The sequence below is a fragment of the Nicotiana tabacum genome, chromosome 7, assembly GCF_000715075.1.
Source record: "Nicotiana tabacum cultivar K326 chromosome 7, ASM71507v2, whole genome shotgun sequence".
In the NCBI taxonomy this organism is placed as follows: domain Eukaryota; kingdom Viridiplantae; phylum Streptophyta; class Magnoliopsida; order Solanales; family Solanaceae; genus Nicotiana; species Nicotiana tabacum.
The window spans coordinates 153,839,137-153,911,225 of NC_134086.1; the positions used below are offsets into that span (position 1 = coordinate 153,839,137).

At 36.2% G+C, this 72,089-nt stretch overlaps 1 protein-coding gene across 1 annotated transcript; it reads right to left on the reverse strand.

Annotated features, from left to right (window-relative positions):
- Positions 1 to 28,720: 28,720 nt before the first annotated feature.
- Positions 28,721 to 38,530, reverse strand: LOC107769229 (uncharacterized). The gene is made up of 10 exons (XM_016588434.2): positions 38,365 to 38,530; positions 38,019 to 38,271; positions 37,850 to 37,921; positions 36,548 to 36,727; positions 35,287 to 35,664; positions 32,456 to 32,502; positions 32,050 to 32,311; positions 30,263 to 30,364; positions 29,933 to 30,121; positions 28,721 to 29,293 (listed from the first exon to the last, which is right to left on the reverse strand). The coding sequence occupies exons 1-10, from the start codon at positions 38,394 to 38,396 to the stop codon at positions 28,916 to 28,918; spliced, it is 1,893 nt and encodes a 630-aa protein (XP_016443920.2). The 5' UTR covers positions 38,397 to 38,530; the 3' UTR covers positions 28,721 to 28,915.
- Between the last annotated feature and the right edge of the window lie 33,559 nt (positions 38,531 to 72,089).

The window sequence follows — 72,089 nt, forward strand, 5'->3', positions numbered from 1 at the left end:
TCTTAGGCTTGAATCCGATGCAAATTTGGTGTTTTGATGTTGTTTTGAGCGTTCCGAAGGCCAGAACAAGTTTGAATGATGATATGAGATAGGTTGGCATGTTTGGTTAAGGTCCCGAGGGCCTCGGGTGAGTTTCGGATGGTTAAACAGACCATTTCATGTTGAAAAAGATTACAGAAAAATCTGTTGAAGTGTTCCAAATAGTTGTTATTCGCGTTCGCGAGTTGGCCCTCGCGTTCGCAAGGGACTAGCCGCGTTCGTATAGAGGAAAGGTGAGCAGCGGGATCCAGGTTGGTTTGTTCTTCGCGTATGGGGAGTCGCGTTCGCGGTGAGTAAGGAAGTTAGGCCTTCGCATTTGCCTACTGAGAGTTGCGATCGCGGTGAAGGAAAAGTTGGTCAACGAAAATTGTGCTTCGCTAACGCGAGGCATTGACCGCGTTCATGATGAAGGCTTTTTAAGTGCTGGGAAGAATGTTTAAAAGACCAATTTCCGCGATTTTGAGCTTAAGTTCCTCTATTTTTGGGCGATTTTGAAGCTTTTTGAAGGGGATTGAAGAAGGAATCATGGGGGAACACTTGGAGGTAAGATTTATGGACTTAATACTCAATCCTAATATGATTTCTTCCTAATTAATCATGGAAATTATCGAATTTAAGTCTTAATATTGAAGAACTAGGGCTTGTAATTGGAGACCTAGAATTTGGGATTTGAGAGGTCATTTCTGATTGGATTTTGGTGCTTTTGATATGAATGAACTAGGAGAGTGATAAGGAGTCGATTGATGTAATTTTTATCGGATTCTGAGACGTGGGCCCGGGGGTCCGTTTTGGCCAATTTCGGGATTTGTATTGTAATTTGAATTCTTTCGAGTGAGCTTTGTTCCCTTAGCATATTTTGATGGTTTTGCACTAATTTTGGTTAGATTTGGAGCATCCGGAGGCCAATTCGAGAGGCAAAGGCATCGCGGGCTAGAGTTTGGACCGGATAGAGGTGAGTAATGATTGTAAATGTTGTCTTGAGGGTATGAAACCCCGGATTTCACATCGTTGTGCTATATTGAGGTGACGCACATGCTAGATAATGAGTGTGGGGTCATGCACCGTTGGGGATTGTGACTTAGTCCACCTTGTATAGCTGTTTAACTACGTATTTGATTGAAAATTGTTTGCTATCATCATGTTTTGGGCTGAATGTCATACTTGGGCCTCGTGCCAACTGTTTTGGACTCTTAGGGGATTTTTAATACTCTTTTCTCACTGTTTTGATTTTTTATTTGTACTCAGTCATGTTGTATTCTACTGTTTTCAATACTCAGCCATGTTTACTCTGTTTAAACACTTTAAATAATATTTTGGGCTGAGCATCATATTTTACTATGCCCGGGTAGGTTTTAGAGATTTTTGAGTGAGTAGGGCCGAGGGCCTGTGTTATGAGGATTATTATGGGATCGAGTTGCACGCCGTAGTAGTGTTGTACTGATTATGATTATGAGGCTGAGGGCCTGAGTTGTACGCCATAAGGTGGCTTGATATGAGGCCGAGAGGCTATTGATTACGCCATGAGATGGCTTGATATTGTGCTTGGGCCATAAGGGGCCCCTCCCAAAGTCTGTACACCCCCAGTGAGCGCGGGTACCCAGTGAGATATGTGATATAGCCCGAGGAGCTGAGGTTGTTCCATTTTATTACCCAAGGGGCTGATTTCTGTTGGTGTTGTGCCCGAGGGACTGACTTTATGTGTTTATATTTTCTCGCTGCTTTTCATTTACATGTTTAACTGTTAAAAAGATGTTTTAAAGAAGCTTATACTGAACTAAGGTATTTTTATAAGATTTCACTGTTTTATTGCATTGTATTGGTTTTACACTGCCTCTTTATAGCATGTTGTTGTGCTTTACGTGATTTCTTATCTCTTAGTCTTCATTTATTTTTATTACTCACTGAGTTGGAGTACTCACTTTACTCCATGCACCCTGTGTGCAGATTCAGGAGCTTCGGGTCCCGTCAGTGAGGGTTGATTGCTCCTAGCATGATATTCAGAGTCCACTAGGTAGCTTCTCGGCATTCGCAGCCTAGTGTTTCTCCCTCTTATTTTACTTTCCTTGTTTTAGTTCTGTAATAGACTGTATAAACTCTTTCATACTCTTAGACTTTTGTTAGATGCTCATGACTGGTGACACCTCGATGTCGGGCTATGTTGGTTTCCACAAATTGTACTTGTTCACTTTTATTTTGGGATTATTAGCACGTTAATGACTTAAATTCTATTATTATAATTGTTTAAAATGAATTGGGTGTTGTGTCGGCTGGCCTTGTTTCACGATAGCCCCCATCACGACCAGGTACGGATTTAGGGTCGTGACAACAAATCTTGCATTCACCCTCGTAACAGTCAAGTCCACTCTCTTAGGCGACCCAAATTCAAATTGCAACACATATATTTCACTGGTAGCAGAGATCTTCTAATAAACAACATAAAGGATCACACAAACTTTAGAACACTCTACAGGAGATAACCCACCTACTTCGCCTCAAACTAATATCTCTTTATACTTTTCCAGCGTCATAAACATTACACAGTCACTTAATCTTCCTGAGTCTGAACTCATATCACAACGTGAAATCTACTTCACTTCCCAACTAGGCAACATGAAAAGACCCTTCAACACACGCACAACTCGGGCCATACATCTAATCACGATGGAAATCAAGCACAGGATAGTTCTTACCACTCCCACACAGACCCTTCTCGTCTCATTCAAATCATATAAACATATCTCACAGTCACATCATGCTCACTACATAGCTACCCAGCCATCACTTCCCTTAATAGGGACACTATCAAATATGTAAATCCAGAAACACGTGCTTGCTCATTCAACAGCCTCGCTCAATCAACAGCTCAGGGCTCAAGCTACAGGCAAGGCCTGGCCTCAAGTCCTCCAGACTGGCTCAACATCAATACACAGAGATCACACCTAGCCCATCAATCAGGGAATCACAAGTCGTTGACGCACAACCAATACCGAGCGCTCATGTACACATACGAACACGTGGAAGGAATTCAAAGAGTTACATTTCAAGCTGGATCAAGGACACACGATAAGAATTCACGAATGTGAAGTTTTTCCAAAAGGTTCTGTAGCCTCCCGAGGATAAGTACAGATGTCTCTGTACCGATCCGCGAGACTCTACTAAACCTGCTCATAACTCGTGAGACCTATGTAACCTAGGCTCTGATAACAACTTATCACGACCCTAAAACCGACCTGGTCATGATGGAACCTATCGTGAAACTAGGTCAGCTGAAACAACTCCCGGATTAACCATTAATCAATACAAAATTATTTTTAAGTCTTTAATTAATCAAATATTTCATAATGAAAATCTAAATGAACAGTGCGAAATAAATACACAAGCCCGACATCGGGGTGTCACAAGTAACGAGCATCTACTATGGTCTGAATACAATGAAGAGCCTAAAAATATCCTAAATACAATGTAAGGAAGACAAAAGGGAGAGAAGCAGTGCTGCGAACGTCGGGCAGCTACCTTGCAAACTCCGATGACTCTGCCACTGAAAAATCAACACCCGCTATTGGGTTTAGAATTTCCTGAATCTGCACACAAGGTGCAGGGAGTAATGTGAGTACGCTAACTCAGTAAGTAAAAAAAGTAAATGAAAACTGAGTAGTAAAAAAACACGTAAACCACGTCAAAATGCTACAACAAATGCAAGGCGTTTCCAACACAATACAAAAATCATTTACTTTGTAAAATCATGCTCAATTTCGGTAAACACCCTTTAAAACAACTTTCAATAGTTTTATACGAGTGATAAAATAGTGAGTAAAAGTGGTAGAAAAGTGAACAGCCCCACGGGAAAAACATGTACCATAAACCGCCCCTCGGGCTACCTCACAATCACTCGTAATCAGCCTCTCGGGCATAACATAAATCAAGAACTGTCCCTCGGGCAATAACATGGAACAACATCAGCCCCTCAGGCTATATCACATCTCACACTCGACACCCGCGCTCACTGGGGGTGTACAGACTCCAAAAGGGTCACCTTACAGCCCAAGCGCAATAACAAGACATATCGTGGCATAATCAACAGGCTCTCGGCCTTATATCAAGCCACCTTGTGGTGTAACAAATCAGGCCCTCAGTCTCACTCAGTCAGAAATCTCTCATGCCACTCGGGCAACAGTAAAACATGATGCTCAGCCCAAAACATCATTTAAAATATCAAAACGGAGTAAATATGGCTGAGTTATAAAAACAGTAGAATACAACATGATTGAGTACAAATATGAAGTCAAAAAAGTGAGGAATAGTAGTAAAATCCCCTAAGGGTCCAAAACAGTTGGCACGAATCCCAAATATGTCATTCAGCCCAAAACATGGTAATAATTTCAAAAGCACAATGATAGCAAATAGTTTTCAATCAAATACGTGACTTAATAGTCGTACAAGACGGACTAAGTCACAATTCCCAATGGTGCGCGATCCCACGCTCGTCATCTAGCGGGTGCGTCACCTCAAAGTAGCACAACGATGTGAAATCCGGGGTTTCATACCCTCAGGACAAACATTTACAATCATTACTTACCTCTATCCGGTCCAAACTCTAGCCCGCGATGCCCTTGCCTCTCGAATCGGCCTCCAGGGTCTCCAAATCTAACCAAAATCAAATTCGTACCATCAAAATATGCTAAGGGTGTTGATACCCATTTTTCTCTTATATATTTTTATATGCATAAATACCTTTGAAATAGCATATATATATATGCATATATAAGCATGCACAAGGTTTTTATAATTTTTCCTATAATTTTAAGGATTTAAATTGATTTATTTCCTTCCCTTTTATTCATAAAATCCCAATAATTATTTTTCAAATTATTGTTATGATGATTTATTCATTTAATCTCTATACTTATGCCAAAATATGGTTAATATATTTTTTATGCATTTTTATAATTGCACTTGGTATTTTTTAAGCTAAATTGCATATAATTGCAATGTTAGCCCATTTAATGGATTATTACATTTTTATATGCGTAAAATTGGTCCCTATATTTTTAAAATGATAAATATATATTTAAAATAATTTTGGTAAATAAAACTATTTTTCAAAAATTGTGTATTATTTATTATAAATTAAATAGGGGAAAATTGTCTATTTAAATTATAGCCAGATTTGGCTTTCAATTGTAGCCTAAATTAAACCCAACCCCAACCCAATTTCCTACTAAATTACCCGACCCATACCTATATACACTTACCCAAATCCGGAACCCATTTACTCGAACAAACCTAAATCAAATCCTGGCCGCTGATCTCCCAGATCAACGACCCATATGATTCCTTTCCTTTTTAATCCCTAAGACCCCCTAACACTACCTCATTTCCAAAAGACTGCCGCCCTCAGATTCTCTCATCTCCTGTTCTTTCAACGTAACCCTAAACCCCTTTCAATTGCCTCCCTTCTCCGGTCTTCTCCGGTGACCACCCTTTAACCCCAAGCCTCCAATGGCTCTTCCGTTACCTTGCTCATCTTCTCTGAGGCCTTCAAGGGCCCTGGGCCACGCCGACTTATATCTAGGGTTTTACATTTTGGCTATTCATGGCTACTCCGGTGTGATTTCGAGCAAAATCGCACTATATTTGTTATGATCTTTGAAGTTCTAAACATGTTCTTCATCTCTATTTGGGTTTCCTTTGAAACCCTAATTTTTGTTTGCATCTATTAGATCTGTGCTATTTTTAAACGATTCAAGTCTGTTCCTTCTATGTGTTTGCAGTGTTCTCGAACCTCTCTTTGCAAAATTCGTCGATTCAAAGTGGTTTTACTTTCTTTTAAAGTTAGGGTTTTTCGGAACTTCATCTACACTTTGTTTAAATCGATTCTTCATGTTTTAACTTCTATCCTTTGCATATCTTGACTGATTCTATGTTTTTACTCCCTTTTCAACTCGCCTATGTGGAAAACCCTAATTTCTTAGTTCCAATCTTGGGTTTCTGGGTTCTGTTTGATAACGTGTTCAGTAAATTTGTATGTTTCTATGATTCTATGATTTTTTGCCCTATGTTTGCTTGTTATGGTTCTTAATTGTGGTTATCCCTTCCTATTGTGTGATTTTGTCTTATTTGGTTCACCAATGTTTCTGATTCTTCACTTCTCCTACCTGTATCATGTTTAGCTTACTAATTCAGACTATTCTCTACATGAATCCCTAATTTTATATGTGATTCTTGTCTTACTCGACCTTTTAGGGTTCTGATCTTGCTTACAATGTGCTTGTTCTTATAGAATGGTGCTCAATCAATGCTACCTCCTATTCTTGCATCCTTGAATCTTTGTGATTGATTTTTCACTGATTCCGCATGTTATTTTTGCTGATTTTTACCTTGTAGAATGCTTTCTGACCTTATTCAATGGTCAATCATGATATTAATTGATTTCTTAAGACTTTCCTTGATTGAAATGTGCTGAACCTAGCCTCTATTACCTATTGTGTACTTGTAATATACATAAAATATTTCCTTATTTTTCATGTTCAACCTTATACGATTTCTTTCCTTACTTGTCATGTATCTATGACCGTTTGAGGTTAACTCCTCAATTAAAGGGAGTATTTGCCTTGATTTTTTGATTGACTGATTCTGAGTTCCATAATTACTAATGGACTTTGATTTTTATCTTATTTACTACCTGCTTTCAAACTATAAGTACCCCTAGTCTTTCATTAGCACATCACACGAACTCTTGGTTCAAAAACTATTTCTCACACTCAAACTTTTTGTTCCCTCTTTTGTACTACTTGCCACTGCTTTAAGTTAGTCGACTGCAAGCCAAGGCTAACCATTGTGTTCTCTTGTTCTTTCATTCTGCTCACTGTCCTCTTTACTGGCATGTTCTAGTTTCAATTCAAAGTCCCAACATCAATATAATTTTCTTATTGCTTCAGTTCATTTTGTTTCTAGTTTGCTTCTATTTATGATTTTGTTGCGAAACTTGTAGTTGATGGTTACATTATTAGCATGTTATTATGTCTTACCCTTCTTTGAGATCAATATATTCCCCCTTATGTGTGTTTCTGAGCATGTCTTACCAATCATCTCTTAATTGTTATGTGTTTACCACCATGAATCCCCAAATCCCTATCACCCCCTATAAGTGATCTTGTTCTTTGTGTATGGTTTTGTGAGTATGCATGTTCAGCTGTTTCTGAGCATGTCTATACCAATTCCTAGACCTTTGCTTGATTATGTGCTTGCAATCAAAGTGTTCTATGTATCCCAAACCCTCTTGACCCTTGTTTGTGACTACTGAATTTACTTTGGTTCTGTGACTACTGGATATGTACAAAGGTGTTTGGATTTCTGTTCATTTCTTCAATCTCTTTCCAAACAGTCTCTGTTGTTTTACTACATTACTTTCAAATAGACTTCTTCTTTTCATACAGCTTTTTACTAAAACCTCTCAACTTGTGTCAATCACTTTCACTCTACTCTTAATCAATAAGTTCTGCCCCCTCCAGTATGTGTACTGCCTTGGGATCCTCTTGAGAACCATCTGAACTCTGGCATACTGAGGCTGTCTTTTCCACACTGCAATTGTTCAATTTTTGGTTACCAAATCTAGGTGTAAGCACTGCCCGGGATCCTTGAGATCCTTAGGGAACTTTGATGTACCTAGACTATGTTATTATCTATGGAATTGAGGCCATTGGAGGCTTTGGAAATCTGAGCCTAAATGAAGGCTCCCAATATAATAGCTTCTTATTTTTCTTATTTAATTATGTAATTCATTCATTGGTCTGTAATAACTTGTAAACAAATATTGGGGTATTTAGTGAAAGGGATGGGTAGATGCATGTTTGTGGGGGTAATACGGGTAGAAATCATGCTCCTATGGCCTTATGTTTAAATTTGATTGTTTTCCAGTAGAAATCATGCTCCTAGGACTTTATGTTTAAGTTCGATTTCCTTACCAAGTAGAAATCATGTTTATAAGGCTTTACATTTTGGTCATGTTTAGAAACCATGCCTATAGGTTCTAAATAATCATGCCTTCAATGTCTTAAAATCGGATTAACTAATAGATTCCATGCATATAGGACTTAAATTCAGATTCTGTTACAATGAGTGTTATGTATGTTTCCATGCCTGCAAGTCTTTAAAATCAGTATCAAACGTAGATATCATGCCTATAGGAAATCATACTCAAATTCCTGCCTGTTAATCTAAGCTAATCTGAATAATTTAACTTAGTCCACGCTTAGCTCACTTTTGAATTGGTTTAACTAAGTATTCCATATTTCCTGAAACGAGTCTTTTAAAACTGCCTTAATCTAATTAGATATCATGCCTATAGGTGTTACAGAAAATCTTTTTCAAAACCTGCTTTATTTCACTATACATATGTGCTAATCAGTGGTCCGTATATAGGCAAGGAGTCCGGAACCTAATTGTGGTTCTTTTGGACTCAAAATACATAAATAGATGGAAAAAAAAGATGACATTTTTATATATAGTGCCAAAATACTTGGCTATATATATTAACGTTAACTGTGTCGTTAATGTATAGCGCCAAGTATTTTAGCACTATACTGGAAAAGCTGACACGCCCAGTTATAGCGCCAAAATACTCGGCGCTATACCCCTTTTTAAAAATCGAATCGGCTTCTTCATCGTCGTTCTGGTTCTTCTTCCTCAATATTTTACTCCTTCTTCTTCTTGGTCACCCACTCCCATACCCGCTGCCCCACTATTTAAATTTTTTTTTGGGTCCCCCGTCACATAAAAGGTGAAGAACGTAGGTCCCACATTCGAGTAGAGCTTCGTATTATTGTTGATTCACACTTTCGGAGTCAAAATTTTAATCTATTTGCTTTCCGAAAATTCTAAATCGAGGTATTTCGATTTATTTTAAGTTGAAACTTTTATAATAATGCATATTATTTGATTTGTATGTGTTCTATTTCGGTTTGTGTTTTTTTTGAAACTAGCATGTTAAATTTATCTGGATTTAATATTAGTATTTTATAAAAAAAATATAAATTTGTCAAATAAATTTGTCTGTTAATATCCTGATTTATATATATGTGTTTTCATGCCATTTTGTGTTTTATTTGCAATTAAATTTATTTGTTGTATATGTTTAGTTTAGATTATTTTTTAGCATAGTAAAATCTAGACCTTTTTAGCGTAGTAAAACGTAGACCCTTTTAGCGTAGTAAAATTTATAGCCTTGTAGCGTAGTAATGTGTAGTATTTTAGCTTAGAATTCCTTTTGTTTAAGTATCTTATACTGGTAGTTGAAAATACAAACTTTGTACAATTAAGTTAATAATTGTAGCAACACACATAATTAGTAATACGGATACCTTCCGGTTACTTTAAGTATCACTGAACATTTCCTCACACTCATTTTTTTGCATAACAATGATATCAATTTATCGTACTCCATTGTAAGTGGCAATTTAACATGACACCGAGCAGGTAAACTGTAGCCCACGAAGTTATTCTCCATCATAACCTCACCCCCCAATATAATGAAACTCTTATTTTACGCTCTTCAGACATAATGAAAAAATGCTGGAGAATTTAACAACAATAAACGTTTCAACAAGAGTTAAAAAAAATTTTGAATGAATTTCTATACAATCCTAACCTCTTTATATAGGAAATGGCTAGCCGAGATTTTTTTTATATATATAGCGCCCAAAAAGTGGGTACTATACGCTTTTGAATTATTGAAGTCAGGAATTATTGGTGGGGGAAAAAGGAGTATAGAGCCAAAATATTGGACGCTATACCTGGGCGTGTCAGCTATTCATATATAGCGCCGAGTATTTTGGCGCTATACCTGGGCGTGTCAGCTTTTTCAGTATAGTGCCAAAATACTTGGCGCTATACATTAATGGCACAGTTAACGTTAATGTACAACGCCAAGTATTTTGGCACTATATACAAAAATGTCATCTTTTTTTTCCCACCTATTTATGTATTTTGAGTCCAAAAGAACCACAATTGGGTTCCGAACTCATAGGCAAGCCCTTAGCGCGTTTTCAAAACTACATTTCTGAAAATTGTTTCTATTACTTAATGTTTTCTGATCCTAACAGACTTTAAAAATCCATAGGCAACTGCTAGGGTCACTACTCCTGAGTTTCTAAAAAATAAGTTGTTTGTTTCTGCATATTCACCTAGATATCCTGCCTTAGGACACTGTCTGATAAAAGACCTTAATTGTGTTTGAGTCGTGCTGTTATATGCTTATTTGACGAGGAAATTTTGAGCATTTAATTGCTTCTTTCTATGTGCTGAAAGTCCTAAGTGTTTTGCTTGTTGCCTTAGAATTTTTGCCTTTTAAAATCTTAGGGGTCCGTCTAGAATCACCTACAGGTAGAGGTCCTAACTCCCTCCAGGACCATTAAGACAGGACGGGTAGCAGCACGCAATAGAGATTGTTGACCAAATACTCGCTTTGCATGACCAATAAGGGGATGTGAATGGTAGATATGGGATATGATGACTACATGCTAATGTCACGTGTAGCCCCTCATTGAGGAGTGTTTACCAAACATTGTGTGGGGTGATCCTATAGGATAACCAACCTAGGACCCCTCTTTTACCAAAACTCCCTTTAAAACCTTTGTTTTACAACTTGTCCAAATCTTTATCTTATTACTTGTGTTATCCAACGTGCTTTACTTGCAACCTATTTGATTCAATTGTTTACTTGTAATGGACTAATTTGTGAATATAAGTTCGGTCGGGACCCACAGTTGTGGACTAAGAGGGGTGCCTAACACCTTCCCCTCAAGGTTATTATGAGCTCTTACCCTAATCTCTGGTGCTGCAAACCAACCCAAGAGTTAATCGCTCTAGGTGCCTTAACGCACCGTAATTCGTTAGGTGGCGACTCTTCAAATACCCAATTCCCAAAAGGAAATGAGTCATTACACCCCGTGAATGTCGAAACCCGAACTTCCCTATCAAAAAGGAAAAACGAGGGCGCAACAAAGGGAACAAATCCCACTCAAAAATATCCAATTTACATCAAAAATCCCGAAATTGGCCAAACCCGACACTCGGGCCTACGCCTCAGAATCCAATAAAAATTACATCAATACACTCCTTAATCGGCCACGAGCTCATGCATATCAAAAGTTCCAAGATCAGACCTCAAATGGTCCCTCAAATCACCACTCAAAGCTCTCCAATTAACCAAGCCCTAATCCCCAAATTTACCATTGATTTTCCCTTAAATTTCATGCTAACAACGATAAAAATCACCATAATAACGAGCTTAGGGACCAAGGACCTTACCTCAATGAATCCCTCCGAAAATCACCCTTGAAATGGCTCCCAAAAGCTTCACCCCGAGTGAAATATTGAAAAAAATGACCAAATATCGCGAAGGGATATATACCTTCTAACCTAGGGATTCCGCACCTGCGGTCATTTCCCGCTTCTGCGGTCTAACCCAACGCACCTGTGGTTTTCACTTAAAGGTCTGGGACCGCACTTGCGGTCACTCTCTCGAACCTGCTCCATCGTAGATGCATCCAGATGTCCGCTTCTGCGGCTCCGCCTGACTCACCTCTTGGCTGCTTCTGTGTCTTGCTTCCGCATCTGCGGAAGTCACACCTGCGGCTTCCCAACCGCAGATGCGGTTATGACAGCAACCATAAAATTTCAGCTGCTAAACTCAACTCCAAAACCTCCTGCCAACCATCCGAAACCACCTCGAGGCCCTCGGGACCTCAACCAAAAGTACGAACAAGTCATACACCAACATCCAAACTTATACCAATCTTCAAAACACCTCAAACAACATCGAATCAACCAAATAACATCGGATTCAAGCCTAAGGTTCCAAAAATCTTCCAAATTCCGCTTTTGATCAAAAAGTCTATCAAACCACGTCCGAATAATCTGAAATTTTGCGCACACATACCAAGTAACACAACGGATCTACTGCAACTCCAGGAATTTCATTTTGTCCCCTATATCAAAATCTCACCTATCAACCGGAAATCACCAAAATTCCAAATTCGCCAATTCATGCCTAACTCTACTCCGGACCTCCAAAACACATTCCGATCGTGCTACTAAGTCCCAAATCACCTAACAGAGCTAACCAAATCATAAAAATTCAAATCCGAGATCATATACCAACAAGTCAAAACTTGGTCAAATCTTTCAAATTTTAAGCTTCAAACTGAGAACTGTTCTTCCAAATTCATTCTGATTATCCTGAAAACCAAAGCCGATGATTTACATAAGTCATAATACGTCACATGGGGCTAGTCATGCCTGAGAACTGGTGAGCGAAGTGCAAAAGCTTAAAACGACCGGTCGAGTCGTTACATCTACTTTATTAGTTTTCGCTTGCCTCTTTTCTTTTTTATGAAATGAAGCTCTACTCAATCTTAAATTCCTAAATATTAGGAGTTCTACATAGATCAAATAAGGAAAACTTTAATAAGAAAAAATTAATTAATTATTAAATTAGAAAAATAATTAAATTACAATCTTATCCAATGTGAACTCTATTTTTAAAAGGTAAAAATGCGAACGACATTTCGCGAAATGCATTCGTGATTTTAATTTAGTATAGATATAGATTTCTGATGGTAATAGGTAACTCCCGTATGATTAATATGTGTCAATTTCTTTGATAAAGGTATGAATCCACTAAGCTTGTTTGGATGGTTGTTACCTATTGTATTGTATTGTTACGTTAAATACGATGTTTGTTTTGATTGCTACTTAAATATTATTGTATCGTTTCGTTAAATATGTCGTTACGTAACGACGAAATGCGCCACTTTATGTGACGACCGATTTGGTATGATTGCATCGTTACCTTATCTTTTTCTCTTATCTCACCCTTCATTATTATTAAATAATTTTATTTTATCATTTAGACAACCTTTTTATATAATAATTTTGCCCCGTATCATAATTTTTCTTTATAAATATTGAAACTTTATTCCTTTATATTGTTGGTGAGTGATATCATGAAACAATGACAAACGATAAAATTTATTCAAGCATTGTATTCATTAAACAATACAGTACAATACAATATGATACGATACGATACGATACATTATGAAACGGCACGTAACAACCATCCAAAAAAATTGCAATGCATATGTGTAATCAGTATTGCTTTATTTGTTATTTTTTTAGGCCTTTAGAAAATATGTGATATGTTACATAGAAGAAGAACTTATCACTATGTATAAGAGAAACATCTCTTCTTTCCTTTTTTTTTTAAAGGCATTCTTTATCAAAGAACTAAAAATTCATACATGGAGGGTTAGGAATTGGAAGGTGTTCAGAGGGACTACTGTATAGGCTAGTTACGTTTAAATACAAATACAATAGAAAATTAAAATGAGGGTAGATATGCTGAGATATTCAAAAAGGGCTCATAAATGTTCTTTGTTGATTAACAGATTGTGTAACTAGGTTTTGATTGTTTGAGGCCTCTATAGTCATAATACCCTTCTAGAAAAGATGGTTATGAGATAGAGATGTTCTTTATGAGTAATGGATTTGTGTGTTATGGTAATCATTTACAGTTTATTACCACACAAAAAAAAACTAAAAATGAAGAGCTAAAATATAAAATAAATAAATTAGGTGAAGAATAAGGATCCAAACAAAAATACTTTTTTTAACGTTAAGAAAGCATCAATTAATACTAATAAAGCAAGAAAGTCTTACATTATTACTTCATAGTCCCTACGGACATTACTGTTGTTTATATCTATTAGGCTATTACAAACATTGGTACTTAAAAGTTTTGTTCCAAAACAAAGACCATCCTTGTTCCTTTTCAAAACAACTTCAACAAAAAAAGGTGGACGAGCATGGTAAACACATCTTTTTTGTTTGAAGTGGTTCATAGCTTCCTTTGCTAGACGATGTGCTACCGCATTTCCTTCCCTGAATTTATGCTTGACTGTTGGTATCTTCAATTGGTGCATTAATAACCTGCAGTTGAGTAATGTATTGTTAGTAAGGGCATTGTGCTTGTTGAATATTTTTATCATATCTGAGGAGTCCGTTTCAATTTCCAGAGTTGGAAACAACATCTCCAATGCAACTTTGAGACCTTGCTGTTATGACCCAAAACAGGACCCGATCATGATGGCGTTTCTCGTGAAATAAGGCCAGCCAACACAAACCCCCAAACCAATTAACAGTTATAATAATACATAATTAAGTCACTAATGAGTGATAAATCCCAAAATAGAGTGAAATAGAACAAATGCGAAAACAAACACAGCCCGACATCGGGATGTCACCAGTCATGAGCATCTAAACATCTAACTAAGAGTATGAAAAAGGACTACACGGTCTATTACAGAGCTAGTACAAAGGAAAAAATAAAGATAGGAGGGTGAAGCACTTGGCTGCAAATGCCGAGTAGCTACCTAGTGAACTCCGAACAGCCTGTTGGAAGCAATCAGCCCTTGCTAGCGTGACCCGAGGCTCCTGAATCTGCACACAGGGTGCAGGGAGTAATATGAGTATGCCAACTCAGTAAGAAATAAAAGTAAAGGCAGCTGAGTGATAAGAAAACACGTAAAACACAGCAAAATGCTACAACAAGGCAGTATAAGATCAGAGTAATACAATAAGACAGTAAAAGCTCGTAAAAACACCTTAATTTAGTAAAAACCTTTTTTAAAACATCTTTTAGAAGTTCAACGAGTGAATGAAAACAGAGAGAAAATATAGAAACATCAATCAGCCTCTCGGGCAAAATACCAACAGAAGCCCTTCGGGCTATCTCATAATCACTCATATCAGCCACTCGGGCAATAACATAGAACAACATCAGCCCCTCAAGCTATATCACATATCATACTGGGTACCCGCGCTCACTGGGGGTGTACAGACTCCGGGAGGGGACCCTTACGGCCCAAGTGCAATATCAAGCCATCTCGTGGCATAATCAAATAGGCTCTCGGCTCATATTAAGCCACCTTGTGGCGTAATAACTCAGGCCCTTGGCCTCATAATCATGAATCAGTACAATACCGCTGCGGCGCGTAGCCCGATCCCATAACAACCTCATAACATAGGCCCTCGGCCTCACTCGGTCAGAAATCTCTCAAAGCCACTCGGGATGAGTAAAATATGATGCTCAACCTAAAATACTATTTAAGATGTCAAAACAGAGTAAATATGGCTGAGTTGTAAAAGCAGTAGAATATAGCATGAATGAGTACAAATACGAAGTCAAAATAGTGAGGAATAGTAGTAAAAATCCCCTAAGGGTCCAAAACAATTGCCATGAGGCCTAAATAAGGCATTCAACCCAAAACATGATGATAGCAAATAGTTTTCAATCAAATGTGCGGTTAAACAACCATACGGGACGGATTAAGTCACAATCCCCAACGGTGCACGACCACACACTCGTCATCTAGCGTGTGCGTCACCTCCAAGTAGCACAACGATGTGAAATCCACTCTGCAAGAATCTACATTCTGAAGTTTTGTGCCCGTGATCATTGTGGAATTCGTATCTGGATTGCGTCTATTTGGATTTGACCGCATCTCTTTTGGTCACCGTACCTTATCTCCCATGCTTCTTAAAACAGCTACGAGCTCTGAGGTAAAGACATTAAAATTATATCCGCCGAATCGTGCCTTTAAACTTCTGTCATCATCTCGTGATTCTTGTCTGTTCCGATCATTCCTGAACTTTGAAGAAGAACCAGAGTCCCTGTTCCTCGATTTTTGATCATATTGCTGGCTATCTTGTTTCGACCGTAGGTCTTTTCCTGCAGGTCCCATATATGGATCGTACCTGTTTTTACCTGATCTTTTTTCGGTTTCTGATCTTCGGGGACCACCCCTTTCTTCATGATGAAACTTAGGTACGGTATCTTCTTCAATTCGCAACTTCGTACTATACCTGTTGTAAACATCATTCCACGTGGTTGCAGGAAATTCTCGAAGGCTTTCTTTGAGTCATCTCGTGGCTTCAGAACTTTTGTCATTTAAATTACTTGCAAAGGCTATTGCAGCCCAGTTGTCAGGCACACGAGGTAGAGTCATTCTTTCACGCTGGAATCTATCAACAAAATTTCTAAGCAACTCTGAATCCCCTTATTTGATTTTGAAAATATCTTCCATTCTTTTCTCAACCTTTTGTGCTCCCGAATGTGCTTTAATAAAAGAATCTGCAAGCTCAGCAAAAGAATTAATAGAATTTTCAGATAAAAGAGAATACCAGGTTAATGTACCCTTGGTGAGTGTTTCTCCAAATTTCTTGACCAGTACTGATTCAATTTCTTGTTTGGTCAAGTCGTTGCCTTTCACGCCTGTTGTAAATGCAGTCACGTGGTCACGTGGGTCTATAGTACCATCATATTTCGGGATGCCAGGCATTTTGAACTTTTTCGGAATTGGAAGGGGAGCAGCACTTGGCTTCCATGGTTGTTGTGAGTATTTGTCCATGTCTACTCCTTTTATTACAGGCGGAACTCCAGGGATTTGCTCAATATGCTCATTTTGTTCCTTAATCTGTTTCTGCAAGGTTAGTACTAAATTTTGCAAATATGAATTATTTGAATTACCTGGTCCCCCTTCCTGTGGTTCACTGGGGGTTGCTCCGTTTCCAGAATTATCAAGACCAGAACGGGGATTCTCCAATGTATTATTATTAGGAGTTGGTGTGGGTGGTGCAGCAGGCAATCGACTAACAAGTGCCTGAAGAGCTTTGCCGACCTGTGCATCAATTAGCTTTTGTAAAGCTTCAGTTGTAACTCCTTCAAAGTGTTCAGATTGTTCTTGTTGATCAGCACGGGATTCAGTAACATGAGTGCCTTCACGAGATTGACGTGGTGAATCTGGAGGGGAGGGAACCACGTCACCTTGATTTTGATGGATTTGATTTTCATGGTTTCCCAATGTGTTATTACTGTTATTGTCGGTGTTGTTGTTTGACATGGTGACGACAATGGACAAGATATAGCTTAAAAGAAAAGATTATCAGATTCCCGGTAATGGAACCAATTTGTTTAACTAAAAATCTGAGTCTTTGGTCAAAGCTAAAAAGAAATTCGGGTTACTGATAATCAGGAGACGAAAACAAAATACTTTTGAGAATGATGGTAAAGCAGTAAATAGTTTTGTATTTCAGTAAGATCCCAATAATATTTCGTATCCTTACAGATGGTGAGTTCTTCTCCTTTTATAGCTAATCCTAGGAGAAGAGGTAATGCCTTTGTCTTAATGAGGCAATTATGAGCAATAAATGACATTAAAAGAAACGTTACACAATCATTTCTTTTTAAATATCAAATATTCTAACGTATTTGATATTTAATGCTATATTTAAACTCTTTTACGTCATCAGATTCGTATCTTCAACTTCTTCCGATCTTCGGTCTTTAGATGACTTGGATAGGTACGAGACTCGTACCTATTTTAGTAACGGTCCGCACCAATGTTGCTTTCTTTTTCCCTTATCTGTTGTCACCCGTGCCTCTTGGCTATTTATTGTGTTTTGACCGTTTGACCAGTCCACGTGTCATGCCACGTCACCTACAATGTAAATTCAATTTTTTCCCAATACAGTCCCTCCATTCAGATTATGATGGAAGTGATGAAGTAATGCTTGGTGATGGTAATTATCATAAAATCACACACACAGGATCTACCCTCTTCCACTCGTCCTTTTCAGTTAACTAATGTTCTTTGTGTTCCTAAAATGCAAAAGAATCTTGTTTCAGTTTATCAATTGTGCACTGATAATAATGTCACTGTTGAATTCTGACCTTCTGCCTTTGTTGTGAAGGATCTCTGCACGAGAGAAACCCTGGTAGCGGGCAAACCTAAGGATGGTGTATACCCCTGGCCAAATTCCACCTCTAGCAAAGACTTTCCACCACAAGCCTTGACCACCTCTACAGTTTCCGCTCCAAATTGGCATCGATGTCTCGGGCATCCGTCATCACCAATCCTTCGTCATGTTCTAAAACTTTTAAATCTTTCTACTTCCTTAGATAATAAGTTCTTTTGCAACTCTTGTAAGTGCAGTAAAATGCACAAGTCTCCTTTCTATCATTCTTCTATAACTAGTAATGCACCTTTGGAATATATTTATTCAGATATTTAGGGTCCCTCTCCAGAAATTTCAATTGATGGTTTTCAATATTATTTGATATTTGTTGATCATTATACGAAATATATCTGGTTCTTTCCATTAAAACGAAAATCTGAAGTATCTATTATTTTCTCCAAATTTAAAAAGGTTGTAGAAAAATTGTTTCAAAAACCTGTCATCTCATTTTACTCCAATAATGGTGGTGAGTTCATCCATCTTAAATCATTTTTTGAAAACAATGGTATTTCACACTTTCTTACTCCACCTCATACACCAGAACATAATTCCACTGCCGAGCGTCGTCATCGCCATTTTGTGGAGACAGGTCTCACCCTTTTACACAATGCTGCTTTACCTCTTAAATTTTGGTCCTATGCCTTTTCCACTGCTGCTTACTTGATAAACAGGTTGCCCACAAAAATCTTGTTTAGTGACTCTCCTTATCTTCGCCTTCAAGGGAAACTTCCGAATTATGAAAAACTAAAGGTCTTTGGCTGCTTATGCTACTCGTGGCTTCGCCCATTTAACCGACACAAGTTACAACCTCGCTCTAGCCCTTGTATATTTCTTGGATACTCCCAAAACCAAAGTGCCTTCAAATGTTGGGATCCGGTCAAATCTAGGCTCCACTTATCTCGTCATGTTGATTTTGTGGAACATCACTTTCCTTACATATCCCTTGAGCCACAAGCTAGTCGCATGGAAACTACGACTGTTGATCATTGGGCACCAAATCACTTTGTTATTCCTTACATCCATTCGTCATCCTCACCATCATCACCAGCTTTGCCATCCCACTCTAATACATTATCTGATGGTTCCTTGCAACCAGGGTGTTCTTCGGGCAGTGGCCCCTCCTCAAATGATGAAGAGAACAATTTGGACTTGTCATCATGTATGTCTCTCCCATCTCCCTCTTTTGCTTCAGCTGCTTCTCTTTCACATACACAAGAGGTTGTAACTGAAACTAGTTCTATTGTGGAAACCCAACCGATACCAATTGTTGCGGAAGCCAAATGTATATAGTGTGAATGAGTCACAACTACTATACCAAAAATTATGACACCCACCAAATAATAAATAAGACAATAAAGCAACAATAAAAGGAACACCAAAATTTACAAGTTTCGGCCAATTTTGCCTACTTCCTCGGACACAACCAATATTTTATTTCACTCCAAAAATACAAGTGAAATAATACTAAAGAGAGAAAATACAAATGCCTTAAGAATATAAGAAGGAAAATGAGAGGTGTGTTTAAATCCTCAACATTAGGCCTCCTTTTATAGGGAAAAATTCCCTACCAAATGGCTAAATCACCGATGTGGGATTTGCCAAATTCAACAAATCTCTACCTTGGCAAAATTCCACATCTTCAATTTTCTCTCAATAACAAATTTTGGTCGTGTCTTCATCTTCAATCTTCAGTGTTCAACAATGTTGATCAAATCCAAACAATGTTGAAACTTGACTGTAGTCACCACTTTTGTCAGCGTATCAGCAGGATTCTCTGTAGTATGAATTATTTTCACCATGACTCCACCTTCTTCTATGATTTCTCATATGAAATGATATCGAACATCAATGTGTTTTGTCCTTGCATGATAAATTTGGTTCTTTGTTAATTGAATAGGACTTTGACTATCACAAAAAATTGTGATACTTTTTTGTCCAATACCAAGCTCTTTTAGCAATCCCTGAAGTCGCATTGCCTCATTCACAACCTCTGTAATAGCCATGTACTCTACCTATGTTGTAGACAAAGCAACTGTTGACTGCAAAGTAGACTTCCAACTAACTGGTGCCTTTGCAAAAGTAAACACATAACCAGTAGTTGATCTTCGTTTGTCCAGATCACCCGCAAAATCTCAGTCACAATATCCAACTATAGATTGATTGCATTCCTGCTCAAAAACTAACCCAACATCTACAGTATTATGAATATACCGTAGAATCCACTTCACAGCTTGCCAATGCTCCTTTCTTGGATTATGCATATATCTGCTAATAACTCCAACAGCTTGTGAAATATCAGGTCTCGTACAGACCATTGCATACATCAAGCTACCAACAACATTTGCGTATGGTACCTTTGACATATACTCTCGTTCAGTTTCATCTTTTGGCGACATAGTAGTACTTAACTTAAAATGGGGAGAAAGTGGAGTACTAACTGGCTTAGTCTTCTCATCTATGCCAAAGCGCTGTAGTACTCTCTTCAAATATTTTTTCTGAGATAAACAGAGTTTCTTTGAACGTCTATCTCTTATTATATCCATGCCAAGAATTTTCTTTGCCTCGCCCAAATCCTTCATCTCGAACTCCTTCTTCAGTTGAATCTTCAACTTATCAATTTCTTCCGAATTCTTGGAAGCTATCAATATATCATCAACATATAGGAGAAGATATACCAAGGAACCATCTTCAAGCTTGCGCAAATACACACAATGATCGTATTTACTTCTCTTGTACCCTTGCCGTAACATAAACTTGTCAAATCGCTTGTACCATTGTCTAGAAGATTGTTTCAATCCGTACAATGATTTTTCAAGTTTTCATACCATATTTTCTTTTCGAGCAACTTTGAATCCTTCTCGCTGAGTCATGTAGATTTCCTCCTCCAAGTTTTCATCTAAAAACGCGATTTTTACATCCATTTGAACTAGTTCCAAATCCAACTGTGCTACCAAAGCCAATATAATTCTAATGGAGGAATGTTTTACAGCTGGAGAAAATACTTCGTTGTAATCAATTCCCTCCTTTTGAGCATATCCTTTGGCCACCAATCTTGCTTTGTAGCGAACATCTTCTTGATTAGGAAATTCTTCTTTCTTTGCAAATACTCATTTGCACCCAATTGCTTTCTTTCCCTTCGGGAGATTGGCCAATCTCCATGTATGATTCTGATGAAGGGACTGTATTTCATTATTCATGGAAATCCTCCACTTATCTTCTTCTGAACTTTGGACTGCATCTTTATAAGTGGTAGGAACATCATTAGCTACAATTGAGGCAGCACAAGCAACCGTCTCTATAAGACGAACATGTTTTGTTATTGTCCTTTTTGGCCTACTGGTTGTTATTGATTCAAGTTGTTCTTGAGGTTCCTGAGTTGGAATCTCCCTCTTTACTGGATCTTCTTCCAGAGAATAATCTTCATATGTTTCCTCCTCTGCTTCTTGTGTAGGAAAAATAAATTTTCCCTCAAACTCCACCTGCTTAGAAGCACCCTCATTTTGTTTGGTATCTTCTGTTACCTTATTTATCATAGCAGATTCATCAAAGGTAACATCTCTGCTGAATATTACTTTCTTTGTCATAGGACACCATAAGCGATATCCTTTGACTCCAGAAGTAATCCCCATAAAAATAGTCTTCTTTGCCCTTGGATCCAATTTTGACTTTGTCACATGATAATATGCAGTTGAACCAAATACGTGCAAAGAGTCATAATCTACAACAGGCTTTCCATACCATTTTTCAAATGGTGTCTTGCCATCAATAGCAGCAGATGGTAGACGATTAATGAGGTGGCATGCATATGTAACTGCCTCAGCCCAAAATTCTTTGCCCAAACCAGCATTGGACAACATACACCATACCTTTTCCAGCAAGGTCCGGTTCATACGTTCTGCCACTCCATTCTGTTGTGGTGTATGTATGACAGTGAAGTGTCGGACGATGCCATCATATTCACAAACCTTATTAAAATGATCATTTTTGTATTCACCTTCATTGTCTGTGCGAATACACTTGATCCTCCTGCTTGTTTGATTCTCCACCATCATTTTCCATTTGAGAAAAATTCTCAACACTTCATCTTTGCTCTTTATTGTATACATCCACACTCTTCGGGAAAAATCATCAACAAAGGTTACAAAATAGTGCTTCCCACCCAATGAAGGTGTTTTGGAAGGACCCCAAACATCAGAGTGTACATAATCCAAAATACCTTTAGTATTATGTATTGATGTACCAAATTTAACCCTTGTCTGTTTCCCTTTGACACAATGCTCGCAAAACTCCAAGTTACAAGCCTTTACTCCTTTTAACAATCCTTGATCTGATAAAGTTTTCAAGGATTTACCTCCAGTATGTCCCAAGCACATGTGTCATAGCCTGGTTGCTTCTGCCTCTTTTTCGTTACTGGATGTTACTGTCGCTATCCCAATAACTGTACTACCGCGATAACGGTACATGTTATTGTTCTTCCGATTGGCCTTCATTACCACTAGTGCACCAGAACATACTCTCATCACTCCATTTTCTGCAATGATTTTGAACCCTTTTGATTCTAGGGCTCCCACAGAGATGAGATTCTTCTTCAAATCCGGTACATATAGAACATCTATTAATGTTCTAATCATTCTATCATGGTTCCTTAATCGTATTGAACCAATGCCATATGATGTAAGAGGGCTGTTATCCGCTGTATGGATGACTCCATATTGTCCTTCTTGAAAATCCATGAACCAGTCCCTTTTGGGACACATATGATAGCTACAAGTCGAGTCCATCAACCATATGTCTGATGATGTTGATGGCTCTATTGTAACTAATGAGAAGTCTGAATCATCACAATCAGCTACATTTGAATCCATAATGGCCTTTCCATTGTTATGTTTGGCCTTATTCTTCAACTTCGGACAGTCTTTCTTCCAGTGTCCCTTTTCTCGACAAAAGGCACATTCATCTTTGCTGGGTCTAGATCTTGACTTGGATCTTCCTTTCTTTGTCCTCATTTGATTTTGAGGACGACCCCTCACAACCAGTGCTTCTCCTTTTCCTCCCTTTTGTTTTTCTCCCTTTCTTTGTTCATAGCTGTACAAAGCCGAACAAACTTCTCTGAGAGAAATTTCGTCATTCCCATGGAGTAGAGTAGTTTCAAGGTGCTCGTACTCATCAAGAAGTGACCCCAACAACATCAAGGCCAAGTCACCATCATCAAAAGTTGCATCCATATTTTGCAAATCTGTGACCAACTTATTGAAACTGGTGATATGTTCGTTCATTGTGGTAACAGGAACATAGGTGAAGCGAAACAGTCTCTTCTTCATGTACAATTTATTTTGACTGTTTTTCTTCAAAAATTTATCCTCCAGTGCTTTCCATAATTTACTTGCAGAAGTTTTCTTTGTGTATGGATATTTATGCTCTCTAGCAAGGTAGGATCGAATGGTACCGTAAGCAACACGGTTGACAATTCTCCAATTTTCTTCTCCAATAACATCTGGTCTTTTTTCTTCAATGGCAAGATCTAGCCCTTGTTGAAAAAGGACATCTAGAACTTCGCCTTGCCACATCCCAAAATGTCCTGACCCGTCAAAAATTTCTACCGCAAATTTCGCATTTAACACAATTCTTATCATAAGCGAAGATGTCAATGATGACGTATTGTTGACACTTGATGTAGATTCTTCTTGTTTATTGTCTCCGATCTTTGACACAAATATTATTTAATAGCGGACTACACAAATCAAGATTATTTTCTTTCTGGTGTGGAAGATCAGACTAAGCTGCAACCACAGAGCATACTCAGAACCTTGATTCAGTTACCAAGATAAATCTTTTGTGATGTGAAAGATCAGACTATGCTGCAACCACAGAGCATACTTAGACAGTACCTTGGTTCTGATACCAATTGTTGCGGAAGCCAAATGTATATAGTGTGTATGAGTCACAACTACTATACCAAAAATTATGACAGCCACCAAATAATAAATAAGACAATAAAGCAACAATAAAATGAACGCCAGAATTTACGAGGTTCGGCCAGTTTTGCCTACTTCCTCGGACACAACCAATATTTTATTTCACTCCAAAAATACAAGTGAAATAATACTAAAGAGAGAAGATACAAATGCCTTAAGAAGATAAGAAGGCAAATGAGAGGTGTGTTTAAATCCTAAATATTAGGCCTCCTTTTAAAGGGAAAAATTCCCTACCAAATGGCTAAACCACCGATGTGGGATTTGCCAAATTCAACACTCCTAACCATCCTACCCTATGATCATGCGCTCCAAAAATAACATACATAAGCCTATCCAGAAATTGTGTCTGAGTTCTAAGGTTGAATCTATATCATCTTCTAAGACTGACCCCTCCATCAAACCCGAAAAACTAATCCCATACCCAGTCAAGTCACTCAAATCAAAGAAGAACCCTCCTGGCCCATATCTCAACCCTAAACCTATTGAACTTCGCACAGTTCATCAAGCTCTCAAAGATCCTAGGTGGAGAGAGGTTATGAATGAAGAGCTCTGTGATCTTCAATCGCAAGGTACTTGGACTCTTGTTCCCCCAGTTCCTCATACTATGCCAGTTGGCTCTAAATGGGTTTTTCGGGTTAAATATAACTCGGATGGCAGTGTTGGATGGTACAAGGCCCGGCTAGTAGCTAAAGGATTTCTTCAACGACTTGGGGTGGACTGTGTTGCGACTTATTCTCCGTTGCAAAACACAATACTGTCCGGGTTGTTCTTTCTCTTGCTGTCTCAAATGATTGGCCTCTACATCAATTAGACGTTAACAATGCATTTTTGCATGGGAAATTAACTGAAGAAGTTTACATGTCTCAACCGCCTGGCTTTGTTAATGAAATGTTGCCTAACCATGTTTGTCGTCTTCATAAGGCAATATATGGCTTAAAACAAGCTCCAAGAGCATGGTATGAACAACTTAAATCTTATCTTCTTTCTGTTCGCTTTTATCACTCCCAATGTGATCATTGCTTGTTCACCTTTACCATGTTCGGTATTATCATTTATCTCATTGTGTATGTTGATGATATTATTATTACCGGCAACAATTCTCACCATGTGGAGGACAATGTCACTAGACTTGGTCGACGCTTTTCCATTAAAGATCTTGGTGGTTTAAATTTCTTCCTGGGTGTTGAGGTTGTTCGTACACCCACTGGGTTGTTCTTGAATCAGAAGAAATATATTTATGAGATTCTTGAGCGGACTAATATGATTGATGCCAAACCAATGCGCACGCCTACTGCCAGTGGTTCATGTCCGCGGTTGGATGATGGACACCCACTTAATGATCCCAAAGAATATCACAACATTGTTGGCAGCCTTCAATATCTTCTGTTAACACGGCCAGATGTTGCATTCATTGTCAATAAGCTCTCCCAATTTACGAGTTCACCCACAACAGCACATTGGGCATTGGTCAAACCTGATTGATCATATTTCAGTGATACACTCTGATTGATCAAATATTTAGTTTCCTTATTAGCTCTTCTATTATTAGAGTAGATTGATCTGCTATCACAAACTGATTTGTACAATCTTCTACTTGATCTGTTTTGATCCTTTCCTTGATTTGTTTATTCATTCCTTTGTATAAATTGTTGTTGAAATCAATGGAAATAACATACATTGTCCTTGCAAACTTCTATACCTCTGCTAACTCATATGTTTGAGTCAATATGTTATTCCAATTGATTTGAGATCCTCCTGTCTACAGCAGAGAGAATAACAAATTAAAGAGTGTAAAAGATGAAGTCTAAAGCCAAGGGTTTCTTGATTACATGTCGAAAGGTGAATTTTCCAGAAAGGGAGAGTTATGGACTTATGGCTACTGATTGTGTTGTCTGAAAGTCGAATCTAAAGATTTCAAGATAAAGCAGGACTTGTTCTGGCTTCTTGACTACAGCAGAAACCTCAAGCCATTTTCATGCTTAACTCTATGTGGAAATCAAGTTGCACATATAATTTCTAATCAAACATCTAGCGTAAAAGAAAGGTGTAGTAGTTCATTTGAGGGTTGTCTAATTATAATAAATCCTCTGGCGTTGTGGGGTTGTAAATTCTCTCGGACATGCTACGATGAACATTAATGGATGACCTAGTAAAAAGGGTAACAAGCCTATACTACACTGATTGACAGTGTGCCAGTATATATATAGCCTGATAATTAGGGAAAATGCATAAGTAACCCCTGACCTATACTCGGATTTCCAATTACACACTTTTTTTGCAGGAATCCTATTACCCCCTAAACTTATTTTAAATGGAAATATTTGAACCCTAAAACTAGACAACCAAACTCTTGTCAAGTGTTAACTACATGTGTCCCCACATGTATTTTTAGTACTTTTTTTATTCTTTCTTCTTTTTCTTATCCTTTTTTCTTATTTCTTATTATTCTCATTTTTTTTTGGTTATTTCATTCTCTTTCTTTTTGTTTTGGTCACCGGCGACATAAAATGGTGGTTGTCGGAATTTCACAAACACCATTTTTTCCGGCGAAATTTTTTTTCTGGCGGCAGATTTTTATCCCGATCTTAGTGTGTTTTGTTTTATATATATATAAATTTTTCTTTAAAATGTAATTTATGAGTGGGAGGAAGAACAAAAGAAATAAAAATGAATATAAGCTGAGAAAATTTTTTTCAGTTAAAATTTCAATACATCATTTTTTTTTCCGTCGTGGGAAGGTTTTCCGATAATGAATTTTTCCCCCAAATCTAAGTGTATTTTGCTTTGCTTATGAATAGATCTTTTGAGAGTTTAATTTATGTGTGAAAAGAAAAAATGGAAGAAAAACTGTTAGACAAAGTCGTCGGTGAATGAATATCCGCCGGAATTAGAGGAGAAACAAAAAAAAGGAAAAGGAAAAGGAAAAAAAGTAAGAAAAAATGGTAAAAAGGAATAAAAAAATAATCTGAAAATCGTTTTTTCTTGAAATACACACACTTTGTCACGTCAGCGTTAAGGGTGCAAATAATTCCTTTTAAAATAAGTTTAGGGGGTAATAGGATTCCCCAAAGAAAAAGTATATAGTTGGAAATTCGGGTACAGGTCAGGGGGTACTTATGCATTTTTCCTGGTAATTATCATGTAATAACCAACTCGTCTTGTATTAAGACACAATTAATCGATAGATTAAGCCTAGTTAAAAGGAGTTACCCCAGTGGAGTCTTGTGGGCATCAGCATCTGCAGTGACTCCGATCCACCAATTCCTGCACAGCATTTTGCATTTACACACTGTTCTCCAGCTTTAATAGGTTCATTACTCATACGTTGAGATATTTTCCCCAGGTCGTGAACTTTGGGACCACCGTCGTTACTCTTAAAATCTCTATCAGCGGATTGGATCGGAACACTTTAGAGTCATCTGGAGCAATAAAAACTACACTAACATCGATCCACCAATGTGATGGATGAAAATTCCTTCAAAGTAATTCTTTTATATCCTAAAAAGGTTCGTGGTCTTTCACGGAATATACTATTTCCTGGATCTGCTACAAAGATTTGTTGGTTTGGCATAAGCTGTTTCACAATCTAATTAGCAGCTAAACTGAACTTCTTTCTTTCTTAATTAAACCGCGGCTTTTCGTTTTTGCTTTAGATCAATTATTCCTGATTTTTATTTTTTTAGCATTTTCTTTTTCTTCTTCTAATAATATGTTCTAGTTTGAAAAGATTTCAGTTTATAGGTTTTAATAATGAGGACTACTCTGTTGAGGCGTAAGCTCGCAAGCTTTGCTTCAATCCTCTACATTTTTATTATTTTATAATAAATGACACATCTAGTTGTTGTATTTAGCACTTTCTTAATTACGAGAGTAGAATTAGATTTTAATTGATTCCATCCATTTGCCTCTTCCTAATTGGACTACTTCTGAAAATTTTCCTAACAAAAGTACTTTTTCTTTCCTAAATTCTATTTTACGAAAAATATCAAAGGTAAGAAAGCTAGAAGTAACTTTTATATGATTAAACTGCATGAAATAAGTATATTCATATTTTGATCATCACTTGGTTGCAAGCATTATAGTTGGGGTCAAAACTAAAAACATCATCCTTCAATGATAATTCTCTTCCTTGGAATTGTGTTTTTTTATCCTCTTAATTTTTATGGAAAGAACAAAGTATGCATTATCTCTAGTTGAATCTATATATAGCCCACGTTGTGACAATGGGAACACTGGGATCCCAAAATTCATTCGATGGAAATCCCAAAATACAAAAATTACAAACTCAAAACTGATGGCATAGATTAGAGTTCAAAACATGACGGGCACATTAAAATTTTGAGTTCAAATCTACATTTATTAAATTCGGGTGAATTTTAATAAAATTATGAAAATAGCACGTGTTAGTCAATTTTCGACTGGTAATTGAAAAATAGCCAGTGTTTGCAAAGTCATTGAAAAATAGTCACTATTTTGCTGCAACACGGAAAGTTCCAGCATAATATACTGGAGATTGGTGCACCTGTGTATGAGCTTCTAGGAACTCCAACACACGTAAAGTTCCAGCATAATATACTGGAGATTGGAGCACGTGTGTATAAACTTCTAGCATATTATGCTGGAACTCCAGTCTATTATGCTGGAGGTCCAGTATATTATATTGGAACTCCAGTACATTACGTTGTAATATTTTTCGGAATTGAGCAGTATTTTCGTTCAGATTTATCTTTACATGAAAAGTGACTAAATTTCATTTACTTTTAAAATTGTGGCTATTTTTTAATTACCACTTGTAAATCTGACTATTTTTGATTTTCATCGAAAAAACGACAAAATAATAAACCCATAGATAAGGAAGGAGGAATGCATCCTTTAATTTAAAAAGTACTGGCACATACCAAAATATAGACATTATTTTTAATTCAAACATCGCAACTTCTAACTTGATCGTGAATTTTAAAAATGTATGTCTAACTTTATCTATACATGTTTTCACTACATGTATAAGACTCAGACACCAAACCAATAGTTGGATATGGCAATGCTCAAAAAGAGGTGACCTCCTTTCTATAAAAGAAGAGACCAGAGGGTCCATCATTTGGCACCAAAGCAAGCTTCACCAAGCTTTCAGCACCTTCTTCAGCAGTTAAGCTCCCAGTATTGCAGTTCACGTCTGTTTTGCAAAATCCAGGACACACAGAATTTATCCGAAAATTTGGATATTTCGTAGCTAAAACCCTTGTGTAAGCAATCAGGGATGCTTTCGAGACTTTGTAAGCTGAGAAATAAGTTGGCCATCCTTTGGCTTCTATTGATTTCTCTTTAAAATCTTTTATAAATTCATTCAACACTTCATCCACCCTTTCTTCTCTCAGGCTTTTAGCATCACTTAGCATTCCTATAGCCCATTGGTTGCACAATAGCTGTAGAATAGCGGAAAACGGTTAGGAGTACACTATCACTTAGGGTGGCAAAAGTTGCACAAACCCATTTGACCCGCCCAATCCGTTAGGTTTTAGTGGGTTGGACATAAGCTACTTTAGTGATGGGCTAAATTTGGGCACAACCCAACTAAGCCCATTTATTTTCAGTAGCCCAGATCAACCCATGATTTACTACTTTTTTTATTATTCTGATTTTTGTTAGTATTATACGATAAGGAACTATCAAATAAAGTTTTAAATCGAAATTGAGGAAATAAATCATTAGGCATAAATTAACATTTTTTCAAAACATAAGACAAGTAACAGGAAAAAAAGAAAAAAAAATCATCATCGTAAACCATTCCAAAATGATATTTACGAAAAATATTATTATATATGTAAGAATATTTTATAATGCTTGTTTAAAAGTTGAAAATATTGCAAAGATTTGGGTCAATTTGGATGGGTTGTGTTTAGCCTATCTTAACCATTTAGGCAGAATTGGGCAATGAGTCAATCTATCTTGATCAGCCCAAACAGGCCATTTGCTACCACTATTATAAGTATGTAGAAATTAAACTCAACATAATTCAGAGGGTCCATATATTATGAAATAGTATTCAGTTATGATTTCATTACCTTTAACTTCCCCAAGAAAGAAGCGACATTAACAATTCTTGGGGAGTTAGAGAGCTGAAGGAGGGGAATAAATGCTTCAATCATTCTTTTTGCACCATAGAAGTTTGTCTCCAGGCATTGTTTTGTCAACTCATAATCTGTAACAATACGCTCAATACCTTCAATTGATTTCTTAATACCATCCTCTTCCTGCATAATAATTACTTCAATTTGTTACTATTTCTTTGAATGTATTTGTGACATAAAATAACTGAAAATTATCAAAGAGATCACCATTGACTGTTTCTAATTAATTTAGGATAACATATTAGCATTGGCTATATATCTTACCCCATTTTCAGCAGAAATGGTTACGAAGTCTCCTTCTATTAAATCTTTTATTATAACAACATCTCCTTCTACCATTAATCCACCAATCCCTGCGTTGTTAACCTGCAAATTAAATTGAAGCATTCATAATTTCTTATTTCTAAGTAAAGCATATATGAAATATGTACCCATGTACCCCATTTTTAGTCCAATAAAAATATATTCACTAAATAATCTCATCATTATTTAATTTCTGTATTATAATTTTCATCATTATAATCTCGGGATAACTTGTTCTCTACCAAACGACCCCAAGAGATTAAAACCAAAACTAATTAGCACTAAAATATTTTGTCCCTCATGACTACCTTGCTAAGACAACCTATAGCACTGAAAAAAGATGTAGGAAATTTAATAAAATATTAATCGTATATCTTACAATTTCAATGTTAAGTACGACTCTGTACCCATAAGTTATATCTTATTTCACTAATTTGTGAGCGAGTTTATAATTATACATCGATAATAAAGAAATATTTACACTATCATAAAAAAAGTACAAGTAATTCCTATGATAACCATAAGTTACCTATTCTGTAGAAGATACAAGTAATAGTTTAGTACTTTGTAATATGGTGCAAGCTACGCACCACTCTCTCGGTACGCATACATTTAATTAATGAATATTATCTTTTGCACAAAAAGAATCTATTTTGTAGATCTCAAGGGGCCATCTAACAACTGATGGGCTTCCTCACTTGGAAAAGAAATGTTAATCCTAAATAAATTAGATTGCATGTCACTGTTCACCAACTTTTGTAGATCTCAAGGACCCTATACCTTTTTCACCTCCTCGACCTTTCTTTCTTTGGCTACTGATCACTGAATAGAGCTACAAATCTTTTTATTTTGGTTTTCATATTATCAACAAGTATTAATGTTATTTTTAAATAAAAAATTCCTTATTTTCTTATTTCAAGATGTCAAGTTAACAATATGCAAGTTTAATTAAGGTAATTTAATCAAAATACTTTTTTCTAAGAGTGAGATATGCTAAAAAGCTAAAAAATTACTTATTACGTACACGAAGAAGCGAGTAGAGTATATAGGAGTAAGATAAATTGCACTCTACGGTATAGATGCATTGCGACTTGATTAACTACATAGATATGGAGCTTTGCAGTATTCATTTCTAACGAGGGATAAGCCAGTCAGCCAAAATATCCTAGTTCTGTAATAATATTTACCACATGCATAACATTTTGCAGGGTTAAACTTCATATATCTCTAACATGAAAACATCAAGAATTCAGTACAAGTAAATAGAAAAATATACGAAGCTTTACCATACTGACAATAAAATTACTGTTCCCTCCAGCACATGTTATTGTTTTTATGGGTTTTACACACCCCTTAAGAGAGTCATTTAATACTAGTAATTATTTAATCACCCTTTATCTTTCCTTAAATGGCTCATTTAATTAGTTAATACTTCATCCATTGAAACAGGAAGAATGGATCTGGAAAAAAGTAATAATAGATGACTTCTTGTTTTTTTCTAAACGATATTTTGGGGGAAAATTCTCAGGTTCAGCAGCCGCTACCCTTCGGATGTGTGCCCCTATTTACTGTGCAATAGTTCGCAAATCACATAGAAAATATAAATTGCACTAGACATCCCAGCGCGAGGAGAAGGCTGCTGGGAAAAAAATGGATCTAAGGTCTCTCACGTGGGAAATCACTAACCCAACCAACTTAGCCCTAGATTTAAGTGATGGGGTGATAAATATAATAGTAGTGAATAGTACCAGAATATCGAGCTTTCCAAATTTAGTTTTGATGAAGTCCACAAGAGAAGAAATACTAGCTGGATCCATAACATCAAGTTGATGAAATAAAATCTGATCATCATCAGTTTTATTGCTTGAGTACTCTTCCTTGAGCTTTTCGAGAGCTTCAATTCCTCTCCTTTCATCCCTTGCTGTCAACACTACCACTATTCCTTCCTTTGCTAGTTGCCTGCATGTTTCATATCCTATTCCTTTATTTCCCCCTGTCACCACTGCATACCTGATCGATCATACAACTTAAATATTACTACTATGCTTATAGTAGAGATTTACCTATAATTACCTAATAACCGTACTGATTCCGTAAATAATTTTTTACTATCAGTACATAAAACTTAATAGACATAACAAGGTTTGTAAATACCTTGTGTTCTCGTGGCTGGTGATTTTTTCTGCCATTGTTGAAATTGAGTTTCAATGATAAGTAGCCTCTCTAGATTCAAGGACTCTTGCTATATTCAGTTTTTTGGGTCTGAGAAGGGTTACTTATCAGTGTATTGCGTTTGCTTAAAATAGTCTAAGGTGGTTATTGAAATCTAGGAAGACGGAATTATATAATATTGTAATGGAGAAAATTATTTAAAGGAGGCTATAATTTATTTAGTTTTTTATTACTCCTATATTTTAGTCTTATCCCCTGTTTTTGGTGCAGGTTGTGTGGATAAGAACTGAAGAAAGCACGTTTTTCTCTTTTGGTTAGAAGAAGCAAATTGCTAAACGAGTACTATGCTTTTCTTGGCCATTAATTCAACTTGCTTAGCTACGAATTTCAAAATGTTAGTCTGCGTCTCCACTTGTTTTTTGGTTTTATTGTTTTATAAATATTAAATATTTATTTCTCTGGTATATAATTCAACTAGTACGACAATTTAGGATGTCACTGAATTATAATGCAATCATCCTCTACTGCCCTCACTTAAGTTAAGTGCCGTTCGTATTTTTTACCCTTTAAAAATAAATTTTATATTGGACAAAATTATAATTTAAATTATTTTCCTAAAATTTTGGGCATTAATTATTTCCTGTATTTAGGACTTAAGATTTTGCTTATATTCTTTCCTTATTTGAATACAATTTAAGACTCTAAAAAGACATCGGGCTAATTACTACTTGGGATTATTTGGAAATTTCACTTATTAATTTGGACAGTTATAGCAAAGTTATTGGATTGCTAAATTGAGTTTTAGCTATTACTTAGAATTATTTTAAGTCTTATTTATTTATTTTCACGATACCTAAATTTTTTTCTTAGAACTTAGAAGACCTAATATTTAGGACTATTTCCTTTTCTTTCCCTATATAAACTGTATTCTTTCGAGCATCACAAAAGGTGACGTGATATTTAAACACTAAAGTTTTCACAAATCTTACATAGACTAATATTTAAAATTTTGAAGTTAATTGTGAATTTTCACTTTACGTTTCCAAGAACTTAACCCTACACAATCGAAGTTCTATTTATTGTAGAAAGAATCTCGTTGTTAATTCATTGTGTTAAAAATAAACTCATCTCAAAACAAATAGAATTTTTTTGATAATATATAATTAGCGGCTTATTTGTATTATTTAGCTACAAATTTGGTTTGTCGCTATTTTTTTTATATATAGTTAACCTGTTTGGAATACTCAACGTCATTTTGTACTACGTTCTGAGCTTTCAAAATTATCTAGATTGTTTTCATGCTTAGCAACATCATTCTCTACTTTGCTGTCTATTTTTAATATTTGACAATTTAAAAAAATTATTAAACTTTTATCATATAAGTCAAATAAATTATTTAATACTCCCTTCGTTTCAATTCAAATGACACATTTTTCTTATTAGTCTATACCAAAAAGAATGACACATTTCTATATTTAGAAATAATTCAATTTTGAACTTTTTATTTTACCTATTTTACTCTTATTGAGAAACTTTTATAACCACACAAATATCATGGCTCCACAAAGTTTTCCCCCTTAAGCTTTTAGAACCATATGTTTCTAAAGTCTTCTTCTTTTTTTCTTCTTTGAATTTTATGTCAAGTCAAACTATATTATCTAAATTGAGGAGATAGTAATATTTATAAATTTTTTAAATTTTACATCCATTGAATAGAGTGGCGTTAGCGAAATATCTTTTGTTTTTTTTACCTTTAAAAGATGGGTCTGTGTGTTTATTTTAATGGAGAATAAAATAAGCCAAATGTGTCCTCTTCTGTCTTTGTTCTTTCTCCACATTTTTGTGTAGAGAAAATATGATCTACTTTTTATTGCGTCTTACACCTTCATGTAACAAATATATTTAGGAATAGCCAGTATTCAACTTTAGGGTGTTTGGTTAAAGGCATCATTGATGGTAGAAAAATTTATGTTCTCATATTCTTGTCCTTTTCATGTTGTATTGTGAAGATTGAGAAGTTCTACGGCAGAGTTTTTTTCTTAATTATATTAAGTTAGCTAAATAAAATCAACAGTCAACAATCATCATTTTCAAAAATTCAGAGTTCTTTAATGTTTTATTTTATAATATATTTTTATGTAATTTTTAAATTTTTTATACTCATTGAGATGGAGTACACGCGCAACGCGCGTATCGTAAGACTAGTATATATATATATATATATATATATAGGGCGCAATACCATGTCATTATCTTTATCTCGACATTAAATGCATTTGGGGTTTTCCACCTTTGAAAAAACTTAGTTCTTGTTCATATTTTTATCAATGAAAAGAGAAGAAATAATAATAAAACAAAGAAGACTCAAATTTCTTGATTGTGATTTGTTTAACAGATTAGTGTACAATATTTGAAATATAATTTGCTTTCTTTTGGGGTTCTTCAGAAAAACCTAGCTCATCAAACGACTGAAAGATAATGTTAAAATATTAATTTGCTCTTCTGTTCTTTGAATAAAATGAATAGTTTGCTAGTGCCTTATGAAGTTCCAAGATTTGGAGAAGACAACTCAAGCTTGTATTAAACAATGGAGGAAACTACAAGAGATATAAGCTAATGGCAAACTCACAAACTTTAAGGGCAAATCATTCTTTGAGTCTTCTATTCACCCTATATTTTAGATGCTATATATATGAAATGGCATTTCATACAACATACATTACTTACGTTAATGCATGTCACTGAAGATTATTACATGCTAGTCTAACATGTATATCATTAGCAACACGGACACAATGAACAACATACTTTCATTCGAACGATGAAACTTCTTTCCGATCAAAGAACAAACCAGAAGGGCCATCAGCCGGTTGCATGGCTAGCCTTACAGGACTCTCTGCGCCTTCTTCCATTGACAATAACCCACGATTGTAATTGATATCTGTTTTCACAAAACCAGGGCAAACGCAATTGATCTGGATAGATGGATGCTTCGTTGCCATGACACTCGTGTAAGCGTTCACGGCTGCTTTAGAGAGTATATAGGCTGACATGAAAGAAGGCCAACCCTTGGCTTGAAGGGTATCTTCTTTATAGTCCTTCAGATATTGATTTATCACCTCTTGTATTTTCTCCTCTGTGAGGTTTTCACTGTCACTTAATACTCCTTTAGCCCATTCATGTTTCAAGTTCTGGAAATGCAATTAGAGAATTTCAGTCAGCTACTCATAGGGATTATCCAATTACCAACATGGATTTACTGAGACTTAGGAAAGCATGTCAAACTTGTCACCACATGAAAAATAAGATTGAAACTATCAAGCTGCTTTGGAAACAGCCTCTTGCAGAAATGCAGGATAAGGCTGCGTACAATAGACCCATGTGGTTCGGCCCTTCCCTGGTCCCCGCGCATAGCGGGAGCTTAGTGCACCGCACTCTCCTTTTAAACTATCAAGCTGCTGATAAATATCCTAGCTTAATTAATTACATTACATTAAGTTTCCTATGTTTGTTAACATATTATGCAGACAAAGATCCCCCTTTACCATTTAAAGAGAAAAGGGAAATTAACAAGACTAAGGTCAGATCATGATTTATATACAATAAAATCAGCCTCTATTAGGATTTCCTCCGTCTATTTTCTTCATTTTTGTTTCTAGTAGAGTAAAAGAATAAGTCTTTAAGCTAAAGGCAAAGAACATTATATAGAAAATCAATAAATTGATGAGAACAAAGGTGTAGTTAACGGCAAGATTTTAGTAATATATGATTTTTCCAATCTAAAAAGAATAGATGGCATATACATTAGATTCTCTCAAAAAGACAATTAAAGGCAGAATTGAGTAGTTCTAAACGTTTTAAGCATAGTTTTACTTCAGAATTCATCATTCCTACAGGCCAAGCATGTATAAGCCTAAAACCTAAAAAGTTAAATCCTGCTAAACGGAAAAATGCAGCTATGTAGATGTATTAAAATTTAAAAAAAAAAATCCGAAAGATAAGAGTAGGGCTATAGAGATACTTCAGTAGATTAGACCTTCCATTCCAAGAGGAGAAGAGTTGCCAGGTTAATACCTTTAGCCTTCCCATAGAGGAAGAAACATTCACAATCCTCGGCGAGTTAGATAATTGGAGCAGTGGAATAAATGCTTCAGTCATTCTCTTCACACCATAGTAGTTTGTTTCAAGACATTCCTCTGCTAACTCATATGTTTGAGTCAATATGTTATTCCAATTGATTTGAGACCCTCCTGTCTATAGCAGAGAGAATGACAAATTAAAGATGCAAAAGATGAAGTCTAAAGCCAAGGGTTTCATGATTACATGTCAAAAGATGAATTTTCCAGGAAGTTAGAGTTATGGCTACTGATTGTGTTGCTCAGGGGCGAAGCTACACTCTGGTAAGAGTGGTCAATTGACCACCCTTCGTCGGAAAAATACACTGCATATATAGGTAAAAAGTTAGGTTTTAGAGGTATATAACATATGATGAACACCCTTTATTGGGATATTTTTTTACTTCTTTCAAGTTTGAACACCTTTGGGGAAATTCCTGACTTCGCCACTGGTGTTGCTTGATAGTCTAACTAAAGATTTCAAGATAAAGCATGACTTGTTCTGGTTTCTTGACTACAGCATAAAGCTATTTCATGGTTAACTCTATATCCAAATCAAGTTGCACATATAATATCTAATCAAACATCTAGCATAAAAGAAAGCTCTAGTAGTTAATTTGAGGGCTGTCTAATTATGATAAATCCTCTGGGGTTGTGGGGTTGTAAATTCTCAGACATGTTACAAAACATACATAACGATATGAGTTTACGTTTCTATGCACTAACGGCAATTATAAATACATGTAAGTTATGCTATAAGGTAATTATAGGTAAATCTTTTTGAAGCATCAATCCGAAACTTACACAATCAGGCCACAGTTATAGTAATTAACAGCTAATCTCTATGATGAACATTAATTGATGACCTAGTAAAAATGGTAACAAACCTATATACATTGATTGTCAGTGTGCCAGTATATATAACCTGATACTTGTCATATACTCCCTCCGGTCCATAATAACTAATAAGTGACCTTTTGGCCTTTTTATTTTGGTCCAAAATAAATGTACTTTTACGTAATCAAGAAGGAATTAATTTTCTTTTTCCAAAATTTGCCCTTATTTTCATAACCCAAAATGTCAAGGTAACATTATGCAAATTATAATTAAGGGTAATTTAGTCAATATATCTTTTCTTAAGTGGTGTGCCAAAGGCCAAAAAGTCACTTATTATGGACCGGATAGTAGTAACCAACTGTCTTGTATTAAGATACAATTAATACAATTAATCGATAGTTTAAGCCTAGTTAAAAGGACTTACCCCACTGGACTCTTGTATAGCTCTTAGGGCATCAGCATCTGCAGTGACTCCACCAATTCCTGCATTGTTCACCTGAAAATACCCACAGCTCTATCATTTCCCAAATTGCTCTGATCATAAACAAGAAAATCAATCAACAACGTAACATTGCTTTTGTGATGCTTCTTACCAAGATATCAAGCCTGCCAAATTGGGTCTTAATGAATTCAGTCAAAGAAGCAATAGTGGAAGGATCCATAACATCAAGCTGCTGAAACACCACATTCTCTTTAGCCAAACCGATTAACCCTTTGAGCTTCTCCACAGCTTCAACCCCTCTCGTCTCATTTCTAGCAGTCAAAACCACAACTACTCCCTGAGAAGCGAGCTGCCTGCATATTTCAAATCCGATCCCTTTGTTTGCCCCCGTAACTACTGCATACCTGCACCAACAATTAATTATAGATACAGCGTATGAGCATAATAAGATATAAAGTACTTGCAGTGTTGCAATATTAGAAGAAGAAATTCAGTACTTTGTGGCTGCGCCTCTGATTTCTTCTGCCATTTAGAATATCGTTAGTTGTGGTTTGAAGAAAGCCAGACCAATTAAAATCATACGAACCCCCTCTCCCCTAAACTTGTACGGATTTTCCTTTTAGATACCTTATCTACTCAAAATTTGAATCAATTAGACACTTTTTTGATAACCAGCAAAAAACTTAATACACTCGCCAATAATGTGGTAAATTGAGGAATTACGTGATGACATTTGATATTTGGGTCCAAAATAATAATTAACAAAATAGATTATGAGGAAAAAAACAAAAATTGATTTTAAAAGAAAAAAAAGGAAAAATAATAACCCCACCCACACCGCCAGACCCTCCCTTCCCTATTCTTCTGCTAATCTCCAATCCTTTATTCCGAATCTTTACTCCAGAATAGAGCAAACTAACTCCAACCATTACTCTAAAAAAAATTCTTTTTTATATTCTTTTCTCTCTTTTATATTATATTATTTTTTTTTATTTAATTTATTTTTTTATTTTCATTAAGCAAATCCTATCTTTTTTTCATTTTTACATATTCATCTCATATAATTCATATTTCTTTCTTATATAACCATTTAAAATAAAATTATTTTATACCATAAATTCTTAAATAATACAATCATCTGCCTCATTCACTCAGTTCTTTAATGATTTTGGTATATCTAGAAACGACTTACCTCCCTACTAAACTATATGTTATTTAATGTAGTTTCAATTTTTCTGTATTTTTAATTTAATGTATTTTCAATTCTAATGTATTTCTAATTTTAATGTAGTTTTATTTAAATATATTTTCAATTTTAGCAACATCTTATATTTTATATTTGCACCTTTATTTTTGTGATGGTTATATATTATTTATACAATTATAACTTATAATAAAATTAACTTATAATTTTACATAAAAATAATATATGTACAAAAATTTATTTATCAAAATTATATGTCAAAATTAAGATGTAAAATTAATATTATAAAGATATTACATAAATATAATTAGATATATATAATATGATAAATTAAAAAGGTTAAATTATAATAAAGCAATAGACAATAGTGATAGAGAGGATGAATAGTATCACTGTAAATTTGGAGTGATACTGTTCACCCTCCAAAATGGAGGCAAATTTGCAGCCGGGTTAGAGCAAAGTTCCTCCATTTTTGACTCCAGAAAGGAGTTTAGAGGTAAAAATGGAGGTGGGTTGGAGATGGCCAAGCCCATAAGGTGGCGGTTCGAACAATAATGTTCTTTTTTTTCGTTATATATCTTTTGGTTTATAGGTTTAATTTATTTGTAATTTTAGGTCTGATATTTTTCGTTTTTTATTTAATATTTTCTGGAAAAAAAGGGTAAGGGGGATAGAAAAGAGAGTGATGGCAGTGACGGGTCTCCATTTTTTCTGGCGAGCAAGATAGTAGTGGTTGTCAGAATTAACGAAAAAAGAGGAGATAGTGGTGGTGGTTTTCAGATTTGAAAAAGATGATTGGAGTGGTGGTAGCGTCGGCAGGCAGTGATGGCAGAAGGTGGTGGAGCTGGTTCGAAAGAGGAGGAAGAAGTGGCATGGTGGCGGCGGTAATGGTAGATCTGGAAATAAAACGATGGTAATGGTGGAGGAAGTGAGGTGGCTGAAGAAAGAAGAGAAAGGTGTATTATGGTGGCGGTGGCAATGGTGACGACGCCAATGGTGGTTAATGGTGGAGAAGTTATGGCAAAAAAGAATGAAGAAGAAAGAGAAAAAAAAAGCAAAAAATTAGTACTCCACCATTCATTTTTACTTGTGCAACTATTTATCTATATTTATACTATATTAAAAGCACGAAAGTCATTAGCAAAATATTATTCATCTTTTTTGCCCTTTAAAAATATATTTTACACTAGACAAAATAGTAATTTAACTATTTTCTATTATTTAGGAACAATTATTTAATTATTTCACTAATATTTAATACTTAGAAATCAACTAAACTTTATGTATTGAATCCTTCCTCACTTAAAATAGGTAAGACAACATATTTGTAGAAGGAAAGTAACCGCCGAAAGAATTAAAGTTCCGCCTACTTAGAACTCTTTTTAGGTTATTCTATGTAGTGATGTATAACCAATTATTTTTTATAATTTTATTATTTTAGTAAAAATAATTTAATCGACATAGAATAAATAGAAAACTACATATAAAGTCTCGTGAACATAGAATTCCTTCTAAGTTTTTATTCTAATGTGATCCATTAGTACTCTTCTAATGTGAATATTTCAAAGGGTATTTACCATTCACCTTCTAACAAATAACCCTAAAAAATTAAAGGCTTAAAATATCCATACAACTTAAAGTGTACACGTACATTTGAAATTTACTAATTAAAATATGTTATAATTTTAAATCTAAAATACTGAAGTTAGTATATATCTGCCACTATGTTTACAAAAGTTTTTTTTTACAAATATTTATAAATATTTATGAGTAAAACAAATATCTGTAGATAGGTTTACAACTGACAGGACTATATTTTAAACTATAATTTACAGTTATAATATATATTATAATATTTTTAAAATTTTTCTTGTAAACATATACATATTAAACAACAAACCCAATTTAATAGGTGAAACATGGACAAGATACTAAAATTTATGTATCGTAATAAATTGTCGTATTTCTTATAAGAAATTTAAGGTAACTATAAGTTTTTTATTCTATCTATACTATATTAAAAGCACAGAAACCCTTAGCTAAATTTGTTTCGCCATTTTTTCCCTTTAAATATAGAGTTTACACCGGATAAAAGTCATTTAATATTTTTTTCTAAATCCTTTCTTATAATTTAGGACTTTAAAATCAATTAAAATTTTAATTTATAAATATTCTTTTCTTATTTAAAGTATGTTGTCACAAACTATATTTACGAATCCTCATATTAAGACTTTGAAGTCAATTAAGATATTTATTCAAAAGAAGCTTTATCTATTGTATATTTATATTTTTCAATATTAGGAGTACAATTATATTCCTTAACAAAATAATATCTTGACATACGATATTTTAGAGCAAAAATTAAAGTCCAACAAAGTCATACAAAATCTAAAAGGACTTACATAATCCGAAAGTATGAGCGATTGTCATTGGTTTAAAAAGGGAAAAGAAATTAGTTAATATTCCTATTAAGGAAAGTCAAAATTATCGTAGGTTCAAAACGAGAAAAAGAATAAGAGACCAAGAAGAGAACTTAAACGTAATATATTTAGAAAATATCTTTATAGAAAATAACTTCTTAAATTAGGATTTTAAAAGAGTTATTTGCTGAAGTTACGAAGGAAGAATGATAAATTTTAAATTTAAGTGATGAAATTATAAAATTAGAACAACTTTTTAATTGAATACATTGACGAATTATTGAGAACTTCTATGGAGCAGTTTCTTTTTTTATTGAGTTAAGTACACAAGATCAACATTTATCATTTTCTGGAATATAAACTTTTATTTTATAGCTTAAACACAATATTTCAATATAATATCTATACGACTTTTTAGAATTCTTTTAATCATTGAGATAGTGTACACGCGCAACGCGCGTATCCTAAGACTAGTTTATATTAAAAGCACGAAAAGGTCATTAGCGAAATGTCGTACGCCTTTTTTACCCTTTAAAAATAGAGTTCACACTAAATAAAATAATCATTTAGTTATTTCCCTAAAATTTAGGACCTAAAATTGTTGAAATTTGAGTATGGAATCTTTCCTTATTTAAAATAGATAGCTAAATTATAAGACTTTAAAATCAATTAGATTTTGTACCTTAAATAAATATTTTGTAGACGTTCTTTTGACTATTTGATGATGTTACAATAGAACAATATTAGTACAAGTAGTTTCTTTATGGAAAGTGACATAACAATAAAATAATTATTTAACATCAATGGGTTTACTTCACTTAAAAATTTTAACAAATTATATTAACTTATTCTTATTATATCGTAAATAATATGAGACTAAAATTAAAAACTACTAAATATGTAGAAACATAATGTTTTACTTTTCTATTAATTTTGTCCTCGTCAGTCAATCTATTTAGACTATTATAAAAGCACGAAACTTCAACGAAAAATTAATTGATATTTTTATCATTTAAAAATAAATTCATATTGGATCAAATTACTGTTTAATTAGTATTTTTATTATTACTTAAGACGTCAAAATTAACTAAAATTTTGAATATTAAATCTTTTCTTATTTGAACTAAATAAAAACTCCTAATATTTAAGAATATAACCCAATAAAACTATAAGCAGAGTAAGTTAATTTCACAAGAATTTATAATTTTAGGAATTGTTATTTCACATGGAACAACAATAATCCAGGTAACATTAGAAGTCTTCCCCTTCAAGATACCAAGAGAAGAAAACTTAAAGTAAGTTATACAAAAATTGTACTCAGGAGCTCATAATTATTTTTCAGATCATCCAAAACTTTAAAGATTTAAGGTGTAATGTTAGCTATTTCAAGCTATTCTTATTTAAGACAATGTCAAAAAACACTTTCCAAAATTGTTGCCATAGTGTTTCATAGTTTCTCATAGTGTTGATAAATTTATTAGGGATATGTGACTAACTCATATTACCCATCATTATTGAGCTAAAAAAAGTAATAACATTTATTAGCATGCATACTCTCTTTCATAATAATAAATTGTTTGTAGAGCAAAGATCTTCTTTTATTGAGGTAGATAAATGTGATTACATTCATCATTTTTTTAGGAATTTTTTTTTATTTAATAAGTTAGACAATTTTGTGAATAGCCTCTATGTAATTTTTACTAAATTTATACTCAGTGATATCAAATACACGCGCAACGCGCGTACTTTAAGACTAGTTATATTAAAGATACATTTTCACATTTACTTGTTCAATTTAATCAAGACAAATATAATTTTTTTTTATTTTACCTTTATCATTAATTACTCATTTCCAAAATTATGCTCTAAGATTTTTTGAAATGCTATTATTATTAGGGATTATAAAGAAAAATACATACTACAATTATTATTTCTTAAGGGCGTGAAAAATTCAAAGTTGACAAGTAAAAGTGAACGGAGGGAGAACATCTCAAGCTCTTAAGGTAGGTGTATCACACACTATGCCATATCAACAAAAAAATGTTTAATGGGTATAAATTTTGAGTAGTGTAAGTGGTCAATTGGAACAAATCTTAAATGAAAAAGGGTCAAATATATTCATCTACTATCGAAAATTATTTAAACATATCCTTGAGTATATTATTTGGTCATTTCAAACCCTAACGTTATACTATGAAACAAATTTGACCTTATTTTTAATAGAAGGCCACGTGTCAGCTCCTTATTAAAAGATCCATGCGCAATTCATCTACCCAGTTCAAACTCACCTACCCAACCCGCCCTTCATCCCTTCTTGTTCAAACAATAGGTTCTTTCATCTCCTTCACCTTACTTTTTACTATTACCTTAATCGGCGAAGATGGTAGGCAAAAAGTTGATATAAAATAGTTATAACAAATGAAGTGTTACGATAAATATCATATTATGGTGGATGTCTACTCTTCCTCCATGATCTTCATGTCAAATGCTTAATGACATATTCAATGACATATTTTCTATGTTCAATGACATATTTTCTTCACTTTTCATGCCTATATAAAAGCCTTATAATAGATAGGAAATTACACACAATTGAAGAAGAAAATCGTTTCCTTCTCTCTATCTCTATTTCTTGTTCATGTTTTACTAAGTTGCTTTTATTTCTTGTTCATGCTTTACTAAATTGCTTTTATTTCTTGTTCATGCTTTACTAAATTGCTTTTATTTCATAACACGTTATCAGCACGAGTCTCTAACCAATTCTATATATATCTACAAAATTGTTCTACATCCGGAAAGATTGCAATCAGAAGTCATACATATCATTTCATGGTTGAAAATAAAGAGAAACTACATATGGTAAGTAATGAAACATAAGAAGGTATGATTATCTTATAATTGTCACTCCTCTAATGTCTCGTATGCACACAACTTCATACCATAACTGTACTGCATAAGCATATATTAATATGACATTTTTCGTATCACATGAATGGAATAAATTTTCGAAGTTCTATATGTGAAAATCATAGTAGCAGTTAATTGTTGATATGAGGCATGTCATGGTAACCAAAGATATGTTATATAAGTTGTCTTATGCGTATTTGTGTGTTAACTATCTTAAATCTGTCCTACCGCTTTTAACATTTTCTTACTTGGATGAATATTTTTTCCTTTTGGACTTTTGCACTTGCATATAGTAAAAAAAAGGAGAATAAAAAAATGTCATACTGATTAGAAGCATAAATCATCTTGAAGAAAACAAGAAATACTTCAAATCTTTATCTAGGTTGATTAATTACTTCTTTGAAGTTTGGAAAACAAATCAGCTACGGAGAAAGTATACTTCATAATTTATGGTCATATCATTTGAAAGCAAACAGTGATTTGTATGACTACTATAAGAAATATTTTCGAGTATCCATGATCTACTTGATGCTTGCTACTGACTTACCATTTTCAAGTATTTTATATGAATGATGCATAAACTACAACTGGTAAGTCGTTACCTATAATGTCACTTTTCAGGTAATATAAATGTTGAATTTATGTATTAGTACTATATATATGTTGTTACTTACATGTTGTACTTTTGATAAATTTATTCACTAATTACTTGGTTGAATTGAGTGAAGGAAAGTCATGGAGTTAAATCAAATCCTATAGGTAGGGTATACCCCGAAAATAACAATATTTTTGAGAGAGGCTCAATAAATATTATGACTATGATTTTATAATCCATTTAAACTCTAATAAAATTTAGAAGAAATATTCTGACTACAAACAGTTGTATTTCATATAGATGCTACAAATAATTAATAAAGCTTTACGCTGATTTGAGATTTGTACACTTATTTAAGAAAACAAATTTGATTTGCTAAGTTGCAAATTAGTTGTGTATAACTTTCTTGGCATGTGATTGAAATTAAGGCTTGAGAATGAATCTCAATATTGTTTAGCCTATTATGTCATTGATTGAGTGTAAGACATCAGGTTGCTCCATAATCATAAGAGTTGGGTTTGAGTCTCAATTTAGTATGGCCTAACATGTCTTTATATTGGTAAGACATTGGGTTTGAGTCTCACTATACCATATTGATGATATAATGATGACTAAAGAAAAATAATATATTTTTCATTAAAGGCATGAAGATTGTCCCACTTGATTTGCTCAATTCTTGAAGTGAATGTGGTAACAGTACATAATAAGTTTAAATGAAGACAAGTGGTTGAACAACGAACGTGGGCGTTCCAAAGACCAAAATAATAATAATCATCACTATGATTATAAAAGGAGAACAATAAGGGTTCTCAAAATAGTCCTTCAATATATGAAGACAATGTTTACCATTAAATTGGTATGAAAATAATAAAGCACGTCACTGATTATGATCTATTCCTTGAAGAGAATGTGACTTGTGATAAGCATTATAAATGCAAACTCATTCCTAAAGTTGAATGTGACAATATGTGATAAAAACAATAACTAAAGACATGCAATTCATGATTATATGAATACCACACAACTCACCTCTAAGGGAGGTCTAAGCGAAATAAAGAGAATAAATATTATTGTGTGGTTACATAAATATGTCATTGGTCGCGTACATGTGATACGCCAAATATTATTTTGTCATGCCTTATATAAGTTATTAAAGGCAAAATTAAAGCAAGAAATGATTTTGCTTATGATGATTCTGGCCATGACAATTTATTATGATATAAGTTTCTCTGTGAATGAGACATTTACCATATGAATGGTATGATAAAAGATCTTGTAGTACAAAAGTTGTTAAGAGCTCCGGAAAACTAATTTGTTACTAGGCGGATGAATAAAATTATTCATGATATTGATATTGTAAAGTCTCAAAAGAAACTTTTTGAGTTTCAAATGTATAAATCAAAGTAGTTGGCATATTGAGACTATAAATGAAAGAAAGATTGAATATCTTCATATTTCTATAATTATACCGGGTAAATATGAAAGGCTACTCGATTTTCTTTCTATTTGTACTACACAAATATAAGAATGATGATGAAATCATATGCCACAAGTAAACTAGATGTTTACTAAAACAAATATTAGTTGGCATAACCAGTTGACCATCCTGGTTCAATTATAATGCGAAAAATTAATTGAGAATTACATTGGCATATATTGAAGAATAGAAGATTCTTCAAGAATTATCTTGTGTTGCTTATTCTCATGATATATCAGTCAAGGTTAGGATTAAATCCCTTGATTTCTGGAACAAATAAAAGGTGATAAATATATGGGCTCAGTCACATGCCATGTGGACCGTTTGCTATTATATGTGTCACGACCCAATTTTCTAACCCGGTCGTGATGGCGCCTCTCGTGAAGAAAAGGTCAGCCAACTAACCCAAATCGTATCTTTAACAATTATTAAACATAAATGAATAAATAAATACAGCTTAACGACAATAATAACCAGTGTTTAAAGCCCAACATAATCCGACCGGGGTGTCACAAGTCACGAGCATCTAAAGAAATCCTGAACACAACTACAGGGCCAATAATATACAAAATTAAATTCTAAAATTCTAAAGACAATGTCTGGTGCCGCGAACGCTGGCGGTAACCTTGCTCAGCTACAATAGTAATACCTTCAATGACCTAATATCCCGCTACCGGGTGATCAATACCTGCAGCTGCACGCGAGGTGCAGGGAGTAAAGTGAGTACTCCGACCCAGTGAGTAATAAAAGTAACTACAGTTCGAAGATAAGAAAATCCATTAAATACACAAAGTAAGCTAAAATCCAAATATACAGCAACATATGGAACTGAGCAGCTAAACAACAGTATAAATACAAATACGTGAATGCAATGCAATGCATATGATGGTACATTCCAGTACCCACTGCGGCGTGCAGCCCGAGCCATCCATATTTATTTATCGTCGACGGCGCTCACTGGGGGTGTGTACAGACTCCAGAGGGGCTCCTACAGCCCAAGCACATTGTTACCTGACTGGTCAGCCATTGTTAACTGACCGGTCAGCCATTGTTACCTGACCAATTTATATCATACAGTGCCATTGTTACCACTGTTCAAGTATATCATCCAGTGTTATTGTTACCACTATTTCAAATATATCACACAGTGTCATTGTTACCACTGTTTCAAGTATATCACACAGTGTCATTGTTACCACTGGTTCAAGTCACTTTATAATCAGTCCAAAAAAATAATATAATAAGCCCCTTGGGCATTTACAAAATAGAAGTTTCCAGCCCGAAATACATTTAAAATGTCATTTGAGTTTTCAACACTTAGAATTACGGCTAAGTTTGCAAAACAGTAATTAAAACCTTGGACTGAAATTAAATGATATTAATCCCCGAAGGATTCTACAAGTCGGCACAAGGCCCCCAAACGTGGCATTAAGCCCAAATATCATCAATACATGTGCGTATCAGTTGCCAACATAATATAAGTATCAATACAATGTGCGAATCAGTCGCCAATATACTATAATTATCACTCGGGATGGACCAAGTCATAATCCCCAATCATATACGACCCCGCATCTTCCATGGGATGTATGTCACGCCTCAATATAGCGTTACGATGTGAAAGTCCGGGGTTTCAAACCCTCAGAACAACAGTTGCATCAATTACTCACCTCGAACCGGCTACTTCTTTAGCTCGCGACGCCTTTGCCCCTCGAATTGGCCTCAACGTGCGTCAATCTGCCCAAAATCGCAACGAATATGTCGCATTATGCTAAAGGGACAATACCCAATCGAAAGCAATCAAAAAATATCGAAATTCACGAAATTTGCAAAACCCGAGCCCCGGGCCCACTTCTCAAAATCCAGAAATTTTTACATCAAAATGTTCCTTATATCGCCACGAGTCTATACATACAAAATTCACAAGAATCGGAGTCCATTTGGCCCCTCAAATCCCAAATTTAGAATTTCAATTTCAAGCCCTATTTTCTTACAATTTGGCTATATTTTCATGAATTTCAAGGATGATTGCACAATATAATCTTGTATTTATTTCATAGGACTTACCTCCAATCACTTTCCGTCAAAACCCCTTCAATTCCCGTCCAAAAGCTCTCAAGGTTGCTCAAAAATGGTGGAAAAATGGGTTGGGTTCGCGGATGAAATGTTAATATTTCGGAAGTACTGTTCACGAATCACTATTCACGATACTGTTCACGGGTCACTGTTCACGGGTCACTTTGCACGACACTATTCACTGGTTACTGTTCACCCGCGCGGTTACTGTTCACTGCTGCAGAAAATACAGCAGCTTTTTATGAAATTTGCAGCACAACCATTTTTTACTAAAATGGCTCTAACTCCATCATACGAACTCGTAATTAGACGATTCTTGTTCCTATGAGTCACAAATAATAATACAAACACAACCCTTCAATCGAAACTCAATTCGGAGCTCGTTTGCCCAGTTCAATACCCATTTCGCTCGTTAAACAATTAACTCACATTTCACGTCAAAAACCCAATCGCGACTTGATGAAATTAAACCAAAATTTCCAGATCAGTTCTATAATTCATGATTTAAATTCTGGAAGTTTCAAAATCAAATTTGGATCTCTATAACTATAAATGAACCTTTAGATCATTACATTTATGCTCAAAACGGCAAAAATCTTCCAAAAATGACCTACTGGGCATCCGAAACACACCCGAGGCCAGTGGGACCTCAACCAATCATTCCCACATAATTCATAACATCATTAAGACCTGCTCCAATCATCAAAACACCTCAAACACTATCAAATTATCCAAAACTCACCGAATTCAAGCCTAAGTTTCCAAAAATTTCCGAACATACACTTTCAATCAAAAACCCGACCAAACGATGTCCGAATAACCTGAAATTTTGCACACACATCACAAATGACATAACAAAGCTACAGTAACTCTCAAAATTCCATTCCGACACCCGGATAAAAATCTCACCTATCAACCCGAATTCGCCAAAATACTAACTTTGCCAATTCAAGCTTAATTCTACCCCGGTCATCACAAAAATATTTCGGACACACTCCTAAGTCCCAAATCACCTAACGAAGCTATCTGAACCATAAAATTTGCATTTTGAGCCCTCTAACACATAAGTCAATATCCGGTTGACTTTTCCAACTTATGCTTCCTTAAGAGAGACTAAGTGTCTCAAACCTTACCAAAACTAGTCCGAATGACTTCAAATTTTGCACACAAGTCACATTCGATATTACGGACTTGCACCAACTTTCAGAATCGCATTCCGACCCCGATATCAAAATTTTCACTTCCGGTCGAATTTCTCAAAAACCTTTAAATTCCTATATTTAGCCAAATGACTTCAAAATGACCTCCGGACATCCGAATTCACTTCCGATTGCGCTCCCAACTCCAGAATCACCATACAGAGCTATTCCCAGACTCGAAATCCCAAACGGACATCTATAACTCTGAAATGCCTTCCAACCCAAGTTTATGAAATTCTTCTAAAATACTAACTTCCACAATATACGCCGAAATGCTCACCGGTTATCCAAAACCAAATTCGGACATACGTCCAAGTCCGAAATCATCATTCGAACATGCTGGAACTTCCAGATCCCAATTCCGAGGTTGTTTACTCAAAATTCCAATCTTAGCCATATTCTTCAACTTAAGGTTGCCGCAATGAAAAGTTTCTTTCCAATTTGACTCCGAATTTCTTGAAATTCAATTCTGACCATACGTACAAGTCAATATACCTAAAATGAAGTTGTTCATGACTTCCAACTACTGAACGACGCGCTAGAGCTTAAAACGACCGGTCGGGTCGTTAAAATATGATTTTAATAGATGCATCTATTATATGGTCACATTTGCATTTGTTATCAACTTGCAGTTTGGCTTTTGCAAGATTGCTTGCTCAAGTTATTAGAGCATAGTTCCAGAATATAAATTATGATGATTTATCTTGATAATACTTGTTTAAATCCAAGTTGGTTTAGCGGAAATTGTATGCCTCCAATTATAGCCAAATCATTGGTTATGATAACAAAACTCCCAAAAATAAAATTTTGTATGGGATGTATTATTTAATATACACCAGCACTTGTACGCATCTAGCCAAGTTATGAAAATTTCTCCCTATCACAATCGGTTCAGGGTCAGGAACCAAATAATTTCTATATAGAAATATTAATGTGCTATATGATTTAATTATGTCACCACAATGCACAAAGATGGGTTCTCAAAGAAGGTTGGGAAATGTGGTGGTGATCCCAACATTAGGGGGAGAAAATGGATAGATGAGAAAGTGATACGTGAAATAAATTATTATGAATACATATAGATCCTCGTACAAGAAAATATGAACTTGAAGTTCAAGTGATAATTAATTTATAAATTATTGCTAGACGCATTTGCTGACCCAAAGCTAAATATCATATTTCAGCTGTTAATGCTCCAAATAGAATAAAGTCCATGAGGGACAGAGTCTATGGCACACATAAAGCGTAACAGACCAATCGGTTCCAAAGATAAAACTCCTTGAAGAAGGAGAGGGGCAAATGTTCAAGATGGTCATAATGAGGCAAGTGCTCTAGAAGAGCACCACGACATAACACTTCGTAAGATCTCATGTGAGAGGCTCAGATACCTGAAAATAATGAGATGAAGAGATCTCAATAAGTTATGTATTTATTGTGTAATAATTGAACCGATATAAAATGATCGTCGACGATATTGTTAACATAGTGTAGCGCTCAATATTATTAATATTGACGAGGATCTTGAGCTCAAATCTGTTATGAAATTTGGACAAATAAATGATTGGCCAAATAAAAAATAAGCAATGAAAATTGACTTCACTTGAAAAATGTGAAGTTGGGCGGATAGTCCCAACACCTGAAAGTATAAAGCCAATGGAGGTATAAATGTGTTCTTGTGAAAAAAAAAGTACAAGTCGATAGACATAAAGACGACTTGTGACACAAGAAATTAGCAAATATCCTCATATTGATTATATGGAGACATGTTCTCTTATGGTGGATATAATCATTTCAGGTTTTAATCTGGAAATACATGAAAACTTGATACGTGTATAATAGAAATCGTTGAAGAATTAAAATTGTTTTGAAGAATATTAATATTTCCAAGAAATTTATTAAATAAAGCTTCAAAAATCATTATACGAATTGAAACAATCAGGGCGCATGTGGTATAATCGCCTGTGTGAGTATCTATTGAAAGAAAGGTACAAGAATGATTCAATTTGTCCTTGTATCTTTATAAAAAGATCTGGATTTGAATTTGTTATAATCTCTGTGTATGTTGATGATTCAAATATCATTACAACTCTCAGGCAGCTTTCTAAAGCAGTAGACTATTTAAAGAAAGAATTTGAAATGAAAGATCTTGGAAAGACAAAATTTTGTCTTGGTCTACAAATTGAGTATATGAAAGATGAAATTTTTATCAATCAATTAGCATACACTGAAAAGATTTTAAAGCGATTTTATATGGATAAAGCACATCCATTTAGTACCCCGATAGTTGTAAGATCACTCGATATAAATAAAGATTCATTCCGACCTCATAAAAATAATGAAGAACTTGTTGGTCCTGAAGTACCATATCTTAGTGCAATTGATGCACTAATGCATCTTGCTAACACTACAAGGTGTGACATAACATTAACTGTAAGCAAGATATAACTCTGCTCCTACAAGGAGACATTGGAGTGAAATCAAATACAAACTGTGTTATCTAAAAGGGACTACCAATGTGGGCTTATTTTATGGCAATGAATGCAATCCCGATCTTGTTGGTTATGCCGATATAGAGTATTTATCTGAGACACACAAGGCTTGATCTCAATGTGTTTATATGTGGAGGCACTGTCATATCTTGGCGATCGACTAAGCAATCAATCGTGGCTACTTCTTCTAACCATGCTAAGATAATTGCTATTCATGAAGCAAGTCGAGAATGTATTTGGTTTAGGTCTATAATATATCTTATCCGAGACAAATATGGTTTGAAGTGTGACAAACTACCCATAATTTTGTATGAAGACAATGCAGCAAACATAGCCTAATTGAAGGGATGATTCAAAAAAGGAGATAAGACAAAGCACATTTCACCAAAGTTATTTTTCACACATAATCTTCAAAAGAATGGTGATATAAATGTGCAACAGATTCGTTCAAGTGATAATATGGTTGATTTGTTCACCAAATCTCTACTGGACATCAACCTTCAAGGAACTAGCGTACAAGATTGGGATGTGAAGGCTGAAGGATGTGAATTGATGCTCTCCTCATGAGGAGTTAATACGCGGTGTACTCTTTTTCCTTTACAAGGTTTTGTCCCACCGGGTTTTCCTTGCAAAGTTTTTAATGAGGCACCAAAAGGCGTATTTCTAAATATGTGTACTCTTTTTCCTTCATTAGGATTTTTTTCCCATAGGGTTTTTTCCTAATAAGGTTTTAACGAGGAACATTATTTATGGACATCCAAGAGGGAGTGTTATGATAAATATCATATTATGGTGGATGTCTACTCTTCCTCTATGATCTTCATGTCAAATGCTTAACGACATATTCAATGACATATTTTCTATGTTCAATAACATATTCCATGACATATTTTCTTCACTTTTCATGCCTATAAAGGCCTTATAATAGATAGGAAAATACATACAATTGAAGAAGAAAACCTCTTCCTTCTCTCTATCTCTATTTCTTGTTCATGTTTACTGAGTTGCTTTTATTTTTTGTTCATGCTTTACTAAATTACTTTTATTTCTTGTTCATGCTTTACTAAATTACTTTTATTTCATAACATGAAGCCTCTAGTATCCATTAGTCATTTAAGTCATCCCCTTCTTTGCAAAATTAAATAGCAAAAATTTATAAAGTTAAATGGAGAGCTGAGTTAGGACAAAATTGAGGCAAAAGGGCAAACCCATTTGGGAACAAAAAGGCGTAAAACTTTGTTCATTTTTCATTATCACCATTAGAGTCTTTACTACGATGGGTCTTAAAGAAATTACTGAAGATAAGGTTTTTGGACTTCCCAAGTTCTTAGAATGCAGCCATGGTGGTAGTGGTGGAGGTGGAAAAAAACTTGCCCAGTATGATGTATGTTGTATGCGGCGAAACTAGAGGGTCTAATTTCTTGCTATCAAGTCTCTTCAGGAGAGCATCTCGAGACCCCGAGGACGCGAAGCTGTGATCGAGTTCCTTCCCTCGAAGTTCGTCGAGGTCCGACTTAAAGATGATATAGATCGATGCTAGAATAAAATGGAAAATTCCCAAGGCACACGGCTAAGTCTGACAAAGCCGGCTTACCCAGAGCCTGTATCGAAGCGTCGCGTCAAGCTGTCCCATCTCCATGCCTTTAAATTAATATAATTTGTACAATGACAGGATCCCCCTCCTATATAAAGGGGATCCTCATCTCTTTATAAGGGGTTGTTGTTGCTCCAACTACTCTACATATGATCAATAACAACACTCTCTCTTTTCTCTCTAACTTACTCGCTCGAGACTACCTCTTTCATTTATTGCTTTCATATTTGTCACACCTGCTTTTTCTACCCAGAAGGGGTATATAAAAAAGTTTTTCCAATTAAAGTGACAATCGAAACGGGATTATTTATATTAAATTCAGAGTCGTCACTTGGGATAATTTATGGTGTCCCAAGTCACCTGTTTAAAATCCCGAATCGAGGAAAGATTGACTCTGTTTTACCGTCCGCGAACACAGAAATTCGGGTAAGGAATTTTGTTAACCCGGGAGAAGGTGCTAGGCATTCCCGGGTTCCGTGGTTTTAGCATGATCGCTCAGTTATTATTATTGGCCTAATTATCTGATTAATTCCATGTTTTATACCTAATGTGTATTTTTAGCCTTTGACCACTTTTAGTTATTTAAGAAATTATTCTGGAACAAGTTATGGTTGTCGTACACTTGTTGTTTTGGTACACACTATAAATCGCGTCACGGGAACTGTACCCACGATCTACAATATATTTATTTTTATTACTATTCGAAGTTGTGGTCGGGTCACATGAAATGCACCCCCAAATTTAGATTAGGTATCATGACCATGCCACGGGAACCGTACCCATAGTCGTGATAATTTATTTAATTAGCGCGCCTAAAGTAATTACGCATGTATGACTTATTCTAAATTCACGATTGTTGTGAAGTCCATAGGTTATGAATTTTCCCATTTAAACCATCAAACAATTAAAACATTTATTCAAAAATCAGGGTTACACATATCACAATCGAAATGAGAACTAATTGAAACAAACTCAGAAAGAAATATGTTTACGAATTACACCCCACATAGGATAATGGCTTTACAAAAACAGTTTAACATATCAACACATACTTAATTGTTTAAATTAATTTTAATTAAAGGGGAAAGGGGCACACAAATTTGTTAAGTCATTCCAAGCAAATCCTTAATTGAATAATTGGAATTAATGCAAAATGCCAAAGGCTAAAAGTGGAGCCATTCTTTTCCATTTCATATTCATCATGAAATTTGTCGTTATACATACAGTAATGTTTCTTCTGATTGTTGTGGGTGGACAGTAAAGAACTCAACATGAAGAAGTGGAAATTAAAGAGCCGCGTCGTTATATGAAATAACAGGTTGGGGTTAAAAATCTAGAACTACTTTATTCAACAACCATACATCAATTTAATGAGAATAAGATGATAAGAGAAAGAATAGAAGTGGACCTTAAATAATCTTTTATTTGACAAAAATTTCCAGCAAATTACAACGTACAGAATAGCACAGCTGCGCGCAAAATCCGAAACGGCGGTCGAACTCGAGCGGAATCACGGACCACACCTTGAACGGACTTCGAACGGAAACCTCACTTCGAATCGAACTCGGCTCATTTTATAGTGGTTGATGGAGTGTGTGTATTGGGGAAAAACTGAATTTACATTGAAGGTGACGTGGCATGACACGAGAACTGGTCAAATGGTCAAAACATGATGATCAGTTAAGAGGCACGAGTGACAACAGATACGGGGAAATGAAAGCTAAATAGGCACGAGAGGCAATTCGAATAATACAAGCTTCGTACCTATTTATGTCATTTAAAGCCAAGAGATCAGAAGGCATTGAAGACATGGATATGATGACAAAAAGGAGTCCAAATTCAATATTAAATACCCAATACGTTAGAGAATTGGTATTAAACAGTAATGATTGTGTAACGTCTTATTTAATATCATTTATTGCTCATAATTGTCTCATTAAGGCTAAGGTATTACTCCTTTATTTAGGATCAACTATAAAAGGAGGAGGTCAGGTCATTTGTAAAGACAGAGCATACCATCAACATTACATTAAAATACAAACTTATCTACTGCCTATTTGTCATTCACAAAAAGTCTATTATTTCCTTTTCGTCTCCTGATTATCAGTAGCCCGAATTTCTATTTGTCTTTAACTTTGACCAAAGAATCATATTTTTGGTTAAACAAATTGGTTCCGTTACCGGGAAACTGATAATCTTTTCTGTGAAGCTACGTATTATTCGTCTTTTATCAACATGTCAAACAACAACGACAATAACAGTAATAACACATTGGGAAACCATGAAAATCAAATCCATCAAAATCAAGGTGACGTGGTTCCCTCCCCTCCAGATTCACCACGTCAATCTCGTGAAGGCACTCCTGCTACTGAATCTCGTGCTGATCAACAAGAACAATCTGAACACTTTGAAGGAGGTACAAATGAAGCTTTACAAATGCTAATTGATGCACAGGTCGGCAAAGCTCTTCAGGCTCTAGTTAGTCGATTGCCTGCTGCACCACCCACACCAACTCCTAATAATAATACATTGGAGAATCCCCGTTCTGGTCTTGTTAATTCTGGAAATGGAGGAACCACCAGTGAACCATAAGAAGGGGGACCAGGTAATTCAAATAATTCCTATTTGCAAAATTTAGTACTAACCTTGTAGAAACAGATTAAGGAACAAAATGAGCGTATTGAGCGAATCCCTGGAGTTCCGCCTGTAATAAAGAGAGTTGACATAGACAAATACTCACAACAACCTTGGAAGCCAAGTGCTGCTCCCCTTCCAATTCCGAAAAAGTTCAAAATGCCTGACATCCCAAAATATGATGGTACTACAGACCCATGTGACCACGTGACTGCATTTACAACAGGTGTGAAAGGCAACGACTTGACCAAACAAGAAATTGGATTAGTACTGGTCAAGAAATTTGGAGAAACACTCACCAAGGGTGCATTAACCTGATATTCTCTTTTATCTAAAAATTCTATAAATTCTTTTGCTGAGCTTGCAGATTCTTTTATTAAAGCACATTCGGGAGCTCAAAAGATTGAGAAAAGAATGGAAGATATTTTCAAAATCAAACAAGGGGATTCAGAGTTGCTCAGAGACTTTGTTGATAGATTCCAGCGTGAAAGAATGACTCTACCCCGTGTGCCTGACAACTGAGCTGCAATAGCTTTTGCAAGTAATTTAAATGGCAAAAGTTCTGAAGCCATGAGAAGACTCAAAGAAAGCCTTCGAGAATTCCCTGCAACCACATGGAATGATGTTTACAACAGGTATAGTACGAAGCTGCGAATTGAAGAAGATACCGTACCTAAGTTTCATCATGAAGAAAGGGGCGGTTCTAGAAAATCAGAAACCGAAAAAAGATCAGGTAAAAACAGGTACGATCCATACATGGGACCTGCAGAAAAGACTCACGGTCAAAACAAGATAGCCAGCAATATGATCAAAAATCGAGGAACGGGAACTCTGGTTCTTCATCGAAATTCAGAAATGATCGGAACAGACAAGAGTCACGAGATGATGACAGAAGTTTAAAGGCACGGTTCGGCGGATATAACTTTAATGTCACTACCTCCGAGCTCGTGGATGTTTTAAGAAGCATGGGAGATAAGGTACGGTGGCCAAAAGAGATGCGGTCAAATCCAAATAGACGCAATCCAGATCATTGGTGCGAATTCCACAATGATCATGGGCAAAAAACTTTAGAATGTAGATTCTTGCAGAGTGAAGTGGATCATCTATTGAAGCAAGGGTACCTCACTGAGTTATTTAGTGAAAAAGGTATATAAGCCTATATGAAAAATAGGCAAGAGCCACCAAAGCCTCCTTCACCCAAGAGAACAGTGAATGTGATAAGTGGGGGAGAAGATATTCACGGCATAACCTACACAACTTCCAACAAGGTTTCTAAAGTAACAATTACACACGGAAATGGGTACGACAGGTTTTAGAAAATGAAAGCATTTCATTCGATGATGCAGATACCGAAGGAGTGATAACTCCACATAATGACGCACTAGTAATATCTTTACTTATACATGATACTAATGTAAAACGAGTTTTGATTGATCCAGGGAGTTCCGTAAATATTATACTACTAAGGGTATTACGTGAAATGCAAGCTGAAGACAAAATGATACCCAAGGTGCATACCTTGTCAGGCTTCGACAATTCAAGTGTGGTAACAAAAGGAGAGGTAATTCTAACAACTTTTGCTACAGGTGTTGTTAAAGAAACTAAATTTCAGGTAGTTGATATGGAAATGGCCTACAATATGATCATGGGGAGGCCTTGGATCCATGATATGGATGTTGTTCCATCAACTCTACATCAGGTTGTTAAATTTCCATCACCGTGGGGGATTTGTCAAATTCGAGGGGATCAGCAAACAGCCAGGAGTATCAACACTGTAACAAATACGAGTACCGTAAACAAAGAAAAATAGCAATTACAGGAAACAGTTGAAGGTGTCAGCAATCAAACCTCAACTGAGCAAGAGAAAACAGATTTAGACTCGAGACCTGATACAATTCAAGAACCTGAGGAGAATGAAAATATCAAAACAACCATCGAAGAACTCGAGGCTGTGATATTATTTGAGCATTGGCCTGAACGGAAAGTTTATGTTGGAGCTAATTTAAACTCAAACATGCAAGGTATGTTAATTGAATTTCTAAAATCTAACGTGTACTGCTTTGCTTGGTCCCATGCTGACATGACAGGAATACCACCGGATGTGATGACTCACAAGTTAAATGAAGACCCATCTTTTACACCAATAAAGCAAAAGAAAAGAAAGCAAGGGGCTTTCAAAAACCAGGTGATTTAAGATGAGGTCCAAAAGCTATTAAAAATTGGGTCAATCCACGAGGTAAAGTACCCTAATTGGTTAGCCAACACAGTTGTCGTACCTAAGAAAAATGGTAAGTGGCGAGTCTGCATAGATTATACAGATCTTAATAAAGCTTGTCCAAAAGATTCTTTTCTTTTACCACATATAGATCAATTAATTGATGCAACTGCAGGACATGAACTTTTAAGTTTTTTAGATGCATATTCAGGGTACAACCAAATTAAAATGGACCTTAGTGATGAAGAAAAAACTTCTTTCATCACAGATAGGGGGACTTACTATTATAAAGTAATGCCCTTTGGTCTCAAAAATGCTGGGGCAACCTATCAAAGGTTGGTCACCAAAATGTTTTAGGAACATTTAGGAAAGACAATGGAGGTATATATAGACGATATGCTCGTCAAAACCCAGCAGTCTTATGATAATATTTCTCATCTATCTGTAACATTTGAAATTTTGCGAAAATTTAATATGAAACTTAACCCAGAAAAATGTGCATTTGGAGTTTCATCAGGTAAATTTTTGGGTTTTCTTGTTTCTAACCGTGGTATTGAAGTAAATCCTTCTTAGATCAAAGCAATAGAAGAAATCCCTGATATCCTTACTAATAAAAAGGAAGTTCAAAGATTAACGGGAAGAATTGCAGCTTTGGGGAGAATTATTTCCAAATCTTCAGAAAAATGTTTTAAGTTTTTCTCTGCACTCAAAAAGCAAGATTGTTTTGAATGGAATGAAGATTGTTTTGAATGGAATGAAGATTGTCAACAAGCCCTTAGAAATTTGAAAGCTTATTGGCAAAACCAAAGGTGGGAGAAAATCTTCTCATCTATCTGTTGTGTCTGAAGTTGCGATAAGTGCTGTTTTAGTCCATGAGGACCGAGGTAAACAATCTCCTATTTATTATGTAAGTAAGTCCTTACTAGATGTTGAAACACGATACCCACAGCTAGAAAAGTTAGCATTAGCTTTGATCATGGTATCTAGAAAATTAAGACCTTATTTTCAATACCATCCCATTGTTGTAGTTACTGCTTTTCCGCTTCGAAATATTTTGCATAAACACGAACTGTCAGGAAGATTAGTAAAATGGGCTATAGAACTAAGTGAATACGAAATCATTTATCAACCCAGGACCACTATAAAATCTCAAGTACTAGATGATTTCGTGGCTGATTTTAGTTAGGGGATGCACTTAGTCAGGGGATGCACTTAGAAGCAGAAAAAGAATTACAAGTTTTTAATGGTGCAAACCCGGGGACTTGGGTTTTATTCACTGATGGTTCATCTAATGTAAAAGGAGCAGGTCTGGGTATAGTTCTCATACCACCTACGGGTGAAACTATTAGGCAAGCTATAAAATGTCATTCTATAACTAACAATGAAGCAGAGTACGAAGCTGTAATTGCAGGTTTGGAATTGGCAAGAGAACTTGGCATAACACAAATTATAATCAAGAGTGATTCTCAACTCGTGGTCAATCAAGTGCTGGGGACTTATACAGCCAGGGAAACTCGAATGCAAGAATATCTCGAAAAGGTACGGGAACTAATTAAGAAATTCCAAACTTGGAAGGTAATGCAGATTCCAAGAGATGAGAATGTGGAGGCAGATGCTTTAGCTAATCTCGCATCTGCAGCTGATGTAGAAAACGACGCAAATGCTTCAGTCATACATTTATTTCATTCCGTTCTCGAACCTGATAAGAATGAGGTAAATTTTAATCATTTAACATGGGGTTGGAGAAACAAAATTATTGCTTTTTTACAGCACGGAACCGTGCCTATTGACAAAGGGAAGGCTCACGCGCTTCGCAAAAAAGCCGCTCGATATTGTTTATATCAAGGAAATCTTTATCGAAAGATGTTCGGTGGACCACTAGCACGGTGTCTTGGACCCTCTCAAACAGAATATGTGATGAGAGAAGTGCACGAAGGACATTGTGGAAATCACGCAGGGGGAAGGTCGCTGGTAAGAACATTGATTCGAGCGGGATATTATTGGCCTAAGATGGAAGAAGAGGCAAACAGTTTCGTGTCTAAATGTGATAAATGTCAAAGATACGGCAATAATATGCACAAACCAGCTGAGTTACTACACCCTGTTATAGCCCTGTGGCCCTTTATAAAATGGGGAATGGATATTGTATGTCCACTACCACAAGCAAAAGGTCAGTTAAAGTTTCTACTTATACTCACAAATTATTTCACTAAATGGGTAGAAGTAGGAGCATTTAAACTGGTACGAGAGAAGGAAGTTAAAGACTTCATATGGTGAAATATAATATGCCGCTTTGGAGCACCAAAGGAGATCGTGTGTGACAATGGACCACAATTTATAGGAGCTCAAATCACATAATTTCTTCAAAGTTGGCAGATTAAAAGGATAACATCTACGCCATACCATCCAGTGGGTAATGGACAAGCGGAATCCACTAATAAAGTCATTATCAACAACTTGAAGAAGAGGTTATAGGATTCAAAAGGTAATTGGCCTGAGATATTACCTGGAGTATTATGGGCTTATCGTACAACAACAAAAACAGGCACTGGAGAAACACCATTTTCAATGGTTTATGGTGCGGAAGCCTTAATTCCAGTTGAAATAGGTGAACCAAACACACGGTACATTCTGGCAACGGAGGAATCTAATGATGAAGAGATGCGAGTCAACCTTGATTTGCTTGAAGGAAGAAGAGAAGCTGCATTGATAAGAATGACAGCACAAAAGCAAGTAATTGAACGATATTACAATAGGAAAGCACGCCTCAGATTTTTCAAAATTGGGGACTTCGTGCTTAAAAAGGTGTTCCAATCTGCAAAGGCTGCTAATTCAGGAAAGCTAAGTCCAACGTGAGAAAGACCATACAAAGTTCGTGACATTGCGAGAAAAAGAGCATATGAGTTGGAGACAATGGACGGCAAAGTTTTACCCTCACATTGGAATGCCGTCCATTTAAAGAGATATTACTTCTGAGAAAGTACCCACGGTCAGGTATCGCCGTGTTAAAATTTTTCTTTTGAATTATTAACGTTTTACTAACGATTTTAGATGCTAGGCAAAAACTCTAACTCGTGCCAAATGATGAGTCACGACCTGTAAGACAAAATGGAGTATTCTAAAATTCCTAGCCCAGGGTTACAATTAATCTGATGGAAATACACATGAGTTAGGCAGTCTTCATCTATAATCGCACCTTCGAGTCCCGTATATTTTTCTGTTTCAGGAAAAGGACCAAATTGAAAGAAATAAACAAGTGCTCAAGGATTCATACTTCACTGCTCCAACACTTGGGGGACTACATATCATATACAGATATGTGTAGAACATATATGAATATCGAACAAAGGTCAGCCACAAAGCGACGAGTGTTGAGAAAAAGTTACGAAGTCTTCAGCATTCATCATCGTGTTCAACAAACACAAGACATTCATCATAATGTTTTTCCCATGAGAACAACAGAGTCATCTCTCAAACTCATAAACGAAGTCACCTCTCAAACCCTTCCTAATATATAAAGATAGGGTCATGACTATGTACTGAAACAGGTTATGAAGAAAAACCTTGTTTATTTTATATTATGTAAAAATCTGTTGCAAGAAAAACAGTTACGAGAAAGTTATAGATGTATTTTAATACATGTAATAGTCAAAAAAACTTGTTAAAGTTCATGAATAAAAACTTGTCAAAGTTGTTTTATATAAAACATGTGTATTCCTATTTCTTTCATCATATTATAACACCATTATGAAGTTGAGACGTCTTCTTCATTAAGTGTCGATAAAATAAAAGGGCCCTCTTTTATAAGTCTCATGTTGATAATCCATGAAAAGAATCATAAAGCATTTTCAAAGGATAAAAATGCTAAGTTATTCTATAAGTCCTAGATAAATAGGCAAGAATAGAATATACAGAAGTACCGATAAAACTTCTTAATATAAAAGACTAAGTACAAACTTAGTTAGCAAAATATTTGTTTTTTACAAATGCCCCATTACGATAACTAGGGACTTCATCAAAAGATCCCTTAAAGTTACTAAGGGATAACACCACCAGTTAATAAAAAAAACAGTAAAGTTTGAAATACATTCAACTAGTCACTGAAGGGGTTGGAACATCAGAAGTTGCAATCTCATTTTCAGGGGCAGTCATAGGCACGGTAACAACTTCTGAAGGAGCAGCAATAAGAGCGGTTTCAACTGGGCCTAGAATGTTAAAATCACCGAGGGAAGCAAGAGTCACGGGAACTTCAGCTTCCATGGACTGTGTCATAGAAGTTTCACCCTCAGGAGCTGGAATTGCAACTCCAATTGCCGCTGTAGCTACTTCTTCATTTAAAAGCTCTTCTGCCCCAGGAGTTCCAAGTGCAGGAGAAGGAGTATCAATTGGTTGTTGGCTTTTTTCAATAGTGTCTAAGACTTTGGCTAATTCAGATTGCAAATCAAAGTTTTCTTGAGTAGCTTCCATCAAAGCATCACGACGAGATTTTAGAAAAGCCCAACTTACCTCTATGTTGAAGTTCTCCTCAAGAAGTCCATATTCCCTCTCCCACATAGCAAGATTGTTCTTCAATATCTGGTGTTCAGCTAAGTGGGAGTCAAGGGAAGCTTCAATGGAGGCATGAGAACTCTTCAAAGCACGTATTTCGTCAGAGGAGATCCTTAAGTCAGCCTGAGCTTGAGTCAAGCTTTGCACCAACTCCCCTGCATATTCTTCTTTCTTCTCCACAAGTGCCTTAAGCTCTCTAATTTCTTCACTAGCCTTTGATAGTTGTTTTTAAAATGAGTCCTCTAAAAGCTCCTTATCTTTTTCAAGTTGGTTTGAATAAGCCTTGGTAATTGCTAGCTCAGAAGTCAAACAACGCTTTTGCTGCTCCAGGAAATTTCTACTTTCTTGCAACTCCTCTATGGTCCCCTGAGCATTCTCAAACTGCTCCTTCCAGTTTGCTGCCTCAAGTTGGGTATCCTTGGCTATTCTCCTAGCCTCAGAGATAGCCTTCGCAGACTCTCGATCCTTCTTCTCTAGAGTGGAGACTCTTCCCATTAACTCAGTACCAATAAGATTAGCCTACAAGGGAAAGGCATCAAATGTGAGAATATAGAGAGATATATAAAAAAACTTGTAAGTTAAAAGAGAAGTACCTTCAAGGTAGAATGAACTATGTCATTCATCAGAGTCAAGCAACTGTGGCTCTCCATCTTCTTCTTCTCAATATCTCCGATTAAAGGCTTGAGCCAAACATCAGCTCCACCAGTCTTTCTCAAAAGGCTATGATTGGCAGGAACTTCAAGAGTAACACTTCTCATAGCCATGCCTCTATAACTAGAACCCACCTCTGTATGCTGAACAGAGGGAGGGGGAACAATGGAAGGAGGAGTAGTAGAAGAGGTAAAAACAATGGGAGCTGTGGGAGTCAAAGCAGGGATGGTAGGAGTATATATGGGAACCAAAATAGGTAAAGAAACAGGAGTCGACAAAATAGGCAAAGAAATACTCGTGGTTGTCAAAGGAATAGAAGGAATAGAAGAAATGGGAATAGAAGAAGAAAGGGGAGTTTCATCAAGAACTGGTCCAAACTCTCCACTCTCAAAACCACTAACAAAGATACATCGAATTGATTCATTAGAGCCTCTTGGAGTGGTAACCTCATCAGAAAGGATTTGAACAGGCTCGGATATAGAGGCTCGAGCAGGAGTATCTTCAACTTCATCTCCATCAATGACGCGTCTCCTGGTTCTTGGCCTAGCTATCAAAGAGGTATTCTCTTCTTCCTCATTCTCAGAACTTTTTTCTACAACTTTTCTTTTTGGTAGCGTGACCCGAGTCTTTTCCAAATCAAGTGAAGCGGTTGAAGACGCTCGAATGGCCACGGCTACCTCAGCTGTCATACCCCTGATACCAAATCCTGATAAAAAGAGGGATAAGGAATTGAAATAAGAAAGAATTCAATATACGACAAAGTATAAGGAAATACATACCATGGGTCTTCACTTTCCAACCATTCAAAAGAGAAATTGATTTCCAAGTTCTCGCCTCCATAGGAGCAATCTTCAAAATTGAATCTACCCAACCACGGAAGTTAGGAACGTGTTCTACATCTCCCATGGTTGCTACAAAAAGCCAAAAAGAGATGAGATTATAAAAGAAACCAAAATTCTTAAAAACTAAGATACGGTAGGAAAAAGAAAAACTTACGTGCAAAATTCCACTGCTCAGGGAAGGGAATGTTTGTTTCACCCAACAAATCCACTGTACGTACAGCAACGTAACGACAATACCACCCTCGATCCTTGTCATCTTCGGGGTTTACCAAAACCTTCTTGCTTCTTGCAGTTAAGGTAAAAACTCCATGACGGAACAATTTGGGGTGGTATAGGTGAATAAGATGGGAAAAAGTAAAATTAACATTGGCTTTAGTAGACAAATACCTTAAGCAAGCCACAGCTCTCCAAACAAGAGGCCCTACTTGAGCTAAGAAAATTTTGAAAAAGCGACAAAATTCAAGAATAACTGGGTCAATGGCAGGATTAAATCCCAAAGTAAAGGGATAAGTATAAACGAAAGAGAATCCAATTCTGAAAGAAGAAATTCTTTGGTTTGGGGCAGGAATCATCATACGAAGATTATCTCTCCAATTACAATCTTTCCTAACAGTGGGAATCACAAGTTCAGTTATTAAAGAAGGATAGGTGTCAGCTTTTTCTAAATTTTTAACTTGTTCTTGGAGAGATCTTCTATCATTCCCAAAAGATAAATCATTGGGTACGATTTCTTCAACTAAAGGCTCCTGAGTAGGTTCAGAGAGTTCTTTACCTTTAGAAGAGGGGGTTTTTGGGATAGAACTCCTAATACCAGAAGAAGAAGAAGCAGAACCAGATGAACCACCATGAGTGGATACTAGGCTCAAGCTCCGAAGCCTACCTCTTCTGCCTCTCCTATGTCTTACGGGGGCATTGGGGAAGTGATATGGAATTGGAACTTTTCTAGGGTTAGGGTTTGGAGATGACATTGTTGAAGAAGGATGAACTAAAGGGGAGAAAAAGCAGAAGTGAATAATAAATTGCTTGTTGAAGATTTACGAGGAAGAAAACAAAAGAAATAGGGTTAAATATGTTAATAATGACAATCGTCAAAATTAGGAGTGTAATGATGGAAAGCCTATAATAAAGGCAACTAACACTTTGTGAATAGTGGGAATGATGAAGCCTTGAAAAAAGGGCGCAGAATTGCAGAACCAATCAAAAGGTGACACGTATGTAAAGCATTAATTAGAAGGGACAATTGAAGCGTCAGTACTGTCATAGTATTAATTACAGCAAAAGTTCCCTTTTTATGAAGATCCCCTTCCCAGATATTTAATTGATAAATAAATAAAAAGTGGGGGGACTATCTGTATTGGGAAAAAACTGAATTTACATTGAAGGTGACGCGGCATGACACGAAGACTGGTCAAATGGTCAAAACATGATGATCAGTTAAGAGGTACGAGTGACAACAGATATGGGGAAAGGAAAGCTAAATAGGCACGAGAGGCAATTCGAATAATACAAGTTTCGTACCTATTTAGGTCATTTAAAGCCAAGAGATCAGAAGGCATTGAAGACATGGATATGATGACAAAAAAGAGTCCAAATTCAATATTAATAACCCAATACGTTAGAGAATTGGTATTAAATAGGAATGATTGTGTAACGTCTTATTTAATGTCATTTATTGCTCATAATTGTCTCATTAAGGCTAAGGTATTACTCCTTTATTTAGGATCAACTATAAAAGGAGGAGGTCAGGTCATTTGTAAAGACAGAGGATACCATTAACATTACATTAAAATACAAACTTATCTACTGCTTATTTGTCATTCACAAAAAGTCTATTATTTTCTTTTCGTCTCCTGATTATCAGTAGCCCGAATTTTTATTTATATTTAACTTTGACCAAAGAATTATATTTTTGGTTAAACAGTGTGGAGGAGCTACTCTTTGGTTTTTTGAGAGATAGGGGTAGGTTGTTACTCTAGATTAAGGATTAAGTCATAGCTTTTGGAAATTAGGAGGTTCTGTCGTCTCTTAGCTTAGCTTTTGGGTGTATGTTTATTTGTTTGAGTTTCAAAAAGGTTAATGTTTGTTCTCAAATATTTGAGAGAGATGAGAGTGATGAGAGCCTCCAGCAAGTCTGTCCGTTGCTCGTTCTTTTAGGGGCTTTTGGATCATCGAAACGGGTGGTTTGTTGTTAAGGTACAAAATGTTGATACTACTGCAAAAGAAGGGAGCTTAGCCTTTTGTGTGTTTGGTTGGTGTTCCAGGTTTTTTTTGTGTTTTTTCGTTGAAGAAGATGATTCCCCACGACTCTTTCTTGTCAAAAACGGTTGAGTCAAGGGTTTTAGGGCTATTGCGCTTGGGTTATTATAGGCTAGATCCAAAAATTAGTCCTAAAAAGTGGGTTGTTTGAGCCCAAATTTTATTCTTTCTACGTGAACAAGACTAAAAATACGACCTCATTTACCAATTAATCCTACTTAAGTAAAATAATTATTAAAATAAGACTAACTGTTAAAAGAAATCTATTTTTTGTTAATTTTTCAAATATCATACTAAAAGATAAAAATGGAATTAGATTAAAATAATTGCAAAAATTAAAATAATATTCCTAAAAATAAAGTAAAACTATTTTTGTATTTTTGAATTTTATGTAAAGTAGATAAATTAAAAGTAACTAGATAAAATATTAATTAGCTAAATAAAAGGAAATATTTTTTGTAATTTTTATTTTTGTGATAAAATAAAGTAAAAGAGTCAAAACTATTTAAAATAACGATATTAAACCTAAACTAGATATTTACGCTAAAAATGTGTAAAATCTTGGGGAGGGTCAAAAATCACATGTCTACAGCTGCCCTTCTTTGACTAGAAACACGAAGAATTTTCGGACAAAGAACGACAAGACAAGTTTTTTGACCCGACCCTTATTTAGAGAGACCAAAAACTAGAAGAAAGAATATTGTGACCGAGCCCTAGTATCTGAGCTGCCTACATATCTTTGTCTATAAAGGAATCAGGCCACGTGTAGTTCAGAAGTAGGAACAATGATGGAGTATACCAAGGTGGAGAGCCGATTGAGGTGCCGTTCCGTCGAGGTTCCGGTCCGCGGTCTTGTTATTACATCAAAATCAAAATCTAAAAGAACTAAACAAACCTATCACTTGTGAGCTACAAGATTCATATCTATAAGTCTTCTGAAGCTTGATCTTGAGTCTTGAAAGTTTCTTCATGCAGACTTTAGATTTGAACCTTGATGCTTGCTAGCTGAAGGTGTTGATTCATTCTTCCACAACTTCTTCGTATCAAAATCGGACACACCTTGCTCTTGACTTCAACCACATCTTGAGCAGTTCACATCTTTCTCTGCTTCTGCATTTTGGATTCACTTCTTTTTCCTTTTTTTAATTTTGGATTGAGACTACTTTTGTTGGTCATCTCGGACTGTTGACCCGTATTCTTGTCGCGAGCTTCTGCTACTTCTAACTTGAATTGAATTATGAAATGACGGCGATCCAAACAACGAAAGGAGAGATCATTCTCTCAGCCAGCGCGGCCGGCGCAGACCGGAACGCCAAATTCTATGTCATCAAAGGAGACGCGAGGCATAAATGCCTTCTTTAGACGACCACAAATGCACCATATGAAGGCGGTACCATCCCCTCTTCGCCAAATGATGAAATCCCCAACAAAGGACAAAATTAAAATCGTCTACGGGGAACAAAACGTGGCAAGGAAGTGTTCGCATTACGTAACGTAGAGCCGGCACCAATATCTCCACTCTCGAAAGAGTCAAAGGATAATCAAACTATGTCTTCGGCTAAGCCCGATTAAATACAACGGAGGGCAGTATAGAGTCCTCGCTCCAAACAACAGGGACACATCAAGTCTCGGACCATCTCCTGCACACCCCACGATAAGGTAAAACCACCTCCCTCTTTCGTTATTTTACACTAACCCATATGCAGGCGCCCGGTCAGGGCGGTCGAAAGCGTTAACTCAACCCGAAGATCCCAAGGCCTTAATGGCATCCGTTGCACTCTTTCCCTTCGGCCGAGCTTTTGTCCCGAAGAGGGTTTTGCCGGCAAGGTTCTTAATAGGGCAACGCGCTACCTAAGGAGGATCCGACAAGCTTGCAGGGCTTCTTTTGCAATCAACTCCGAACACTGGAGGGCGCCCCTTTGAGAGGCCATCAATTCGAAAGAGCTAAGAAATAACGAACAAAGTTCCAATAGAAAACAATGTACCGGGCCAAACGGTCAGATGAACCGTGTCCACATAACCCAGGCTCGCTGCAACAAAATAGCATGTACTTATGCCAAACAATCAAAGAGCATCTTTTGCCAAAACATCTCATACTCCAAAGAAAATTCAGCATTTTCACTACGAGGATCCCTCCGCCAAGGACGTTCCGAAACACTCGGAGACTGGCATCACAAACTCGGAAAACGCATGATCCTAGTGTCAGAATCTCCAAAAAAACGTAAGCCCTCAATGAGGCAACTCTGAGCTCGCGAGTAACGTCCCCTGAGCCTAAACAAACTCGATGAATCGGAGACTGTCGCCAATCGCCATTCACTTAAAAACCCGAGGCCATAAGACCCCGAGCGGGCAGACTCGATTTAGCGAGACCTATTTAATGTGGCATGACAAAACTATAAGACCTCAATAGGCATGGAAAACCTGTAAGACCTCAACAGGCATGGAAAAACTGTAAGACCTCAACAGGCATGGAAAAACTGTAAGACCTCAACAGGCACGAAAAAACTGTAAAACCTCAACAGGCATGAAAAAACTATAAGACCTCAACAGGCATGTAAAAAACTATAAGATCTCAACAGGCATGAAAAAACTGTAAGACCTCAACAGACATGAAAATTTTGTAAGACCTTACTACAGGCATAAAACTCGATCCTAAAGTTTAGGCGATATGTCATATTTGTAAGACTCCTGAAAGGGAATACCCTCGATGTAGACGCCTAAACTACCACACTCGGGATCAAAAATGGCTCCAGCCAAACACAAATTACTACGGTCAATACGGTTGCACCAGCCAAATTAATGTGACCCGGGGACGCCCGACCGTCGCTATAAAATCATAAGGCCATTACTTCGAATCTACTTCGAAAAGAAACGGTTAAATAGGCTACCCTCGACAAGCAAACGAGCTTTAACCATGTTAGCTCCAAATCACAAGGCTTTGAGCTACTCAGCCTACGAGCTAAACCTTCCGAGGTGCTCGAACATCGCCACAAACGACTTGAAATCGAGGTTCTTCCCGAACCGACGACGGGTCAGGAAAAATTATTTCAAAAAGTCCTTAATGAGAGGAAAACAAAGCCTACATATGCCTAAGGCAAAGCGTAAAAGCATTGTCGCCAGCCTAATGAGCCTCAGGGCCACACACATTAAACGGTCGCAACGACCAAAAGCGTAAGAGCCACTGTCACCAGCTTAAAAATTTGAAAGCTTGAGGGTCAAAGTGAGCGCGAGTCATAACCCGATTGGGAGACCAGATCCAAAATAGTTAACTATACATGCCTAAGGGCAAATCGTAAGAGCCATTATCGCTAGCTTCATGAGCCTCAGGACCACATACATAAAAGGTCTCTTCGATCCAAGGCATAAGAGCCGTTGTCACCGGCCCACGAAAATACAAAACTTGAGGGTCAGCTGTGCCCGAGCCGAAACCCAACTCGGAGACTGAACCCATAATAGTTAAGATACAAATGCCCCAGGGCAAGGCGTAAAATCCATTGTCGCACGCCCATGCAGACAAAAAAGCTTGAGGGTTGAATGGGCTCGAGTCGAAGCCCGACTCGTAGACTAAACCCAAAACAGTTGAGCGAAAGCATAAGAGCTCTAACGCCAGCTTACAGTAAAGGCCGCATCGACCGAACGCATAAAAGCCCCGGAGCATGCCTAATGAGCCCCGGAGCTATATTACGAATCTAAGGATTCTCACCGACTCCGAAACCAGTCTACCTGGTCAGAAGCGAAACAGAAAGGGATTCATAAGAAATAAAGCTTCAAGTTCTCTTCTATTTACATATATAAAAAAGTGCATCCTCCATCTCACAAACAAGATGACAGAGTCTACGCCCCGCCCCTGAGGGTTATGGCCTACCAGCCTCATCTTCACTCTCCTCGGCGTCAGATAGGAATGACTGAGCATTACGCTCGTCCTCCCTTGCTCGTGCCAGCTCTTCCGGGAGAACAAAACCCCTGGCGCCGATCTCCTTGAGAATCCTTCTTCGGGATCTGCAATGTGTATATTCTTTGATCCTCTCTTCACGATCGAAGACCGTTTTCAATTCGGCTTGGGCATTGGTAGCATCCTTCAAATGAATCGTCATCTCTTGGTCAGCCTTAGTCTGGCTTAGTGTTTCTTCAGCCCGAGCATCAACGATCTCAGCCCTGACCTTCGAAAGTTCGAACTCGAGCTTCATGATTATATCCGCTTGAACTGAAGCGTTGTCACGAACGAAGCAGAATTGGGCCTCCAATGTAGGAACTCTAGCCATGGCACCCTTCTCCTTTGAAGCCTGAACCTGCATTTGAGCTCTTAGCTCGCCACAGTCATTCCTGACTCTGTCGGCTTCACTCCTAAGGCGCTCAAGAGCCTCCGTCTTTTTCTGCAACTGGGATAGGCAAAAGGATTAACCCAAAAGGTTAAAAAGCGAAAAGCATACCACGAGAAATTATATGCTTCATCAAATAGCTCTCGTATTTCGAGCTCCGGTACGCCTCATATCGCCAGTATGTCAACTCCCTTCCTTCTCCTCGCAAAGGAACCTAAGGGACCGACCCTCATCTAGAGCTTTCCGGAGCCTAGCTCCATGACGGAGCAGCTCAAACATAAGCCTGTCAAAGGCTTGCAGAAGAAAAGCTCGATAAGGAAGGGGAGACGCGAGATTCAGAAAACCTGTGCCAAAACTCACTGCAAAGTGAAGTCGGCGGACTTCTTCGAAGGCCGAACACACCTCTGTTGATCCAGCCCCCTTGGCCCTAGAAGAACCAACCTCGGTAGAAGCATGATCACTTGGGGGAACTTCCTCTCCAAGGATGGAAACTACAGGTACAACAGGCTCTGACGAAGTCCCCTCCTCAAAGACTCGCCCCGTTTCGCCCTGATGAAAGCTCCATCGCACTGCAAATGCATATCCCGTTTATCATTTCCGTCCCTCAGCTCTGAAGCTGGCAACTCCTCCCCCTCTCCAGAGGAACGCAACCTCGCCCTTGGAGACCCTCCGATACCTACAACAGCAAGATTAGTGCATGAAAAGGAGAAAATGTCTTCCCAAATGTACGAATGATACAACAGCGTATACACGTACCGTGGTGCTTTTCTTCCCACCTGCTCCGGGACACAGTTCG

Bases quoted from the DNA above. Each gene is read 5' to 3' on its own strand.
- LOC107769229 (XM_016588434.2), bottom strand. From the start codon at position 38,396: ATGGCAGAAGAAATCAGAGGCGCAGCCACAAA. The intron at 30,365-32,049 runs GTACTATTCACT...TTTAATTTGCAG, and splicing joins TTGGAAAGCTCGATATTCTG to GTTAACAACGCAGGGATTGG. The intron at 29,294-29,932 runs GTAATGAAATCA...GCTATTCTACAG, and splicing joins CTTTCTTGGGGAAGTTAAAG to CTATTGTGCAACCAATGGGC.